This window comes from Gymnoscopelus braueri (assembly GCF_963280865.1).
Source record: "Gymnoscopelus braueri genome assembly, chromosome: 1".
Lineage (NCBI taxonomy): Eukaryota > Metazoa > Chordata > Actinopteri > Myctophiformes > Myctophidae > Gymnoscopelus > Gymnoscopelus braueri.
In genome coordinates this window covers 12,299,826-12,367,198 of record NC_137603.1, presented here as the reverse complement: position 1 = coordinate 12,367,198, position 67,373 = coordinate 12,299,826, and the positions used below count along the sequence as shown (strand labels likewise).

General features: G+C 42.7%; 5 protein-coding genes across 6 annotated transcripts; 2 read left to right on the top strand and 3 right to left on the bottom strand.

Moving 5' to 3' along the window:
• Positions 1-13,681: 13,681 nt before the first annotated feature.
• adprhl1 (ADP-ribosylhydrolase like 1) lies at positions 13,682-21,742 on the bottom strand. Its single transcript, XM_080430280.1, has 7 exons — positions 21,179-21,742; positions 19,028-19,192; positions 18,487-18,612; positions 17,478-17,618; positions 16,588-16,715; positions 15,285-15,417; positions 13,682-14,700 (listed from the first exon to the last, which is right to left on the bottom strand). The coding sequence occupies exons 1-7, from the start codon at positions 21,390-21,392 to the stop codon at positions 14,531-14,533; spliced, it is 1,077 nt and encodes a 358-aa protein (XP_080286406.1). The 5' UTR covers positions 21,393-21,742; the 3' UTR covers positions 13,682-14,530.
• Positions 21,743-23,497: 1,755 nt separating this feature from the next.
• dcun1d2b (DCN1, defective in cullin neddylation 1, domain containing 2b) lies at positions 23,498-31,621 on the bottom strand. Its single transcript, XM_080416205.1, is given in 8 exon segments — positions 23,498-26,095; positions 26,454-26,550; positions 26,753-26,835; positions 28,611-28,741; positions 29,209-29,377; positions 29,819-30,035; positions 31,129-31,143; positions 31,145-31,621. Coding segments are annotated over 8 exon segments (879 nt in total). The 5' UTR covers positions 31,232-31,621; the 3' UTR covers positions 23,498-26,015.
• A 1,897-nt stretch (positions 31,622-33,518) lies between these two features.
• tmco3 (transmembrane and coiled-coil domains 3) lies at positions 33,519-49,069 on the top strand. Of its 2 annotated transcripts, none has more exons than XM_080429398.1 (15): positions 33,519-33,672; positions 34,376-34,488; positions 34,967-35,250; positions 35,470-35,637; positions 37,947-38,126; positions 38,363-38,563; positions 39,096-39,224; positions 39,690-39,782; positions 40,611-40,797; positions 41,839-41,956; positions 42,099-42,294; positions 42,477-42,627; positions 42,745-42,824; positions 44,471-44,620; positions 45,986-49,069. In XM_080429398.1, exons 3-15 carry the CDS (start codon positions 34,981-34,983, stop codon positions 46,097-46,099), a joined length of 2,037 nt encoding a protein of 678 aa, XP_080285524.1. In that variant the 5' UTR covers positions 33,519-33,672; positions 34,376-34,488; positions 34,967-34,980; the 3' UTR covers positions 46,100-49,069. The 2 variants fall into 2 exon arrangements, with proteins under 2 accessions (XP_080285524.1, XP_080285523.1); XM_080429397.1 differs by having other exon boundaries at positions 34,961-35,250.
• Positions 49,070-51,207: 2,138 nt separating this feature from the next.
• LOC308099170 (potassium-transporting ATPase subunit beta-like) lies at positions 51,208-56,804 on the bottom strand (the record flags this gene model as incomplete). The annotated part of the gene is made up of 7 exons (XM_080447791.1): positions 51,208-51,366; positions 52,083-52,175; positions 52,267-52,329; positions 52,873-53,078; positions 54,286-54,399; positions 54,583-54,711; positions 56,693-56,804. 7 exons carry the CDS (start codon positions 56,802-56,804, stop codon positions 51,208-51,210), a joined length of 876 nt encoding a protein of 291 aa, XP_080303917.1.
• A 1,427-nt stretch (positions 56,805-58,231) lies between these two features.
• On the top strand, positions 58,232-65,955 carry grk1a (G protein-coupled receptor kinase 1 a; the record flags this gene model as incomplete). The annotated part of the gene is made up of 7 exons (XM_080452319.1): positions 58,232-58,927; positions 60,426-60,553; positions 61,101-61,258; positions 61,577-61,660; positions 62,951-63,075; positions 65,099-65,300; positions 65,663-65,955. The coding sequence occupies 7 exons, from the start codon at positions 58,232-58,234 to the stop codon at positions 65,953-65,955; spliced, it is 1,686 nt and encodes a 561-aa protein (XP_080308445.1).
• Between the last annotated feature and the right edge of the window lie 1,418 nt (positions 65,956-67,373).

The following is a 67,373-nucleotide window of genomic DNA, read 5'->3' as shown; positions in this document are numbered from 1 at the left end:
GTAAATTATTTTATTTATTCCACTGCGCCCTCTACAGATCTTGTCAATATAAATTACCATTGACCAGATCTGTAGAGGGCGCAGTGGAGTAAATACAATCATTTCCATCTGGTGGACATATTTATTTTCTGACCAAAAAGTGTATTATACAGAGAAGGTGGGGTCCTGAGAGGCTTCCCACCCTGGTGAATAGACTTTCAACAACACAAAGCTGCCCTTGTTTCGGTGAGTAGTGAAATAGTTTTGCTTATTTTTTACTAAAGTTGGAGACCTCGCACGGTAGTGGAATCTTCGGTCTATGAGACTGTGTGCGCGCCTGGCAGAGCGTTGGAGAGAACTCACTAAAGCTCTGGACCAGGGCTAGGAGGAACGCCTGAAACTGAGAGTGAAGGGGTTAAACGAGTGAAGCCACTCCCATATCAGGTTGATTTCTCACCTGACGTCAGCCGTTTCTGAAGTGCTTCATCAGTGCTTCACTTCACTGCTTCACCAGTGAGTTAACGTTTTACCACGGTTCTCCGTTTACTACTCACTATGGGATATCAGCGCCCTCAGGCGATGAGACAGAGCAACACACACGCTCCCGGTGCCAATACTGATTGGCTAAGGGTATGTCACGAGTCCGGAAGACCCGGGAGTATAAAGCTCCCTCGTGACGTAGGCTCTTCCTCTTTTCTCCACTCTGCAAGCGAATGCGCAGAAATTCACACACAACAAAGCAAGGAAATGTTCAACTTAACCCAATGCGGGAATACGGAGTATATCCCCACGGGAAAATCCTTGCAAATAAGTTTTCTCCCGGAACTTATTATTAAGTATTTATTTATTTACCTATCCTCTCAGTTTTCCTTATTTCTTGGTCTGTTCTGGAAAAGCCGGTTAGCTGAAAAAGCCGGTTAGCTGCTAACACCGGTTAGCAGCTACTAGCTCATTCATTCATTCAGTGGCTAGGCTAATACTAGCAGCTACTAGGCTACGCTACTGGCTAGGCTTTAGCCTGTTGTTTTCCCAGACCGAGGACCAAGATGGAACCACCGAGGAGTTGCGGGGTCGCGGAATGCGACCCCCTCATCGCCGCAGACGACCCCCACCGCATCTTCATCCACTGCTTGGGGGTCGATCACGCGTTCTGCGCCAGGACCCACCCGGGTGAGACAGATGCGTGCCCTAACTGCACGAGGTTAACCGTTTCTCAACTTGACGCTCGGCTCGTCAGGGCTAGGACCCTGGTTGGCTGGACTAGACGAGATAACGGTGAGACCTCCACCGCCACCGGACCGGGGACCCCAGTCGGGCAGCACGAGCGGCCCCCCGGCTCATGGGACCCCCACCGGTGCCGATGCCAAGACTAGAGCGTCAAGCGTCCACGACGCTGACGCCACCTCCCGCCGCTGCTGCTGCGATGGGGGCTTGTCCCCACCGCAGCATGCTAGCAGCGGCCCTCCCTCCCCCCCTGCCAGCGAGGAGTCGATGGCTCTTCACGATGACGACATGGCGGAGGACGGGGAAGTTTTCCTGGAGCTCCCGTCGTACCAGGACACCCAGGAGGTGTCCACGACGAGCCCCGGACGGGGAGAACCTCCCGCAGCCACCGAGGAAGAGATCCTCGAACCTGTGGCGGCTGGTTTCAACGAATGGCTAGCCTCACTAAGCAACAGGTTGTTAGCAGCGCTGTTCTAGCTTAGCTTGCTAGGACAACACCAGCTCGTTAGCCTCTTCAGAGCCGGCGTCTGTACCACGAAGAACGAGGCTACAATCGGGTGCTTTGAGACACATAAAGGGTTTTCATAAGAGTATGTTGAACTGTTTATGCTGTTTCCACTGTTCTGTGTTTTATTCTGTTCCATTAAATTTCCCAAAATACACAAGCACACTATCCAGCCCCGGTCAGGAGGTCACGACGCTAGGGGTCCCTGGGGGTCCCCGGGCGTCGATGCTCTCCTCTATAAGCCCATTGTGCCTATCAGGCCTGCTTTCACAGCATGATAGACAATAATGGGATACTTCTCTGCCTGTTTTCGACAACTGTCGGGGTGCATCGATGCATAGGGATCACTAGGTGGTCCCCGTGTTGATAACCACCCCTTTATAAGCCCAAAGCGCTTGGAAAGTCCCTTGGTGACTTTCCAAACGCTGCTGGGATGAATACTGTGCATGATATGAACAAGACAAAGGTAATAAACCCATTGCTAATTCTATACACCAGTGTACATGGGTCACGCCAAAAAATTTCCAATTCTACCATCCATCCGGCAGAGGGCGCCAGAGGCCCACTGTGGGAAGGAAGGTTTGCAAGATGGCGGCGCGGGTCGAAGGTCACCCCAATATTTACAACCTGCCAAGCACCGTGTCACGCCAGCCTCTGGAGGGCGACAGAGTGCTTCCTTCGGTGGAGGTGGCTCCGTCGCTTCCTTTAGCCAGGCCAAGAAGCCTAGACAAGATGGCGACGGACTTTGTAAACACAAGGGAGCAGCGTGGAATGCTTCCGTACTCAGTCACGTGACCCCCACGCTTGCACGGGCCCCGTGGGTTAGGTGTCGACGTCGCCTGTTTCCATGGAAACGGATGTCAACGTCTCTTCACTCTTGGTGAGTTAGCCGTGACTATTACTAGCTATGGTATGCTAGGTTGGCATAGCCTCCAGTCAAGCTGCTGTTGTTTTCATTTAGTGGCTGACTAGCCTCACTAACATCGACACAGTTAAAGAGCAGTGTTGTTTTGGTGCAGTGCTTAGACAGTCCCCTAAAACAACACGTGGTGGCCATAGCTCTCCTTCGTTCTTGGTTAGCCAAACAACTACAGGTAGCAGCTAAAGGCTAAAGGCGACCTGTAGCTAGGCTAGACTAGACCAGGCTAAGCTTACAGGCTAAGCTAGTTAGCCCTTTGTCTACACTACCACGATGGAGGCTCAGGTTCACTGGGTGCCTTGAGACAAACATAAAGGGTTTTCATAAGAGTATGTTAAACTGTTTATGTTGTTTTACACTGTCTTTGTGCTTTATTTTGTTGCATTAAAAATGTACTAAAATACACAAGCACATTATCCAGCCCCGGCCAGGAGGTTACGACGCTAGGGGTCCCAGGGGGTCCCTGGGCGTCGAAGGCCTCCTCTATGAGCCCATAGAGTCAGGCTGATGTTGTTTCACTTAGCGGCTGACTAGCCTCACTAACATCGACACAGTTAAAGAGCAGTGTTGTTTTGGTGCAGCGCTTAGCCAGTCCCCTAAAACAACGCTGCGGTGGGCATAGCTCTCCTTCGTTCTTGGTTAGCCAAACAGCTACAGGTAGCAGCTAAAGGCTAAAAGCGACCTGTAGCTAGGCTAGACTAGACCAGGCTAAGCTTACAAACTAAGCTAGTTAGCCCTTTGTCTACACTACCACGATGGAGGCTCAGGTTCATTGAGTGCTTTGAGACACACATAAAGGGTTTTCATAAGAGTATGTTAAACTTTTTATGTTGTTTTACACTGTCTCTGTGCTTTATTTTGTTCCATTAAAGATGTCTTAAAATACACAGCACGTAATCCAGCCCCGGTCAGGAGGTCACGACGCTAGGGGTCCCAGGGGGTCCCTGGGCGTCGATGGCCTCCTCTATGAGCCCTTTGTGCCTGACAGGCCTGTTTCACAGCATGGCAGACACTAACGGTCTCTAATGGACGCCACAGTACGAGTCCGCTGGACCGCGTGGCGACGTCATCGGTCCCCGTGGAAATGTGCACGTTGCCCACGGGACTGATAACAGCAGCGCCCCCTCCCGACTCGCTCGCTCGGTGAGCAGCTTTTGGGAGGGTTGCAATCCGAATCTGTTTTATCCCAGTACATCAGCGTTGCACTGTGTTTACTGGTTAAGCTCGGTACGGCAGTGACACACTGTGGTTGTACTGGCCAGGCTCCCCTGAACAACAACAACACATTGTGGTTGAACTGGTGTGTTTTCCACATGCCTTGTGTTACTTCCTATGTCAGACGAGTGTGTCTCTCTCATGCGGAAGATAAAAGCAGCCACGACTCTAAGAGAGAAGGTTCTACTCTCTCTCTCTTGAGCATGAGCGTTACCAGAGAAATATCTACGAATCAGAACCGACTGGTTTTCTGTTCAAAGCTTTTTCTGGTGAGAAAAAAGGGGGGGGGGCGTACGGCCCTTTCTGAATCTGAAGGGCCTCAACAAGTATCCATTTCTTGGTTGACGACCGTAGAAGCTGTTGCAAAACGGTACATCAGGGGCACTGATGGGCGGGCATCAACCTCTAGGTTGCTTGCCTCCACGTTCCAGTCTGGCCTCCACACAGAGAATTCCTGCACTTCGGCTACAAAGGGGAGTGTACGAGTACACGGTTTTTCCCTTTGGTATGTCATTGAGCCTGCGAGTGCTCGTGCAGTGTACCAATGCGGCCATAGCTCCACTGCGGCGACAGGGGATCGGTCTGTCGACTTAACTTCGACGACTGGTTAATTGCTGGCTCAGAGGAGGAGGTGGCACGGCACACGGCCGTGGCCCTCTCCCACCTGACGTCGCTATGTTCACAATCAACGTCCAGAAGAGCGTTCTGGTTCCATCTCAGCGGACCACCTTCTGGGGGATCTCGCTGGACTCGAACACGCTCAGAACGCGGCTGTCCAAGAGCAGGTTAGACAGCGTCTTAGCTTGTGTGAGGTCTTTTCGCGTAGGGCGTCAAGTCGCTTACAAACTAGGCATGCAGGCGGTGAGTCTCATGGCTTCAGTCATTCACCTAATCCGCTTGGGCAGGTTCTACTTGAGACCTGTATAGAGGTGGCAGCGGGCTCTTCGGATCCCACTCACCTCAGGCTTTCAGCAAGTGGTGGTGTTTCCAGGGTGTCGTGGAGACACTCGGATCGTGGTCGCAGGTGGCTTTTCTGTCCCAGGGGGTCAGTATAGGCGCTGTGATATCACAGATGGTCATCACCACGGACGCCAGCCTCACGGGGTTTTTCCTCGCTCTCAAACAGTTCGGTGCTCGGTTTCCGGGTTGTTCTGTCTCGATCAGAACATACAACACCGCGACCATGTGCTATGTCAACAAGCAGGAAGGTTTGGCCTCCCTGGTGTTGGACGGATTGGCGTGCGAGATGGCGCTGTGATGCGACTCACGTCTCGCGTCCATTCAGGCGTTCCAGGTGCCGAGCCTCCTGAACGAACTGCTTTATGCCTTCCCACCAATAGAGCTGATCCTCCCCATGTGGGGGAGGGTCAGGCTCCGAGGGTTGTTGATGTTGCTGGTGGCCCCAGCATGGGACACGTAGAGGTCAGGAGATAACTCCTCTCCTACACGACGTGCCTTGGGCCCTCCTTGTCGGCAGGGACTTGCTGCGGCAGGGAGGGGGGACGCCCTCAGGACCTAGACCTATGGGTCTGGCCCGTGAGAGGGTGAATTTGAGCTCGTGTGGCCTTCCCCCTGACGTGATGGCTACCATCCAGGGCGCAAGGGCCGTGTCCACGAGGAATGCTTACGAGGTCAGATGGGGGTTGGAACAGTCACCAGTGGTGGTGGCTTTCCAGGCCTCGATGTGTAGCATTCTTACTTTCTGCAGGGAAGGCTAAATCAGGGTTTATCCTTCTCGACGGTGAAAGTGTATTTGGCTGCCATTTCGGCTTGCCACCTAGGTTTCGACGATGGCAAGACGGTGGGTCAGCATAACTTCGTGCGCCGATTTATGAACGGCGCCAGAAGGGCTAGACCGGTCAACAGGCCACTGTTCCCAGTCTGGGAGTTGACGGTGGTGCTGGAGGCACTGTGCCGTCACCCGTTCGAGCCTTTTGAGTCTATGGACCTGAAGGTCATTAGTCTAAAAACGGTCCTTTTGGTGGCCCTGTCCACGGCTAAACGGGTCAGTGACTTGCATGCGCTCTCGGTGAGCCCGGAGTGCATGAATTTGCATGAATTTTCTGAACAACGACAGGAGGGTTTTGCTTAAACCAAACCTGGCGTTCGTTACAAAGACCGGGGTGGTGGCCCCAGATCCGGTTGAATTGGTGGCTTTTCATCCGCCTCCCTTCGCTTCGGCGGAGGACAGGCGGTTACATTGCCTCTGCCCGGTGAGAGCTTGAAGCTCTATTGCCAGAGGACGGCGGCCAGTCGCTCATCGACACAACTCTTTGTCTCTTTTGGCGTGGGGGTTCAGAGGAAGGCGGTCACCAAAGCGACGCTTTCTAGATGGATCCGTGATGCCATTAAGCTGGCTTATGTGAGTAGTGGTGTCCCTGTCCCGGGGGGTCTGAGGGCCCACTCTACTAGAGGCATGGCTACGTCCTGGGCTCTCTACAAGGGAGCTTCGATCCAGGAGATTTGTGCGGCTGCAAATTGGTCGTCACCGTCGACTTTTGCGGCCTTTTACAGTCTGGACGTGGCGGCGTCATCAATGGCGCACGCTGTCCTGGGTGTGGCTGCTGCCTCCAGGTCAGTGGAGGATAGGGAGTAGGCTTGGGGCCTTTTCTCCATATCTTCCGACTTCCTCTTTAGGTTTCCTTGGGACCAGCAGGGCTGTGTCTTGGGGATAGGGCCCTGCTCCTCATTATTATGAGGCGGACTGTGTCTGCCTGTTAGTAAATAGGGCAGACTCTAGGGTCTGTCAGGGCCTACTCTTGTTATCTATCCCGCACCCCAGCCCGGTGGGCTGGGGGGGCGCCCAGGGGCCGTGAGGTCGTGGACCTATGGCCTGGGGGTCTTAGGTCACGTCCGGGGGGGACGTGACCTAGGAGCTGAGGGGCGTGCGGGGTTGTCAGGGTTGTGTGGCTCATTACCTCAAGGGGGGTTTATGAATCCCATAGTGAGTAGTAAACGGAGAACCGTGGTAAAACTAGAGGTTACGAATGTAACCCCGGTTTTAGTAGGTTCGGAGTTTACTACTCACCAGACACCCCTTTCTGTGCGCATTTGGCATGCAGAGAGGAGAATGTTAAGAGGAAGAGCCTACGTCACGAGGGAGCTTTATACTCCCGGGTCTTCCGGACTCGTGACATACCCTTAGCCAATCAGTATTGGCACCGGGAGCGTGTGTGTTGCTCTGTCTCATCGCCTGAGGGCGCTGATATCCCATAGTGAGTAGTAAACTCCGAACCTACTAAAACCGGGGTTACATTCGTAACCTCTAGTTCATTCACAGGGCACAGGCACAGGCACAGGCACACATACACATACACATACACATACACATACACATACACATACACATACACACCTGCTATGGCTGTAATTCTTAACCCCTCAAATAATTTCAAGGGCCCCCAGTTTGATATGCATTGTTAGGCCAGTGTGGTTTTCAAAGTGGGGTTCTTGAGGGGGTTCCACTTCCAGGAGGTCCTCAGCCACATGAGAAATAGCCTAGTTTAATTTAATTATATTTGCAATTATTATACAATTATTTGAAAAGGAATGCGTAGGAAAGGAATTGGCCCGTGGCCTGATGAAAATCGATTTGGGGTCCATGGACCATGACATGTCATGAAAAAGTTTGAAATCCATTGATAGCCTACCATTTTATTGTATTTATTTATTTTATCTCTGGGACTCAATCTACCCTTTCAAATCCTTAGTGTTATTTTAACTCTTATTTTAACAAATGGAACCAAATCCATTTGTACCATTTGTACGCTCTCAGAGTTACAGATCCATCTGGTTCCCAACTAACCTATCAATCATTTAGCTGGGGACCCCCTGCCCTGACCCACTCAAGGACCCCTGGGGGCCAATTAACTTCATTGAGATTGAGGAAACAGTGCCAATGGTGCCACACAGATTGTGATGTCTGGAAGCTAGCTCCTCACCTGATGTTTTGAATTTTCTTTTTTTGAAATGTATATATTTCTTTAGAAAATGGCAACATTTCAGTACAGCAATCAATGTATGGATATTACTTTGTAATTTGTACTTTTGAATATTTTTAAAAGCACATACCTTTGAATACTTATATATTTTTTAAAGCAAGTACTTGTCTTCAACTCAAGTACATATTTTACTGAGCATCTTTCACTTGTAGTTGAGTAATATTTGACCAGTCCAGAAGCATCTATATTTATTCTATAGTACTGGGGTTGAATACTTTGTCCACCACTGCACCAGTGTATTTATTTTCTTCCAATGTTTTCTATGTGTCTGTCATCCTCCCATTTTATTAATCCTCAGGATACAGTTTGTGGATAGAAGGAAGATACGGAAGATGGATGTTGGCGTTTCATCTTCCTCCTGTCATAAGGCCAAATGACACTCGTTCCTGCAAGGTAATTGATCTTCTGGGTAGCAGGGATTGATGGGTGATCTTTCAATCAGCAGTGGTGGAAGAAGCACTCCGATTTTTTACTTACGTAAATGTAGCAATACCGCAATGTAGAAATACTCTGTTACAAGTAAAAGTTCCGTATTAAAATGTTTACTTGAGTCAAATTACAAAAGTATTGACATCAAAATATACTTAAAGTGCCAAAGTGAAAGCTCTAATTCAAAGGCATAATCGGTTAAGATATGTTTTGTAGGAAGATAATCTAAATCTACAAAGAAACTTGTAGCTGACGTTTTCAAATGATTTCATTGGAGTAAAAAGTACAATATTTGCCTCTGAGATGTGGAGTTGAAGTATAAAGTATCAAGTAATGGAAATACACAAGTAAAATAAATGTATCTCTAAATTGTACTTCGTTGTACAGTTAGTAGTTGAGTAAATGTACTTTGTTACTTTCCACCACTGCCAATCACTGGCATGCCTGACTTTGCAGGCTGCAGCATGAAACCATGCGTCTATCATCAGATGTGGTCACTTAGGAATGGTAATTCCGCAAATAACTGCACAAGCCTTGAAGCCTTTAAGCATAAAATCAATGTGTTGTGGGTAATTATGGAAAACAGGCAAAACATGTCATGTGTTTTTAGTTTATACAATACACATGAATTATAATCACTATTAGTTTATGTAAATATGCCAGATTTGATCCATATGGCTATTTTTTAATCTATTGTCCATGGGCAGGTTGATGTTAAAAACACATACACAAAAATAAAATCAACATACAGAATTAGAAGCACATATATGTAGGTTATATACTGCTGCAAACACAGCACATAAAGCTGGCACTTGTAAAGCACTTGTATCTTTAAGCATGATCTGTGTTTGGGAAAAACTGATGTTAAATTAGGGTGTACCACACATGAAGAAGTCTACCAAGATGTAAATTATTTGTACAATGAATGCTCATCTTGGTTAACGTTTGTAACATGTACTGCTCAGATGATCACAAGAAGAGGATCTAGCATTAACAATATGGGACAAGAGATTCTTTAAAAAAAAGAATCACAATTATTAAACCCTTGTTAGGTGTTCACTTTTTACTTAATATGATGACAATAACAAAAAACTATTCCACGTTCTGCCAATGAAAATGAAAGAGGAAATATGCCTACCTAAAAGAAAACTCTTAAACTGTGTAACTGCCTCTTTGTTGTAATAATAATAACTAAAAACATAAAATACAAATACAATGCATGTGACCTACAAATAACATTGAAAGGTTAATTCACCATTGCACAGTCTAGCCTATATTTATTTCCTTGCGGTGTGAATGTTTGCTCACACTGTTTGTTCAGCATTTAACCAACCTGTTGTGTTAACAGTATTGACACAGCAGGAGAACATATTGTAACCTTCTTGTTGCAAGTAGACCGGATGTCATGTTGAGACATGCAGATTGGTTCAGATGAACACATCAACCTAGGTTGTTAACGCAATGTTGTTGTTTCCTTTGCACAGCCTGGTCCATGATGCAACACCTCAACCTTGACAAGCACATGACATGAAAGGTACAATGTTTGCAGAGGAACCAACACCTATACCAGATGAACTCCTGTAGGTTATATGGGGGTTATTGCTACTGTTATTAAATACACCAACTGTTAAATCAAAGATTTTTTTCTCTTATTCAACTTATTTTATCAAGCTATAAACACTACATTTGTTAAGAAATATATTTTAATACAAGTTAATGCAATACAAAAATCCAATGCAGATAAACTACATCAAATATTTGATTGATGAAATGTGTTGCATTTGCATGTTTCATTTTGTACTTTGTTCAGTCATAATAAGTAATAAGTACACATAGTTACACAGAAATACGGTTAAATGTGGTCCACTCTACTGGATATACTATTATATGCTAGGTTCCACTGTAGAGTGTGAGGGTAGAGTACAAGGCAAATGAGATTAGACTTTAAAAGTTGTACAGTGTGTAGGTAGGGTGACCACCCGTCCCGAAATTCGCGGGACAGTCCCGAAATTGGACCCTCTGTCCCGCGTCCCGCACAAGCAGGGCAATGTCCCGAAAATCAAAGTTATGGAAAAAAAAAAAAAAAAAAGATTTTATTTTATAAAAAAAAAAAAAAAGTTCATTACATTTTTAAGTTAACTTGCAATACCCTCTTATATCTAATCCTAACCCTAAAACCAAAGTAAAGAAACCAAAAACTGGAAAAAAAACGAACCCAATCCGCCCAGAACCGCGAAAAAAACGAACCCAATCCGCCCAGAACCGCATCGCGCGCGTGCATGCGTCCCGCGATGTCCCGCGAAACGGGTTAATCTGTCCCTCAATGGACCTGTCTGGAGGTGGTCACCCTATGTGTAGGTGCCTTATGACTAATCTAGAAAGTAAAGGTGTCTGTGAAACGGATGATTTTGGGTTTATATGTGTGTTTCACTGAGGGATCGCCATAGTTTATAGTCCTGTACTTTGGTCTCTCATTGTGGCCGCCTGTTTGAGGTTGGTCAATCTCTGTAGTAGATTGCATTGAGTTCTTGCTGCCCTCCAGTGATGATTTGCTTGTGGTGACCTCAGAAAGAGTAGAACTATGCAAAGCAGTGATGTCGTCTCTGTGCTTGAGTGTCTCTCTGTCCTCTCCTCTCTCCCCTTCCTCTTCCATCTCCTGCAACTTCTCATCTGTTGGACTATCTTGTGATGCCATATCGAACGCTTGCACTTTGATGTTAGTTACACGTGACCGAAGGTCTTTTAAATACTCTAATGTAGCTGTTCCAGCATTGAGATCAGGCAGATCATTATCAGAAGATGAAGGACACATGGTAACCACGGGGGTCATATATCCAGGGTGTGGTTCTGTAAGAGGGGAGGAGCTGGTTTGATCAGGTCGTGGAATCGGGTACTTTGGCAGTCCTGTTGCAGTGATATGAACGTGGGATGCATCTGGCTGTCTCACCACCCTGTCTAATACAGGGGTTTGAGCTGTGTACATACAAAGCCCCCCACTTGGGAGTTTGAGAGGACCATTCCCATCACTAGCATTATTAGAAGGTCCACATGTACTTCTCTCATTGTTAGAGTATCGTGCGACCACATCAGAAGCTTCCCTTGACTGGGTGCATATCTTTTCTGGATGTAGAGATAGGGGGCTTTCTGTGGTCCTGGGTTTGGGTTGCACTAAACATTGCTCAGGAGAGGATTCAACACATTGTAAGTTCCACACAGAAGGACAAGGCAGAGTAATGGCCTCATGCCACTTCACTGAGCTCTCCATGTGAGGTGTACGTCTTTGTGGCTCTGGGAGTGACCACTCTACAACAGATTGAATTGAATGGAGAAGTTGCTGCAGTCTTGCATATTTCAAAATTTGAGCTTTACTTTGCAGACTATGAACTGCACTCTTAATTATGCTATCTTCTCCCGAACAACAGGTCTGTACAGTGTCATCAGAAACTTGCCTTTTTATAACTTGCACTGAACCTCCAACTTTGTTATGATCTGAAGCCTGGTCCATTACTTGCTTGGCTGTCAATTGATTTAGTTCTCTTTGTGTTAAATCTTCTCTTGCTGAAAATGTAACACCAATTGGCTGCTCTTCTCTTTGTACTTGCCCTTCTGTGATGGAATTATTTCCTTTCAGCTGTTGTTCAGCAGATTTAGATTTGTTTTCATGAACGATTTGATCTGAAACGTTAACTTGCTGTTCTGGTGTTTGTTCTTGTCCATCCGTGGTTGAATCACATCGTAACTGTTGCCCACCAGATTTAAATTTGATCTGCTTCAACTGTTTTTGTCCATGGACGTTTTGATCTGAGACAGTAGGCCTAACTTGTACTTGCTGCTCTGTTCTTTGTAGTTCTCCGTCTGTGGTTGAATCATTTCTTATCAGGGTTTGTTCAGCAGATCTCATTTTCACCTGCTTCGATTGTCTTCGTGTGTGGGCAGTTTGATCTGAAACTGTAACATTGTCGGTTTGCTCTGGTCTTCGATTATCTCCATCTGTGGTTGAATCGTTTCTTATCAGCTTTTGCCCTGCATTTGTCATCTTGACCTGCTTCGGTTGTATTTGTCTGTGCACAGTTTGATCTATAACATTGCCACGTTGCTCTGGTCTTTGTTTATCTCCATCTGAAGTTGAATTGTTTTGTTTCGGCTGTAGCCCAGCAGATGTCGTCTTCACCTGCTTCAGTTGTCTTGGTGAATTGACAGTTTGACATGTCTCCTGCTGTTGCTCTTTTCCATGACAACTCATAATCTGCTTGATATGACTTGAAACTTTCACTCCTCCCAAAGGCCTTTCTTTGGAACATCTCAAGTCTCCTCCTTTATAGACGGTTGCCATGGTTTCAAACTTCTCCATTAATGAAGAGAGCAGAGGCCCTTTCCCAATCTGTCTAGGCTTGATGGACTGTTGCCCCAGTACATCCACTCTCCTTCCTTTGTGCTCAGCCATAGCAAATTTTGCCACTATATTTTTCACACTGCCTCCTCTCTTCAGCCCTTGGCCTCCTTTAGGATTAAAACTCTCCCTATTGTCCAAAGCAGGCTCTTTGTTTTGACTCTGGGGGCAACAGCCTCCCCCTCTTCCTTTTGAAGCCAGAGCCCCCACATCGCGTTGGTTGGTCATTGGTGGTTTGGGTGTGGATCTCATGAATTTGGATTGGAGGAGTTGGAACGAAGTGAGCCGTCGTGGTGCTTTGTCATCTACTGTTTTATCTACTCCATGCTTCCGAAATTTGCTAGAACTGTTCCCCCCTCTCTTGTGTTCTGTAATTTTCTGTGCATCAGTGAACCTGGATTTTGACTTTAGTTGAGTTTGTTTAATTGGAGCCTCAGTCATTTGACCGTCTCTCATGTTCCTCTCAGGTGTTGAAACTGCCTCTGGGGTTTCCAAGATTCCATCCGTGCCAGTGTGGTTGGCAAAGTTCTGAGTTATGTAATGCAGCAGGCTCTCTAGAATACCTCTGAGCTCTGGACGACAGCTCCGGTCTCTGACCAACTTCTTCAGCATGCTGGAATCAGGGCTGATTTTACTTTTCTTGGAACCCAATCTGTGGAGAATAGAGGATATACACAACTAAATCCCCATACTCATCTAACCAGGTATAGGAAGCGGTTACAGATTTTTACAGTAAAGTGTATGGACTCAATTACCTTTTTTTAAAAGTGAAGCGGTATATATTATTTATTAAGTGAACGTTAGTCAGTGTAGTAAAGAAAGTAAGGTAAAAACTTAACTTGAAATTAACTAATTTAGCAGTGACGTAGCTGTTAAATGTGATTAGGGAATAGCAGGCTGGGTCGGGTAAAAGAAGAGACAAGAAATAGGCTAGAAATTTAGGAAAAGAAGATAGGGTGCCAGTTATTAATGTTGCATTACTTATCATTTTAAGGTAAGACAGACAAGGACTTCAGGAGTGGTATAGTGGAGTCCATTTTAATCAGATAATAACAGATTTAATAACCACCATGTTATGGTGAATTTACCATATACAGTAAAACATACATAAGGATGTATAACAGTGCAGATAATAGCAACTAATCACATTTACGTAAATGCCATGTTGAGCTTCATTATTGCATAGTCTACATACATCGAATAATACGTTAAAATAACCTAAAAATCACTATCAATACATACAGCAATCAACCACGTAAAAAGTATGGATTTTATAGATCACCTGAGGTTCAGGTAATACTTATGTATTGCTACAAATCTGAAAAATATAAGCTCTCTGAAGAGGAGGCTTGATTAAAATCATTTAGGTTGTGCACAATAGGCTGTGCAAAACCCAGAGATAATTGTAATTTGATAAGGCTTTGATGTTGCATCAAACAAACAATATGTAACTAGTTTGAATTGACTCAGTGTATGTGCTGAAGGTTAATACAGGTTAGCTTTCGAGTGGTCAGGGTCAGGGAAGAGGGTTATCCTTAGGGGGTAGCTACTTTCAAAACAACCAGGATCAGATTACTTTACCCGCCAATACAATAATTTCATATTAGCTGGTGTCAGAAAAACACAATCACACATCAACACAAAAAAAAAACAGTTGCTTATTTAATAAATTATTCCCCCCTCAATAGAGCACCTTTGGATTGAATGGAGTAAGCAGGGGGACAGGGGGAGAAAACGGAGAGGAAAGAAACCACTTGAGGCTATTGAGATACCACTACGGTGCACTAGGGGGCAGTATGGGACAGAGGTAAGCAGCCATAGGTCCTCTGAGACCCAGTAGGGGTCACACCAGTGTAGAGCAGAGCAGGTTACTTCTCTGTGCACTTCTCTGCAGATGCTGCCTTGTGGAGTGCAGCTCCCAGCTCCTCCAGCCGCTGCCGCCGGTCTAGATCCTGGTGCAGCCCGTTGGGAACCTGGCTAACGCCATATAGGAGGCCGTACAGACAACCTGCTATCAGGCCTGTGGCTTCACCAGCACCTGAAACAACACAATGAGTTGTTGGAAGGGCTCAGTCAGCGCAGCAGGGAGTGTGATGTCTTTAATGCAGTGGTGGGAAAAGCACTAAAGTAAAAGTATAAATTCTGCAGTGTAGAAACACTCTGTTACAAGTAAGAGTCCGGTAATCAAAATTTTGCTTGAGTAAAAGTACAAAAGTACTTAAAAGATATACTTAAAGTACCAAAAGTAAAAGTACTCATTAGGCAGAATGTCCTGTTTGACAAGTTATTATCTAGTATATGTGTACAAATATATATATATTTTTGAAAATAGCCAAAGTTTAAATAGGGCTGAAGTGGTTAATGTATGTTTTGTAATAATAATAAAAATCTACAAAGTAACTAGTAACTCAAGTTTTCACACAATTGTAGTGGAGTAAAAAGTACAATATTTCCTCTGATCCTCTGATATGTAGTGTAGTAGAGGTAAAAGTATTGAAAATTGGAAATACTCCAGTAAAGTAGAAGTACCTTAAAATTGTACTTAAGTACTTGAGTAAATGTACTTCCCAACACTGCTTTTATGTGTTTCGAAGTGTTCTTTAGTTGGATGCTGCTACCTACCTCCATGAAACATGGCCCGCCGGCAGAGTTCTGTCCAGTCGCTGCCCGCTGCCAGGAGGGCATCATAGGCGATCATGGGGGCATCGTGTCCCCTACGGCCTGGGCGCCCCTCAGAGCTCCAGCGTTTATACATCTGTATGTTCAGGAATGTGTTAACCCATTAAGACTTCTTTCTTTGGGGTATTCAAAAATAGCAGATATACAAGCTCATAGTGTGGCACTATAAGCTTGTAGATCTGCAATTTTTTTGTGAAAGAAATCGTGAAAATTTGTGCAAATCTTTGAATATATATATGTACGTGTTTAACTCAAATCCTTGTCCCTGGAACAAAAGTTTAAGAACCACTGATATATATATATTTTTTTTTAAACCGTTAGGATTTAGAAGACATTTGTAGAATCCCCAGAAGCAATAAGAGTTGAGTTACAAATGTTTGCTTTAAAAAATAATATATATATTCAAATATTTGCACAAATGTTCAACAATTTAAAAAAAATCACACCCTGTGTGAAGTGGGCGGTGTCTTGCTAGCTAATCACAATACTGAATGGAGTCAACCAATCATGTACAAAAAATAAATACATTTATTGAAACATTCTTTATGATGGAAGAAACCATAACTTAAAAAAAACATTTATGGTTTTTTTAAAGTTATGGTTTCTTATATAGGGCTATGCACATGTGTCATGTGACACTGGCCAATCACAGTCCTGAATAGACTGTGATTGGCCAATCACGGTGCAGGGTTAGGGGGGTACACTGGTGGCCAATCACAGCGCAGGATTTGGTGTGCAAATATCCAAACCTCACAAAAATATGCAGATCTACAAGCTCGTAGCACGGCACTCGGTGCCGCGCTATCTGCTATTTTTGAATAGCCAAAGGAATCTAAAAATGACACACAGATGCGTTCCCGGTCTTAATGGGTTAATTTGATTTGAGTAAAATCCTGTTAATCCTTTGTCACTCTGAGAGTGTTCAAATGTAATCATAGGTTAACACTCTGAATTTTACTGTGTGTTTGTGCTGGCTTTCAAAATGGGGACCCAAGGGGTGCCACCAGGGGGAGCCAATTGGAAAGGAAAGGATCATGGATAATGCATACAATATCAAAGTTGTAGTTTCAAATTCAGTTCATGTGCATGTCATTATGGTAAAAAAAATGTTTTGCTGATCTACAAGCTCACAATTAGTCACAGCCTGGTTTGTAGATCATGGCAAGGTCCCTCAAATAGCTATGGCTATTCCTATTTGGGAGACCTTGCCATAGAAAAGTTTGTGAAACCCTGGTTTAAGCGTTACCTTGTCTGTCTCCTCAGCATCGTAGCGATCAGGGAACAGGGGTTTGTTCTGTCCCTCCTCCTCTATCCCTCGCTCTTCCAGGTAAAACTGCCACTTGGCCTCAAAGTAGAACCAATTTTCCTGATATTCTACATAATAACACACAGTTACACACATGAACACTGGTTTGCTAATATTGACATATTCATTTATGTGACATATTGACATTATATTTTGGCAGGAAGAAAAATACCTGGGCACTTCAGGAGAGACTACCCAAATAAAATGCTGGAGCACTCTACTGGTCTACACGTATTTATCATTTTGCAGGGGTGACTGGGGTTTCGACTCCTCAGGGTCAACCGTTTGACTAATAAATACGTGCAGACCAGTCGAGTGCTCCAGTATTTTACTTGGGTAGTCTCCCCTGAAGTGCCCAATGCCCAGGTATTTTTCTTCTTGAATATTCAAGCTGTCCCTGTTGAGCACCGAGCTCTTCTACCTTTAACTGGCTGAAGTGCGTTGGACTTCTCCTTGTAATTATATTTAAAAAATAAATTATTTCCAATATATTTTATCCATAGTATATTTAATATTTTGGGGGCATTTTGTCGTATTTTGAAAAATATCACATTTCCTTCTGTATTAGAACATAATTATACCCCAGATTATTGGACCATGATACCAAAATGGTCTACTGTTCAGAACATCATTTTGAAAAGTTTCACACAACCAATTTAATCCAGGACAGTTAACATTTCAACAAGTCTCCAACAGGACATCTGATGTTCTGATGAAGACTTGATCAGTCAAATTGGTTTCAGACTCTGCTCCTTGAAAGTTATTTTTGGTGTGCATGCATCTTTTGGACACCACTGTGCAGTCCACACACATTCTGTATGCACTCTGACCTGCCATGTGTCGTATGGTCTTCCTGCAGTACTCCTCTGCCTTTGGGATGACCTTCATAAGGTCACGGCCCCAGGTCACAGGGGGCTTCCCCTGGATAGCATAGGATGCGAACAGCGCAGTGGTCATGGAGCCCAGGAAGCCTGAAGCCAAGATACCCACCTTTTATCACTATGACAACATTGCCTAGAGAGAATTTAAACCCAGAGTCTACAATACATTGTTACGATTTAAAGATTCAAGATTTGTATTTATCATTTACTCATACAAGTATGTGCAGTGAAATGTTGGTTCAAGAAAAGACATGGTTATTACCACACAACAGCCAGTTTGCTCTAATGTCATACTCAGTGGGTGGGAAAGGAACTTTTGTGCTCTGACATTGTATGAGCAAAATAAAGACAAATGTCTCTTCTTTCATTTTCCTGAGCTGAAAACCCCACCATGTTGGGCTGGGATTTCCCACCTCCCGAGTATGACATCTGGGTACAGTGGCCTTGTGAATATAGTCAATATGTGAAAAATATATGTCAATATGCAGACTTTTGATTATTTTAAGGGGGGGGGGGGTGAAGGTCATCGCTCAGAAGAATATGGAATACAAAAAGGAAGACAAATTGGATATCATCTCTTCTATATGTTTTGCCTTCATCAGGAAGTGACGTGATTGTTAACAACTTTCAACCGGGCATCCCAATTTTGTACATGTTTAACCTGTACTAATGACAACTTCATTTTTTCCATTTCTGCACCTTTATTCTTCTTTATATATATTTTATTACATACAGTATTATCTAGTTGTACTGTTGTACTGTTATCACAGTTTTGTGGAACATGCCACACCAACATTTTGCTGCTTGTACCTGTATGAGTGAGTGACAAATATAAGCCTCTTGAATCTTGAAGAAAATAAAAGATCTATAAGCTCAGGTAGATCCGACTGTGTTTGCCACACGACTCCGTTGTACAACAAAGGATAAAATAGGGATTAAGTGGTTAATATGTGCCAACCTGTGGGGTGGTTGTGGGTCATCCTGCCCGTCTCAACGCTGACCTCCACCAACGTGTCCAGTCTCTCAGGCTGCCAGTACCTCATACCCACACACATGGCTTTGGTGGCTGCACCAAAGCCAGAGCCTGGACACAAAGACACAGATTTGTACACATGCAGTCATGTTATCTATGTCACTGTTTCCCAAACAGTGGGTCGGGACCCATTTGTGGAGTTTCCTCCATAAAAAAAAAAAAAAAGTTTAAACAAAAGAATCACAACTTTTCATCAATTAAAAACAATTCCAACATTTTCCAAAATAATTATTTTTCATTAATTAAAAAAATAAAAAACTTGAGTTTTGGAGTAGTGAAAATAGCAGATCTACTGTACAAGTTCATAAGCTTGTAGATCTGCTATTTTCACTAGTTTGGGTACCGGGCAAACGTCTAATTTCTCTTTTGGGTCTCGAGCTAAAAAGTTTGGGAACCAGTGAATTATGTTTATGCTCATAAAATGTTACATTATCATAAATAAATAAAATCCAGAAAAAAAACACACCTTTTTCATTGAAGGGTGTGTGCCAGGCCAGCAGGAAATTGTGGGGTTTGAGATGGGCGCAGCCCTCCGTGGTGGTAGGATCAGGAGCGCGCCCCTGAAGCGACACCATAGCTTCCACATAGACACGTACAAGCTCCCGATACAGGTCCTCCAAGCTCCAAAAGTCTGGACACACGCGCACACGCACGCACGCACGCACGCACGCACGCACACACACACACACACACACACACACACACACACACACACACACACACACACACACACACACACACACACACACACACACACACACACACACACACACACACACACACACACACACACACACACACACACTCTCAGTAACTGAGTCATTCATGTTTGGCATGCATGGTGAGCTAATTTTAGATTCAGCTTGCTGGGCTGCAGATTAGGCCAAGAATGCCTGCAGGATTGGTGAGTAGATGTTTCCATGCGTTATGGGGGTCCACTGGGAACCACCAGCGGACCTAGAGCTTTGGTTATGTGGGTGACACGTAGTCACAGAGCATCCCTTCTAATTTAGTAGTATAGGCTTTGGCAAGAGACAGGGCTTTCGCGGCCTGGATTGAGGTACAGACAGTCGAGTGAAGGGAGCAGAGACAGACATGATCAATGTGTAAAGAGGGCAACATATCGCTGCTGTCGGGCAGAAACCAGCTATGTTCAAAATATAAACTTTTCAGGAAATAAATAAAAAACTGCCTCATCAAAGTTGGTATTGTATGGTGACTTTAACATTGTCAGATACTTGAATGTGTCCTTAAATTATCATCACTTTACCCAAATACAGCTCAAGTGGAGTTAGGTTTTTGACCATTAATGTGGAGATTTCTTTCCCGTCTGACTTCGTCATTCTAATCAATGATGGAAAAAACAGCTACTGTATCTCCAAGTTAGGTGGCTTGACCGACCGTGTTTTTACTCGCTTTTTAATAATTTTCTTTGGTTCAATATTTGTAAAATCTACACACAGGTGTAAAGGGTGTTCAATAGCACTGATTTATTTGATAAAATAAAAAAGTTGTTCAAATGAAAATGATTAAAATACCTGTTTGTTTGTTTGTTTTATGTTTAAGGTGAGACATCAATCTATCATTTTGTATTCAGGTGTATAGAAAATAGTTGCAAGGAATGTCTTTTATTTGATTCATTTGTGCTTTATTTTCTATGGTTACAGTGAGAGAGGGGGGTGACAGAGCAAAGAGCCTCAGGTTGGATTCAAAAAGGAATATAGCCTTATTTATGTGGTGCTGAATGTGCTCTTACCAGGTGAGCCACCACCAGGGCAGGGCACCCCTTGTTTTACCCGTTTGAGTTTGAATGTGTGTTTCTATGTGCAATTGTACATGTTTCTCTACTGTGTATTGGAAGGTGCACGCAAGTGGCCTAATCTCAAAAGATGTCACCAGCCTTTCACTGGACTGCTGTCACTGGCTTTGAACTGTATCCAAACATGATCCTGGTGGATCATGGAAGGGTCATGGAAGGAGGATCATGGAGGATCATTGAAGTCTCTGACCAGCTATTGTTCAGCAGGGGAAGAGATGAGGATCAGGCTTTCCCAGAACATTCTATTTTGGACTATTCTCTCTCAGCACCTCCCATCCAGTCTGTGACAAAGCTTGAAACAAGTGATGAAATTATGAAACAATACAAGGATGACCTTCACATTTGAGGCTGACATTTAAGGATCTGTTTCTGGTGCTGGATTATTTATGGCTGCATGTTTGGATTAAGGCATGTCAGTAGGATTTATCCTAAAGAAATATTGTGCCAGAAAGTGATTATCAACTTTCATGGTCTGTATGGAAAGTTTTTCAGGTCCTCTGTATATTTCAGAAAGATTAAAAGGTGGATTTGAACAAGTGGGGTCTTATGTTAGTACAGAAGAGATGAGTGAATAGTAGATATATAGAAACTAGTCAAATAAGCTAAAAGAAATGTCTACAATGTGTGATCTATAAAACAAACAAAACTAATTCTGAGGTGGCGTATCAGCTGACAAACTATGGCTTAACTTTTTTTTGTAAATGTAAAATAACAATTCTTCTTCCATTTGAACCTAGTTCTCCAATTTGGAGCAAATAATAAATCTTCCATACAATTTTCCATCCAATGCTCACCTACCTGTTAAAAGTGCCGCTGCTGTGGTCATATGCATCAACACTGAATCACTCAAGGGCCAGTTATCTGCGTCCAACTTCAAGTTCCCCAGGCCCCCCAGAGAGGCTAGTTCTTCTTGGATCTGACGCCCTGATGTGCAGCTTTCCCAACGACCCTTTCTGTACCCCAAGGCATCACCCACAGCACCCAGAACCATGGCTGCTTGGAACTTCTCCATGATGCTTGATGCCTTTAAAACTTCTGTGGTCCCTCTTACACACAAACTGCACTGGTTAGAAGTCCATTAGAGATCGTCTGCCAACTGGACAGCTCGGTTCAAATGCTTTCTTCCACAAGTTCAACTAAGCTTCTGATGGCCCCTATTTCCACAAAGGAATCTCTCTCACCTGACAGATTCCGAAGGATTTCACCCAGCCACACACGTGCTCAAAGAGTTCTGCACTGACGGTACCACAGAATACGTTGTCTTTGACTGTACATCGTACCTCTACTGCCGCCTACCCCCCAAGTCTCTCTCCCAGTTCCTTATCATGTCTCTCACCAGTCTATCACTCTCTCACAGACAAACACTCCATCGGTCCGGAGGGTAGGCATGCACACGCACGCACAGACACACACACACACACACACACACACACACACACACGCCTTTATCAGCCATAGCTTCTTTGTGTTGGGCGGCAGTGGGCTCAACTGTGATCAGGTGGCTCCTTAAAAGGCAATCCCCATGGCTCCATGGCCTACAAGCTAGTTGGTGTGATGTAGGCAGTAAGGGAGGGGGTGGGGGCTTGATAGATTGGTCTGGGGGTCAGAGATGTTAATGGACTGTTATGCTGGATTCCATGTCTGTCAGCTGGTCCTGGGTCTCGTTTACACCCCTCACAGGGAGAGGATAAGAATGGAGCATCATCTCTGCGTAAACCCACACCCTGGCTATTGACCCTTACTCCATGCTCTTGCCCCATCGCCTGGTATTGGCCTTTCTTGTACACTGCACTTGAGAGCCATACACTTACATTTCCTGCCAGAATTATTTCAGATTTTTTGCAGTAGACTGCCAGAGATTTTTCAATGAAAAAACAAAAGTACTCAGGAGCCGAGATACAGAATTTTTAAGTTTTAAGTTAACAAGGAAGTGGATGGTAGTCTAAATCTTTTTTTTCTTTTTTTAGAACGCAGATCTGCGTCTTTGGCAGCCAGGCGAGGGATTAAATAGAACGCAGATCTGCGTTTTTGGCAGCCATTGTGTTAAGATCTCACCAATACTTTCCAGGATTCAGGATCTTGCGATACAGCCTTGCCCATACTCTAATTTTAACCCAGAGACCCCCGTCTAAACATTCAAGAGCTCTCATCCACGTCCCCTATTCTTCCGTTGTCTCAGCTTCTTCCCTTTCCTCCTCCTTCCCTCTGGTTATAGCAGTGCTACCTGTTACTGGATAAAGTCGATGTAGCTTCTTCCCTTTCCTCCTCCTTCCCTCTGGTTATAGCAGTGCTACCTGTTACTGGATAAAGTCGATGTAGCTCCAATCCTGGAGAGAGCACAATGAGCAGGAGAGCTGCGGATGACGACAGAGGAATGCAACCTGATAGGGGTCAAGTGTTGTGATGCCGACACACACACGTACGCACACAAACACAAAATAATAGACATGAAGTATTGCTGACACACAGCACATCCTATCATATATAAAAATTGGCTTAAAGGAGTAGTTCACCCAAAAAATGACTTACTTTCTATGAATTACTCAACCCATGAAGCCTTGAATTCACAGAGATTTTTGTTTTTGTCGTATTCCTAAACCAATAATTTGATGACGGGGTGGCTGGACTCAATTGAGTCTGCGCTGGTCATCAAAGTATTGGCTCAGGAATGCGACAAAAAACAAAAAAACACATTCCAATATATGGGCATAAAGAGACGAGGATTGACAGATACAGAGATCTCCATACATGGCCATAAAAAGGACACAGGTTGACAGACAGATACAGAGATCTTGATATACTGTATGGGCACAAAAGGAACACAGACGGGTACAACGGGTACTCTGACAAAGCCACTGACACAATGACATAATTGGTCGGATCGGCGGTGCGACGTAGTTCCCGAACTCCAGATGTCAGGGCCGGTGAGTAGCGACCCAAACCATTAAGTAAACTCGCATTCATACTGTATCTCTTACTAAACCAACGTTCCTGTCAAGGGATACATTTCTTGTTGGGGTAAATGACTTACTTAGTAAGTGGTAATAAAACATGCTTTATTGACAACCTTTTCCCCCCACAACATTGATCTGTATGCCTCCATGACAAAAGACAATATGCTGTCAATATATATTTTTTATTACCAGCAGAAATAATACTGTTTTGAGCAGAATGAGCTGATCATGACTAGAAACACAGTTGACAACACATTTGACAACTAAAATAAAACGTACCACATGTACCATTTTAGGACAATGAAGGATGTCTCTTTTGCAATGTTCAAAGCCACAAATGATCTCCAGTCATTAGTCAAATACATGTGAACAGGGAAAAGGTTTTATATTGCCATCTGGACTGGATTGATCCAATTGTACCCAATCTTTGACTGTAACGGGAACCAAGATTTGAAAGAGGATTAACAAGCAAATCTTTTCATCGGTAAGGTTGCAACATATCCAAAACATCTAAGTGGAATCCAAGCGCATCTCGTTGCCTATTGTATTAGTAGAATCATCACACATTTACCCATCTTCTGGCCATCGTAACCACTTAAGGCTGATTTTCAAAAATATTTATTTTGAAACTTTTAGCCAGGTTGAAAGTGGTTAACAGTCATGATGGAACTGGTCTAAATACACCATATCTGGTGTAAGCAGGCATAATCATTATTTGAATTACCATCCCACCTCCCTTTACCAAACCTTTAGTATCTATGGTACTACTTCTCTGATTAAGATTTAGGCAGATACAATTTGAGAACTTTAACATACTTATCTTGACCTGATGAAAATCAAGGCTAACGCTCTCTCTGTCTATCCCCATCTGCTCCCTATAGACAGGCTTGTCACTAAAACAGGCGTATACAGTACTTTCAATGGCCCCTGGCCTAAACCACAACACGGTTGCTCCGATTTAACTAGTAGCAGGCGAACCTCAGTGTGGCTGGGTGGTGTTCAGCACAGAGAACATAGCAAACACTGACAAAAGTAAACAAGCTAGCCTTCTGGCTCCCACTGATGCTGAGGAAGAGAGAACTACTGGTACCTGAGTTCTATTTCATGTTACACGTGTTTAGCCAAGAGTGAATGCATTTAGCATACCGAGGTGTCCAAGCGTTTGAATTGAAGTTTTCAATGTTTGGAGTAGTGAAATGGTCAAATCACATACCACTGTCACCCGCCTATCTAAAACACTATGTGGATTTAGTTGCTAACGGGTGAATAGCAACAGAGTTACCCGAACAGTGTAAAAACAAGTTAAAATACATAGAACAGCAAACTGGGATGTAGGCGTTTGTTTACAAAAGTGTACAATGTAAGTGATAACTACTGTCACGTAAACTGAAGAGCTATGTAGATATGTGCAGTGCTACCTGGTAAAAGATCTACAACATAAAAAGTGTCAATCAGTGCAGTTGGTAGAGTTGGCAAGTACAAGACAAGTCATCACCTGGATATGAGTAGAAAAACAGTCAATGTGCCGGTCAGTTTCTCCTTGTGTACAACAGTTTACACACTGCAAAAAAAAAAAAAAAAAAAACCTGAACAAAAAATGGACAAACGCAGAGGTGTTATAAATGCTTCTCAAATACTTCTCATCATGGATATAAATGTTTTCTTAATTTTTCATATATTCATTCTTCTAAAGCTCTATGTCTATAATCCTATGGGTACAGTATCTTACAACTGTAACAATAGTGTATCTGCTGGTGTTGAGCTCAAAAAGCATGCTGCTCTTTCCAATTCTCAATCTGAATATGAAAAGTGGATCTGAACTTTTACACCATTAATCAGTGTGGATTATCAATTCTGACCTTTTTTCACTTTACAATAAAACCAAATGAGATTTTTTTTCCTTTTCTTAAATGTTAGATTATAGAGGCAGAAGTTTGCGCACAAAGACGCAGTCACACACACACAAACACACACACACACACACACACACGCATACACACACACATAATATATGTGATGGCAAACAAGCACCCTTTTCTGCTCTGAAATGTGATTGTGTTTAGCCGTTACCTCCCCCCTTTTAATCTCAGTGAAAATAATGTAGATAACTGTTTTTTTCCTCCTAATCTTCCATGGCACTGCTTAATGCAGGTGGAAAACAAAAACATGCAGAATTTAACAACACCTTATTCAATTCATTATTGGCAAAATAAGAGGCCACACATCCTACTGTCACACACACCTCATCATCTGCGTCTGCAGAAAAACACACTTTCTGGTGTCGTCCCTCTCCACCAGACCAGGGTGTGGCCCTGGGGAGGGGAGGGGACACTTAAGCGAGCCAAGTCCAGAGCAGTGGTTCTAAGCCATCCACTTGTGGTTTGCTCATCAGCGAGGAATACTGCAGACGCCCCTGGCAGTCAAATTGTAGCAAACGAAAAACCCAAAGAAAACACTTGCTGTTGTTTCCCCCCTCTCATTTGTCTTTCTGAACGGGTCGTCCCAGGTCACTCCCCCAACCATGGTCTCTCATTCAACTGGCAGAACAGTCTCACAGACAGCCTGCAGAAAGGCTTTATTGACGAGTAGTCTCTTTTTGGCTCATGTGTATAAAAAATCCTCAAGTCAAAAAAATGGGAGAAACACAAAAACTGCACCCCTTGCTTGGAGCCAGGGCAGCACTATATGGTTTTGCGCTTCCCCCCCGTCACAATTGGCCGAGCAAACTCTACAAAGTCGTCTATGAGGACAGGCCATGCTCCTAGGGAGAGACAAAATAAGGTCAGTTACCGTGACAAGTGATTTTAATGCAATAGCCAAGTTCATTAAGTCAACTTCCCTGTGATGTAATAGTTAAGGATAAAGCAGATGCCCTCTGCTGGCTTGGTAGCAGACCACAAGAATATTTTCTCCTTTATTCACGGTCGTTGATATGGCAATAATACAGTGTAAAAAAAAAAAAATCTAACAATTATAATAAAAATCAAAACAGCACAAACATCGTAGAAGTCATACACAAGTACTAGTAGATATCTGGGCCTGCGATCATGATAAGGATTCATCATGGAATTCATAAATTATACACTCTAACTTTTTCCATCGGAGCTTAATGAGCTCACCTTCCTCGTCGTAGTTTGACATGTCATCTGCTATCATATTGCCGAAGTCCAGAAGCAGGTTCCAGGTGTCCTTAGGAATTGATCGCTTGTGATGTTCCTAAATAATATACAGCACAGTTCAACAACAGAGTTCAACAGAATTACCTGAAGAACTGACACTCAAATTCATATCCAGATTCACATTAATTGTTTTGAAGGTCTGTACTCTGTACACAGTTAAACACTCAAAACAGTTAATACTTAAAACAGGGTTTAACATCACAACACAAGGTTTTGTTCTGGGACCCACACTCACTCACCAGTAGAAAGCGATTCCAGAGGTCTAAGAACTTGAAGCGACCAGTAAGAACCAGATTCCAGTAAGCAACCGCCATCTCCAGGTCTATACAGTACAGAGAGTAGCAAACCACAACGCAGGGTATCAGTAATGTACATAATTGTATAATGTACTTAATTACCACTGTGAGTGGAAGGTTGTGACAAATTTGACACCAAAACAAGTTAAATGTCATCGGCAATCCATCTCAGTCATAACAATTCCAAAGCAAGATTACCAACTTTCAGGTACTGGCTGGCACAGGTTATGTCTGCACTGTATATGTGAACATATGTTAACCATCTGGTTAACATATGTTGACCATGGTCAGTTGTACCAGTTGGGTGGCTTTATTCAATATTAAGGCTGTTTTGCTTGTATAAAAAGTACCCTAAATAATTTACATAGCATGCCATTGCCCAAGCTGTTCATCATCATTTTAAGTTTTACTGAAGATATTATATAATATGTGAGTCACATATAATATGTATTGTTTTATTTCCTTCTTCTTTTCACAGTGGTGCTGTGTAGTATTACCTGCTCCTTTCCTTTCTCACTGCTTTTCTGTCTTTTTCTTGTCTGTCTTCTCAAAATATCTGCATATCTGCAACACTTGACTTCTGCTCTGCATTTGAATCAATTGATAATTTCCCTCCAATTTCTATAGATATTGAATCAGCTTTGCAACGTTTCTCTTGTTTATCCCAAGTCTCCTTCCTGCCTTCTCTCTCATCTCTTCCTGTTATCACAATCTACAGTATCAATTATACAATAGAGCATTAGTGATGATCTTGTTTTCCCGTAAGTTAGCTATAACAAAAAATAAAAAAATAAACGTAGCAAGCTGGTTTTAACTGTTCCAACTACTTGATTAACAGGTAGAAATGGATCTGGAATAACACCAGCTTCACATTCGGGTCAGCTTTACATGCTCTTTTGTTCTAATAGAAAAACATTTCATAGATTGTTCACTTTTCTCAACTAATTTATCTGTCAGAGTTCCCAAAAAGATCCCAAAAGATACCGTGATAAGAGGAAATGTGGCAAGCATATATTGTACTTGTAAATGCAGCGGCAGAGGTGCAGGTTATTTACCATCCACTATACCCTGCCTGTTTAACCATCGCCTGGTCGTGCCAACGCGTGGCAGTGGTTTGACCCCTCTGGTACAGTATGTCCACAATTAGTCACATTCAATTGCTTGTGGAATGATGAACGAACATTTTCTCTTTTTTTAAAAGCAAAACATAAGAGCACTGAAATTTTTATTTCAGATTTCCTAATACTTTTTAAGACCTTAATAGTGGCAAAATTGATTAATACTTTTTAAGATGTTTTAATAACTGGCGAACACCCCGTTATATATTTGTGAAAATGGATACCGTGGGCACGCCATTAAAACAACTAACCAATCTATGTACTCACAAAATAATTCAACATATAAGTATAATCACATTATCCCTGGCATTGGATAAGTGCAAATTGTTTGGGACAAATTGGTAGGGACAAAAATAAGATCTACAAGCTCACGATGAGACACATTATGAGCCTGTAGATTGGCAATTTTTTGCCATTTATCGTATGACATAGTATACTGTGGTTAAGAAAACACCATGGTGAAACGTGTTACCATTTCTAAGTTCTCCCCAGCAGCACAAAATCAACCTTTTAAAGCTATTTGCAGTAAGAAAAATCCAGTGTCTTGTTTTTATATACAGTTTGCACCCTTTTGTGATGGGAAGACCACTTTGTTTTTGCAGCAGCAAGCAGCATTATTTCTTATTTTTTTTTGTATTATTAGATAAAGTGGTCTATCTTGTACGTTCTACTTGTAGGCTTACCTAAGCCCTTCTGGCCTGGATTCTTGGCAAAGTTGAAGGTGAATTGATAGAAGTCCTTAAACTTCGCTGTGTCTTTCAGTTCCTGCTCTAGTCTGGGGAGGATTGCCTTCAGTTTCTCTGGACTGTCACAGCTGGGGAACAGACAGACACACAACATCACCAAAGCGTGGAACACAAAATCAAACTTACCAAAATTCCACTGCTGCAAATTTCCACAATGGTGAATTGTATTTGCTATGGACTATTCTGCTGAATATATAGCTGTTGATGTTAGAACAACGAGTTCTGGATCCTTCACGGCTTGTCTTTCTGATACAAACAGCTTTACATGGCTGATACATTTTTTTCATTGAACTGGTCACTCAATTTAAGGATACAATAGGCAACTCTCATTCCATGCTTTAGTTATCACTATCTGAAAAGTTAACAGCACCTTTAACCACTTTCAAACTGGCTTCCCTTTTTTGGTTGTGTCAGATCGTGACACACTATTCACACTATTCGTTGTAAAATAAAGTATTATAGGGCTTAAGTGGTTAAATGCAACATTGAGTTTGTTGCATCTGTGTGCAAGGCTACCACATCACTTGCTGCTCACCCTAGCTCAGCCATGCCATCCAGGAACTCTTTCCTGCTGAACTCGCATTGCGTGGCGGCTCGAAACTTCCACGCCACCACCAGAACGCTCATGCTGGCTGGATCCAGCTGGAGGTCATCGCAGAACTGCTGGATCCCATCAATGCCTATCTTGCCCTCATCCTGGGGGTCTGTGAAGACAACAGAGGTGAGTTAACCACATGAACCCAAGAGTCCCTATTCTGGGGGTACAAGTTGACAACGTGTCGCATAGCAATGCATTGTGAGCTCGCATTGCGACTTGTTGTTAGCTTGTATATCTGCCATTTATGGGAAAAAGGTTTGGTGTAGAAAGAAAAAAAGGAGTGGACCAAGTATAGAGCTCTGAGCACCCCGTCGTTTAAGTGGTTCAGCGTAAATGTATACTCCATTGCATGAGGGTGACACTTGCCAAAAAGAACAAATCTACTATACAAGACAACACGGATTGTAGATATTTTCATTTTTGGCGAGTATAAATTCGATTTTAGCATTGAAAGAAAAGTACAACACACAACGAAAGTTGCCTGATATTTGCCTTTCAGAGCTGGTGAGCTCTGAAACACGAGCTTCGGTTTGCCACTGGAGCTTGCCTTTGTATCTGTTGTAGAGCTGCTCCAGCTTCTTGCGATCCACAGAGGTTTTCATGGATTCTTTATAATAGAGGTCTGGGTTTTGGAAGTAGTTGTCTGTGGCAACTTCTAGTTTCCAGTCATTCTGTGTCAGGCAGTACACGGCTGTCCTCTCCCCTGCCTGTGTGAAGGACATGAACTGCCGAACCTTGTCCTTCTGCGATGACTTCAGCTTATGCTGCAACACAAACGAATGGGAGCACACAGAATTCATTGCAATGCATGCCATTCAGATGGTTTGATCCATATATTTCTATATATTTATTTTATATTTTAAAACATCTTTACAGCAAACTTGTTGCTATGATAAACCTCAAGACAGCTGCATATGTACAGTATACTATGTAATTGCAAGCTAGCTAGATTTGAATACTTTATTTTGTTCAATCCAACTTTATTATAGACACACTCCACTACAGCAGAAACACATCAACAAAACACACTACAATACAATTTACACACAATAGATAAATACCATAGCACAGTGGTTAAAATACATAGACACTTAATCCAATGTTTCCAAAGACACAAGGTGTAATTGTGTCACTGTGTAGCAAGATCAGTCAAAGCTATTATTGTTTACATTCCTTCAATCAACAAAAACGTGTAGTAGCAGCAATAATCACAACTGTCAAAACTTCACAAAATGATGGCAATGCTGCACTCAAGCCACAAGCTATAATCGTAATAAATAAAAAAAAGCTCGCTATATTAAGAACAATTCCATGACAGCGTTTGGCACGCGTTTGTTTACCAGAAACGGAATAACACGGATCTATTAGGTGGTATAAATTCAAAGCTGGATGTTTCTATGTGGAGGATTGCAGTCCAGAGACCTGACCCACCCGAGGTGCTGGATGTGGATCAAACACATTCACAGAGACGAGCTAGTCTGTCGCGACCCAGTTACCAGAGCAGGGTGTGTGTGTGTGTGTGTGTGTGTGTGTGTGAGAGAGAGAGAGAGGAGTTGGTTGGCAGGGTATGCAGTCTTAACCCAGCACGGCACGGCATCCAGGGCAGACTAGACACCAAAAAGGGAAAGGTACGTGCCCCCCCGGGCTCAAAATACCAACAACTGACCTTCCATTTCCCCTCATATTCACGACACAGTGAACCAACGAGACATCATTTTGACAGAGGACACACACACCCCGCTCCCCTTCATACTGGTGTCCCCGTCACAACACACACATCGTTCATAATGGCCATTTATTTGCACTGGTTTAAACTGGGTTCTAAATGTGGTCTGGGTTTTGTTATCTTTTACCTACCATTTTATCACCCGCTGCTCTGTTTTGGCCAAGTTGATATCCAATTACTCGCGGTGCGCATGCGCGAGACACACTGCAGCGCTACTGGAAGTGCGCTGTGCATCGTGGGAATTGTAGTCCTATTGGATCTCTGATGAGCCAGGCCTTGTTTTTTAGTTGTACTTTGGGGTAGTGTGTGTGTGTGAGTCTTGGCTTAATTGGTTATCAAAGTGCTTCTGGACACTTAATTCACATTAATGCCGAGTTTACATTATGCAGAATAGCGTATCAATCTGTCACCAGATAAAGGCTTATGATTCATGAATGATGTGTTAATAACAGTGGTGTAAAGTAAGTACATTTACTCAAGTACTGTACTTAAGTACAATTGAGGTAATTTTTCTTTACTGGAGTATTTCCAATTTTAAGTACTTTTACTTCTGCTCCACTACATCTCAGAGGCAAATATTGTACTTTTTACTCCACTATTATTTGAAAACTTTAGATAGTTACTTTGTAGATTTGTATTACTACAAACATACATAACCCACTTCACAGCATTTCGGCCATTTGAAAATGGCCAAATGCGACACATTGTGAGCTTGTAGATCTGCTATTTTCAAAAGATTTGTATACATTTGAAAACTGGTGAAATGGAACATTCTGAATAATGAGTACTTTCTACCATTACTTTAAGTACATTTTGATACCAATACTTTTGCACTTTTACTCAAGTACATTTTGAATTACGGACTTTTACTTGTAACAGAGTATTTCTACATTGCAGTATTGAAAAAAATTGAGTACTTTTTCCACCACTGAAGGCTTGTGAAGTGTTAATAATCGGAGGTTGCACTGTTGCTGTTGCTCGAAGCATGAAGTTTGTGCACCGGACCGGACACACTATTCTGTTATTCTATTCTATAATGTTTCAACAGAGATCTCTGTGTGGTCGAGACATTAATCTCGCGATAACGACAATGTTTACGGCACTTAAAATAGAGCTGAGGGGGGGGGTGCCACAAAAGAACTACAACTCCCATATCAAAACAGCGATCTTATGTTTCGGAAGTAGAGTTTAAGCTGGTCATAGTTTACGATTGTTTTTGTGATAACTCGGACTAAATGTTGTATTGTTTGTATAAACGACCGTTCAGTGACTTGTTACGACGAGGCGTCGAGTCAATAGTAAAGAGGCTAACGACAGACTGTTAGCTTGGTTGTGTCATTGGAGTCTGTGTCAAACTCAGCTGGCTGGAGCTAGTCTAGTCTGACAGGTAACCAGAAGACTCGCCCCTAAACACGCTCGCCCCCATTTTTATCGCCCCCAGCGGTTCTTGTTCTTCTATTTGTTTTCTGAGGTTAAGGTTAGAAATAGGGATAGGCCTAGTTTTACTGAGGATACGTTTAGAAATAAGTTTAGGTTTAGCATAGTTTTACTGAGGTTACGTTGGGGAATAAGGTTAGGTTTACTTTAGGCATAGTTTACTGAGGTTACGTTTAGGAATAAGGTTATATTTAGACATAGTTTACTGAGGCTACGTTTAGGAATAAGGTTATATTTAAGCATAGTTTACTGAGGTTACGTTTAGGAATAAGGTTAGGTTTAGGCATAGTTTAACTGGGGTTACGTTTAGGAATAAGGTTATATTTAGGCATAGTTTACTGAGGTTACGTTTAGGAATAAGGTTATATTTAGACATAGTTTACTGAGGCTACGTTTAGGAATAAGGTTATATTTAAGCATATTTACTGAGGTTACGTTTAGGAATAAGGTTAGGTTTAGGCATAGTTTAACTGAGGTTACGTTTAGTAATAAGGTTAGGTGGTTTAGGCATAGTTTACTGAGGTTACGTTTAGGAATACCAGGTGGCCACCGTTCCGAGGTCGCCGGATTTGCCCTGGGGCGACTGTGTTTTGGGGCGAGCGTTTTGGTATTCGTCTGACAGCTCTCGGGTGACGAGTTTTCTTCTCTTTTTTTGTACTAGCAAAGACACAACTAAAGATCAACTAACAAGTTGAATTTTAAAACGCGCCTGATTTAGCTTCTTCACGAGAACACATTACTCTGGAATGGTCAGTTGTTTTTACTTACTTGATACAGACGTGGCTCTATACCTACACAGACCTGGAGCTAGCCGAACATTAGCCGTCGAACTAAACATGAAGTTGGTTGCATGAAGTTGTGATCGGCTGGCTTCAACTATGTGGCAGGGGACTCTTTTTTCCCCGGTGTTTCGACCAGGTGGGCGTGGTTTTGAGGTTAGGTTAGTTTAGGCATAGATCCTGTGAGGTTAAGGTTAGGGTTAGGCATAGTTTTTGTGAGGTTAAGTTTAGGGTTAAGGGTTAGGTTTAGGCATAGTTTTAGTGAGGTTAAGGTTGGGAGGATTAGGGTTAGGGATAGGCATATAACCACGCCCACCTGGGCGAAACACCAAAGAAAGAGGGAGTCCCTATGTGGCAGGGAGGAGGGGGAGGTATGGTGCTGCTGTGGCACAAGAGCATGATTGTTTCCTTCCTCATTCGTACTGGAGCTCAGAGCCAAGCATTGCAGACATCTTACAGGTAGCTACTATAGTCTTGTATTAGCCGTTTGCATCAGCATCTGTATTGTAGACATGGTTCATTTCTGGGATAGACAGTTATTACTATGTTATTACACTACAGTCTGTGTTGTTCACACATAAACTGCTCATCTTATTCTGTGTGTGATGTTGCCTGCATGTGTACATGTTGGTTGAGGTCAGTTCCTGTGGAATCTACTGTCGGCGAGATATGCCGAATAAATGCATTATCTGCATTCTATACATATGGGACTCATATTATTCAGTTAAGAACCTAACTTTAATTCAACTTTCATTCATGTGATATATATGTTTATTTATTCTCTTCAAGTAGTGATAGGCAATGCGTTGCCCATGTTGGCCTAGACATGTGCAATGAAGTGGGAATGTGAAGTACTATTACTGAACAACTATTTAGGCCTAATTATATATAGGCTAACCTATATAATGACGGCCTATGTCCCAGAAGGGGTATTAGGCGTAAGTAAGTAAGTAGCCTATATAATGCTTTGTCCATGTTGGCCTACATGTACAAACAAGTTGGACTGGACTGAGAATGTGAAGAACTAATACTACACAACTTAGGACTAATGACATGCTTCTGTCTCTCTCTCTCTCTCTCTCTCTCTCTCTCTCTCTCTCTCTCTCTCTCTCTCTCTCTCTCTCTCTCTCTCTCTCTCTCTCTCTCTCTCTCTGTGTTTCAGAACAGTGAGTTCATTGATTGTGGTGCCAGTGAGTGGCTGCTGAGTAGCTGCAGTCCAGTCATTCGAAAAGGGATAGTGGAGTGTTTCGGAAAATAAGACTCATGCTCACAGAGGTACAGGTTTGATTTGTTTAATTCCAAATGGGATTAAATCATTATTCAACTGTAGTTAATGTGGAATGTGGAATACAATGCTTGGCATGACATGAAATTCAAGGCGGAGATACAGCCTTTAAAATCAAGTGGATTGGACAGAGTACGGGAGGCGTTGAGAAGCCACTCAAACCAGTTAGTTAGGTGTTATTAAATTGTTGATAGTTAAGCTAGGTATGTTTGAGTGGCCCATTAGATCACAGAATAAATATGTGTGTCAGCTTGAACTGGTATTTATATAGTGATTGTATTGTAGGCTGCTGTATTGTAAGCTGTAACGGACCACGCCCCAAAGAACAACCCGTCTCCTGAGATTGCGATCTAACATGTCACACGAAGCCATGTTTGAGCTGTAAAGTCTCTTGTCAACTCTCTCCAACTCCGTCTCTCCAATTTCACTTCTTCTCTCTTCTTCTGTATTGACTCTCTTAAGCGACAGACGTAGAGGATTGGATGCAGGTTGTGCGTGGACTGCTGTGCCTTGGCCTGGTGGGAGCTCTGGTGGGAGCTCTCGCCACGCTGCAGAGGGACGAGGTAGCCCAGCATGCCATTAAGCTTCACCGGGGTCGAGGGGCCACTCAAAGCCGCAGCTGGGTGGCCAACAACTGCAAGCGGCTGGTGGGCCTCCTGCGGCAGAAGAATGTGGTGGTCCAGAAGCTGGCTGTAGCAGCAGACGCTGTAGGACAAGATCGGTCCCTTTCAGAACCCGAGAAGCTCTTCCAAGTAGGAACCAGACTCTGAATAACTAAAAAGATGAACAAAGTCTCTCTCCTCATCCTATATGCAGCAATTTGTTTGCCATAACTTAAGAATGTTTTCTACCGTGTATTAAGATAAGATGTCGCTCCTGTTTGCGAGAGAGGTTATAAGGAAGCGGGTGGAGGTAACAGATGCTTCTCTATTCTTTCACTAATCTTGCTTTTTGTCCCTGCCTATTTCCAGGTGCACACTCTGGAGGTGTTCCAGAAAGAGCTGAACGAGAGCGAGCGCTCAGTCTTCCAAGCAGTCATTGGCCTGCAGAGGGCACTCCAGGGCGACTACAGAGATGTGGTCAATATCAAGGAGAGCAGCCGACAGAGACTGGAGGCCCTCAGGGAGGCAGCCATCAAAGTGAGCTCAGTGGGAGGTTGGGTGATGATAAGTCGTTTATATGTGGAGATTTGTTCAGTTTAACCGTAGGTGAATATGAGGACACTACACATTCTATCATAAGGTAGATAAAGGGATACGGCAGCTGACCAATCAAAGCGATATAACAGCTGGCCAAATCAGCACAGCTAAAGTGGAATGATGGGCTGCACTGGCACCTCTCTGGATGACAAGAAGCTGAAGGACAAGTGCTTACGTATGTTGTTTGTGGACTACAGCTTTACCATAGTCCCATGTTGCGGTCGAACGCATAATGGGAGGTGAGCTTCCCTCCCTCCAGGAACTGTACAAGAAGAGTTGTGTAGTCAAAGCGCACCGCATACTCAAGGACATGCACCACCCCAGCCACATGGGCAAGGAGGCCTACCGTAGTATCAGCGGCAAGACCACCAGGTTTCTGAACAGCTTCCAACCGGCTACCATTGAACAAGACCTGGCCACCGCCTGTCACCAGGCTGGCCATGGACTTCACTTTTCCTTGTGGATCTACCATGTGGATTTTACCAAAGTTATTGACCTTTATGGACTATGTGAACCTGACAATTGCGTTGATACTCTTTTGGACCTTAATGTCTAATCAAGTGTCACCACTTCGCACCTTATGTCTAACCTGCTGGTGTAAATATGTAGATATCTTTGATTTTTGCCACTACTTGACTTGATGTTTTTTTACTGTTTGGTTCTTCTTCTTGCTCTCCGTGCCCCCCCCCCCCTCTTCTTTTCTTTTGATCTTTCTGAAAATAACAAACAATGGAGCTTGCACAAAAACAAATTTCACCTACTTCTTTACACCTGTAAACTTGTGATGTGACAAATTGATTCTGATAAAAAACCCTCTGAGGCTGAGCTTAAGCCTCAGAGGTTTATGTTAAATAATTCACCAGGTCAAACGTGGTTGAAACTCAGCTGCAAAACTGCTGCTTCAGATTCAGATAATGTACTGTAGAAGTCTCCAGGCGCAAAGGAACTAAAACACTGCTGAAAACAGCAACTGTTGATGGTTCACAGAAGGCCTATACGTAATGGCAAGGCTGGCAGCCATGTTTTCACAACTCCCTCCCAACACTGCAGGGAAATCCCAGGGGTAGTACCTTCTCATTTGCCAGGGCAGTTTTCCATGCCGGTATGTTGAGTTCTTCTTAAGCCACACAGCAAATTTTCACAGAACAACCCAACTCGGCAGAACCCAGGTCAAGTAATGAGCCAAGGAAATACAGGTGTATGACAGTATTTATTCGTTGTGAGGCGGACTAATTGATTTTTATTCTAATAACACTGTTGAGTGAATCTATTTATAGTGGCTCAAAGGAATTAGACTACGTGACAACCAGGAATAGTTTGGTGACCACCGGAGAGACGGGTGACAGCCGGAATGTAGACGGCATCTCGGGAGAAGTATGGGTTAGCGCCATAGCGTGAGGAAGAAGCCCAACAAACCTACGGTGAGGCCTTTAGGAGGGCCATTCAAGCAAGCCGCAAGTGGAGCCTGCAGAACCACCGCGGCCCAAGGAACCATCACGCCAGAAGGAAATGTTTGGATCGGGGTGGTGCATCGGATCTGGTGCAGCGCTCAGGTCCTGGACCTGGTGAGACGAAGGAGGAGCCTGGCCAGGAGACAACCCACAGAGCCTAGTCCCTCCACGTGCCAGAGCCTCCCCCAGTCCCGTGCAGAGTAGTTCTGGAGAAGCGGACTGAGTGGCCCTGTCCTTCCCTATAGGACTGACCGTGGATAGCTACCGGGACGTAAGTCGGGGCATGATCAACCCCGGCTGGGTCACCTGGGCGAGGGTGTATGTTGTTGAGAGACCCGAAACACCCTATGACCCCAGGCTACAACACTGATGATACGTCCCAGGTGCATCCATGTTATATTATTGTTGCTTTATTTATGCAGTAAGAGCTGCAAATGCTGAAAGCTTAAATGCCTGTGACCGAGGTTGGATATGCGAGGGCAACAATCAATGCCTGGATGATAATCTGTATTCATTACTGACTGGATGAAGCCCATAGTGCAGCATGAATAATGATTTATACTTCATCTTACGATGGTGTTGCTCTCCAAAAATAGTCATTGGTTTGTGAGCATAATTCTACACAACTCGATATCAGTTACCATCACTTACTGCTTTTCTGTCCTTGATCATTAATAACCTGTTAAGAAGTGACTTGTGTTGTCTGAATGTTTGTTGTCGTGAACATTGTTATTTTGTATTTCTCTCAGTATGCCTCGATGGCCTCATCTTGTCCATGTGTTTGTTTGTATCTTTCAGGAGGAGCAGGAGTATGTGGAGCTAATGGCAGCTGAGAAGCACCAGCAGGAAGCTATAAAGATCGCTCAAGCTCAGAACAAAACCCTGTCTATGTTGGACAAGATCCTGGAGGACGTCCGCAGGGCAGCGGACCGCCTGGAGGAGGAGATCGAGGAGCACGCCTTTGACTATAACAAACAGGTCAGTAGAGGACAATATGGACTTCATATGAGCTTTATAAATAAACAAGAAAGTGATAATAACCACAATTTTGGAATGATGGAAAAAAACAAAATGAGCATGTGTTTTGTGAAAACGGTTAACCTCAATTATGAAAAGAAACTAAGAAAGAAAAGAGTTAAATAACAAAATACCCACAACAAATAATAACAAATAATACAGACAGTGCAAACCCTGACAGCTAGTCTGCTGTGTAGATGAAGGGAGTGAATGTGGAGGCCGTGCTGCGGGTGGAGGATGACGAGGAGGATGGAGGGAAGAGGAAGAATCTCTCCAGAAGGAGAGAAGTAGAAGATGACCTGGGTCTGAGCATGCTCATTGACTCCCAGAACAACCAGTATGTGCTGACCAAACCACGAGATTCCACCATGCCAAGAGCAGATCCCCACTTCATTAAGGTCAGTTTTTCCTCCTACCTTACCGTACCTTAAGGTAATCCTACTATAAATGCACGAAATCTCTGTCTGTGCATGACTGCGTGTGTGCGTCTGATGTTCACGTATCTCGAGAACTGTTCGGCCATTTGGCGCTCGTCGCCAGCGACCCGAGGGAGCGCCGTGCCCGCCGTCGGGTCGGTCAGATAGGCAATGTTGGTGTTGCTGTTGGTTGTATCAGCGGATCCCCAAAAACATTTAAAAAAAAACACCCACTCTGACACGGGTACAATGGGTAATGCATAACCAGGTGGCGCATGCATTTCCAACTTCCTGAGTAGGCCTAGTAATGTAAATTAACATTGATGTTTAGCATTTTGCTACTCATCTATGCACACATCATCGTATGTTGCCCTTGTTCAGTCTAAAATATTTGCTGTGTGCGTGTGTGCATGTGTGCGTGTGTGCGTGTGTGTGTGTGTGTGTGTGTGTGTGTGTGTGTGTGTGTCTGTGTGTGTGTGTGTGTGTGTGTGTGTGTGTGCGTGTGCGTGTCCAGGACCTGGTGTCAATCGTGATGCTGTCTCTGCCCTGTGGCTGGCTCTGTTCTCTGATGGGACTCCCCCCCATGTTTGGATACATCATCTGTGGGGTCCTATTAGGACCCTCTGGACTCAACAGCATCAAGGTGTGTGTGTGTGTGTGTGTGTGTGTGTGTGTGTGTGTGTGTGTGTGTGTGTGTGTGTGTGTGTGTGTGTGTGTGTGTGTGTGTGTGTGTGTGTGTGTGTGTGTGTGTGTGTGTGTGTGTGTGTGTGTGTGTGTGTGTGTGTGTGCGCGAATATGGAATTTGCATGTTCGCATGCACAGGTGCTTGTACGACTAGATGACCAGCTTGCACGACTAAATATTCGAGGAGTAACATCAGGCATGGACCCATGAACTTATGCGAGCAGAGGGAGTGATGCCCTTGCATGGTGAAGTTGAAGTTGTTTCAACATTAAACATTGAGCGCTCTGCATTGCAATGTTCCTGGAATTTGTGAGATACTTTTTTCCATTTGGTAACCAACCACAAAAAGCGATAAGAATGGTACCCTGCAGCTTCTTGTCTACAAGCAACTACTGTAACACTTGACTTTCTCTTTGCCTTACAGTCTATGGTTCAGGTGGAGACTCTAGGGGAGTTGGGTGTATTCTTTACTCTCTTCATGGTCGGATTGGAGTTCTCCCCCGAACGAGTGCACAAGGTTAACAAAACAGATGTTGTCCTATCCCCCTGCATTTTTGCTCCCCTTGTTTTGTGTGGGAAAATGGATGTCTGTCTTTCCAAGTTGAAGTCACCTGGAGGTGGATACGTAATGTATGGTATTTGTAACTTTGACCTCTTATGGTGCTTTCCCATTCCATAGAACCGGCTCGACTCGACAGACCTTGTCAATATAGCTAGTTGTCACAGCGATGCCCACCCCTCTGCGTAGGAGGGTGCTAAAGTTAATTAATGCTGGCGCTACTACTGTCTGGAAATAATCTCCCTTTAGCCTGTACTGTTCTACAAAAAGTTTACAACATATTAGGTGACCAGACCAGACCATTAATTTGCAACAATTCTCAACATTAATTCCTTTCACATTTACAACATCTAGTTTAAAGGTGTGTTAACAGTATTCAGGAGATTCCTTGCAGTATAGTAGTAGTACAGGAGTCTGTCCTGCTAGTAACGATTCTCTCAGACGAATCAGTTGTCCGCAGTGTTTTAACATCACCTTTATGTATCGACAGAGCTCGTTTGGAACCTTGACCGTGTCCTCTCATAAAGTGTTTCCTTTGCTTAATGTTTTCTGTAAAGCACATTGAATTGCAGTTAAGTAGAGTTGAACCAGTTTTATGAAATAGAAAGGCACCATTTACCGGCGCTGAAGAGGTTCTACTTTGTATTATTCTTTTATTCTTTAAACTGAGCTGAATTCACTCCTACCCATCAGTTGTATACGTACAGTACGTTGCTTCACCAGCTCAAATATGCTCAACATAACACTGCTAGTACATAATATCTTTATCTACTGATATATATACAGGTGTGGAAGACATCGGTGCAGGGAACATGCTACTTGAGCCTGCTGATGGTGGGGGCTGGCTTGTTATGGGGACAGGTCCTGCATATTCGGCCCACCCAGACTGTCTTCATCTCCACGTGTCTCTCACTGTCCAGCACTCCCCTGGTGTCACGCTTCTTAGCTGGAGGAGCCAGAGGGGAGAGGGAAGGTACTGTAAGAGCCATTTGTTTGTTTACACAGATTTGAGTACAGCTAAATGCTTTATGGTTTAAAGCTACAATCCAGGACTTGTTTTTAGTGAATAATTGTAGCAGTAGTGGCTCAAAGCCTCTGCCTGATGAGCAAAATCATAATATCTCCTCTAGCCAAGGGGGAATCCGCCTTTAGACTAGTGGATAAGATGTTGGTTTTCCATGCGGTAGACTCGGGTTCAAATCCCGGGTGTTACATAATGTTTTACTAATCTGTATGGTAGGGTATGTTAATACAATAAAAATACTGTAGCACATTTGCAGTGGTCTCCATACTCTTCTACTGAGAAAAGTCAACCCTGGTGTCGGGTAGTACAACTACTGGTTCATAATGTCAAAGTTATTTGACACAGAAGGCTCACAGGATTGGACACTAGATGCACCGGTTGATTGATTGATGTACTTTTATTTAGTAAGACATGAGAATAACTGTACATGGGAGTACAAATTCACAATACAAGGTCTACTAAACTGGAAGACTCATTAAGCACTGAGCTTGTTTAAGATGAGAACCCCATGCACACAAATCATGATGACATATAAGAGACAGACAGATATACACAATACTATACCGGTATCTTTATTGTAGTTCGGACATCGTTGCAATTAACTCTCTCGATCAGGAGGGGGCGACAACTAGACATAGATATGGATTGTAGCTTCCAATTTCACAGATCACCTCAGTTAACTCTATAAGTAAGGAGAGTGCCCGAGAGCAAGGCCACGCTCTACAGTAACTCAACGTCAATGATACAATTATATATACTTATTTGCCATTAAATTGGTTGAAAATATGCATTTATGTTATATGCATTTATGGGAAAGCCTCTTTGTCCTGCTCACAACTGATCGTGTGTGTGTGTGTGTGTGTGTGTGTGTGTGTGTGTGTGTGTGTGTGTGTGTGTGTGTGTGTGTGTGTGTGTGTGTGTGTGTGTGTGTGTGTGTGTGTGTGTGTGTGTGTGTGTGTGTGCGTGTTTGCGTGCGTGAACATGTGACAGGTGAGCTGGACTACAGCAGTGTTCTCCTGGGGATGCTGGTGATGCAGGACGTTCAGCTTGGTCTCTTTATTGCTGTCATGCCCACTCTGATCCAAGCACAGGGTGGAGATGCAGACAGGTTGGTTGGTACATTATGAGCAGGACAAAGAGACCTGCCTTTTTAACCACTTTCAACCTGGCATTCCTATTTTGGGCATCATGTCATTATTATAGAATTATTCTAAAAAATATATATTATATGCTTTCTTTTTCTGAACCAGTCTTCTGTATGGAGGGTTGCGGGTGCTCGTCCTCCTGGCACAAGTGCTGGTTTCTCTGGCTGCGGTGTTGCTGTTGTGTGCCTTTCTCAAGAAGTTCCTCATCGGCCCCTTCTACAAGAGACTGCATGCCGAGAGCAAGGGCAACAAGGAGATCCTGGTGCTGGGGATGGCTGCATTTGTCTTCTTCATGCTGACGGTATACATGCTCTAATCTCTGGCCCTCCTTCGCGACTTCAAGCTCCGATTTAAAAGCAAAAAATGCAGTGTGTTGATTCGACTTTAGTCTTTAAAAAGCGCTATTCACTACACTATGATTCTATGTTATTGTCCGTACCTTCCTTCTCTTCTACAAATGTCAGATGAACATCTGTTCCCTAGGTGACAGATTCTCTGGACATCTCCATGGAGCTGGGCTGCTTCCTGGCTGGAGCGCTGCTCTCCTCCCAGGGTCACATGGTCACGTCGGAGGTCTTGGGATGCATCGAACCAATAAGAGATTTCCTGGCCATTATCTTCTTTGCCTCCATCGGTTAGATCCAGCATTTTAGCAGAGGCATCTCCATTCTCATGTAGTGGCCGCAGTCAGTGCCTTGTTTCATAGTGAGACCACGCTAAGATGTGATATGTGTTCTGTGCAATGCTTCAGGTCTCCATGTGTTCCCTACGTTTGTTCTGTACGAACTCACCATCCTGCTGGTACTGACGTTCACCTTGGTCATCATGAAGGTATAACAGATTTCCTTGTTCTCTCTCTCTCTCTCTCTCTCTCTTTCACACACACACACACACACACACACACACACACACACACACACACACACACACACACACACACACACACACACACACACACACACACACACACACACACACACACACACACACACACACACACACATTCTCTCTCTTGTAATTGTAATTCCTCCCCTCAGTCACTCCTCTCTCTCCCACCTCATTCTTGTCTGGTCCTGACACACATCCGGTCCCTTGTAATGTCATAACAGGACCCTGCAATCTGTAAGCTCTATGAGCTTATATTTTCAGACTGTGACTGGATTGAGACTGCACTCATAGACATGCAGGTCGATGCTCCACTGGTGTGCTGGATTACGGACTATATGACAGGCCAACCACAGTATGCCAACCCGTTCCTGTTCACCCTCTACTTACTACACCTCAGACTTCAGAAAGGACCCACAGGCTTGCTACTTACAGACGTTTTCGGATGAGTCTGCCAAAGTTGGCTGCGTCCTGGAGGGACGTGCCATCGACAAGTTTGTTGAGTGTAGTGGGCTGAACCAGTTGCAGCGCGACATCACTTGGCTCTTTTCGAAGAATTAAGCGAACCGTGCCGTGCGGTAGTAGTACTAACGTGAGTTCTGGGAAGGAGCAAGCGGTGCTGCTGCTCTGGACTGGTCAAGCTGAGGTGATACTGGAACCAGTTGCTAGAACAACACTGCCATTTAAGCCCTATTGTTTTGTGTGTCTGTTCTATGATGTAGTCAACAGTGGGTCCACGTCACAGACTAACATAGTGGTTGGCATCTCACTCTTTTGATATACCAGGTGATCAGATTGGGAAATGTAGGTGATCAATTGAGTTGATCAGAAACAACCATTATTAACCATTACTGTTTGATGTGCATAATACTCCCCAGTCTCCCCAGATAGTTAGAATCTATCTTTTACCTTTATCATTCATGTTAAATTATTGACTAATTCTTTGTTCGGTTTTATTATTAACCACTTAAGCCCTGTGCTGTACTTCGTCATCATGATGCGACATGTAGTGAACTTGTAGATCAGTAAAAAAAAATTGTAGCCTAGAAAAACATGACCAAAACAAGGATGCTAGGTTGAAAGAAATTGGTTAAATTATTGACTTCCTTTCCGCTTGTAATTAGCAGCCTATAATGAGACGTAAAATCAATGGTGTTTTTCACTGTCTGGCACTGACCAAAACTGTTGCCCACCCCTCGACTAAAGTGTAGCGTGCAAGAGCAACAGGATCAACAAGCTCAACATGAGCACCGGCTCCGTTATGGGAGTGGAGCTTGATCCTTTGATGGAAGTGTCAGAAAGGAGGATGCTAACTAAACTGCTGAGGATCATAAACAGTCCCTCTCACCCCCTGCATCAGTTGTGGAGGGACATAGGAGCACCAACTGCACTACCCTGTACAGACTGTGCATATAGTGTTTATAGTGTTCCCTCAGAACAGTTTTTCATTCTTTTTATCCTGGACTACTGAGCACCTAATCGCAACAGTTTTTCCCAAACCATTTTTTATGAGTTGTGACCAAATATCCAGGTTTTTCTTTTTTTTCCTTACAAAAATCTATGTTCTCTTATCTTGTGATCTGCTCCTATAGTTCCTGATGGCTGTGCTGGTGCTTTCGGCCATCTTGCCAACAGGCTCTCGACACATCCGCTGGATCGTGTCGGCCGGCCTGGCCCAGGTCAGCGAGTTCTCTTTTGTCCTGGGTAGCCGTGCCCGCCGCACCGGCATCATCTCCAGAGAGGTCAGTGTACTGGAGCTCAAAGGCCTGCTACCCCTCGTGACTGGTTAACCCATTAAAAGGGTCCCTGGCCAATAAGCCAAATATGCCTTAATACATTATAATTGCCCTCTATAACTAAAATAAAAAAAACTTAAAACACCTTGAATATTGTATTTATTTTAGAAACAGTTAATCTTTTACTGTGCAAAAAAAAATTTAAATATTGATTTGATGCTCTATTTAACCTTAAGGAAGTATTAAAGGTAGGGTAAGTGATTTGCAATTATTCAAATAATTGCAAAATGGGTCTATGTTCTGATAGTGCTCGTTACTATAGAGTGTCCTGTCCATATAAGGAGTCTCCATGTCTCTCCAGCTCTTTATTAAACAGAAAATTCATTTTCGTTTCAGTTTCAGTTTCATTTCCAATTTTATCCAACCAGGACAGAGAACTCAATCAGGATATAGATTAAACAAGTGAAATTGGAAGTGATGACACTAAGAAATGAGCAGACAAAATTGGAACTGGAACACTATACAAATTAAGCTTAAAAATTGGTACTTTCTCCTGATTGGCTGAGATTTTGACACCTACCGAAAAATGTATTTTCTGTTTATTAAAGAGCTGGAGAGACGGGGAGACTCCTGTTACTGAAAAAACACTCTATAGCAATGATTACTATCAGAATATAGTATTTTAACCTTTTAACAAAATACTTTTTGTTTTAACCCAAAAATATCACTTACCCTACCTTTAAGTTGTTTTTTATTTTCACATGCATTCCATAAATTAAGGGCTAGACCACACATGGACAAATTACATCAGCTTGCAATGGGCTTTGCCCCTATGGCGTGAAAGATTAACTATTTCTAAAATAAATACAATATTTAAGGTGTTTTTAATTTGACATTTTAGCTATAGAGGACAATTCTAATGTATTAAGGCATATTTGGCTTATTAGTCAGGGATCATTTTAAGACCTGCTGAGGCCGATTCTACAAATGCCTTCTAAATCAGTAGTTCTCTTCACTTTCAAGATTTTTCGAAACATTTTCAAAAAGCTGTGAGCTTGTACATCTGCTATTTTTGAATAGCCAATGCAAAAAATCTAAAATAGATGCTTCGCCGGTTTTAATGGGTTAATCTGGACCACGGCATCGGTGGGCTTCACCAATGCCAAATATGAGGCATCGTTATCTGTATTGAGTCGATCATTACCGGCATCAATATCAGCACACCCCTATTTTCCAGCATCTTATCTGTCTTCCTCTTTGTTTCTTTATGCTCTCTCTCTCTCTATCTTCCTATCTATGTCTTCCTATCTAACCCCCCCCCCCCCCCACCCCCCTCTCTCTCTCTCTGTATTCTTCTCTTCCCTCATTCAGGTGTATCTTCTGGTTCTCAGTGTCACCACGCTGAGTCAGCTGTTGGCACCTGTACTATGGAGAGCTGCCACGCACAAATGGGTTCCCCGAGTCGAACGCAAAACACTTAGCTGACTGGATTTAGAACCAAAGAGCAGGGATATGTACCCCTGCAAAAGTCCAGGTTGGCATTGCGTGAAGCAGCTATTGTTTACTTCATTTGCACTTGAACTTAATGTGCTGATGTCAGCTTACAAAAAGGAATGTAATATGATCTGTTCTGTTATTATGTGTAATTGTTTCACATGAACTAAATAGGTACTCTTCTTCTTGGCTGGCTGTCCATCAGCGGTCTTAAAATATGCGTTACAAAGAATCCTACTACTTGCTCAAAAACTGTGACGATAAATAGAAGAATACTATATTTAAAACATGGATGACCCATTACATACCTATGGGACCTCTAGAGATATTTAACACTTTATGGAATCCCTTCGTTAAAGGGACACAGTATGGCGGCACAGCCATTTTCCTGACACTTATTGCATCTTAGGACGGATTCACACTATGGTCCCTGGTGCGCACCCTGGACCACTTGGCTGATGTTGTGATAGTGTGAACGTTGCGTATCGTTCCCCGAAACGGATCACCGTACCGTACCCGAGACCGCCTCCGGAGGTAGTCTCGGATCCGGATCATGCGTATTCGGGTACGGAACGATGCAATGTGAATCCATCCGTACCAACAGGAGGAAGTGGACTGCTAATCATATATCATTTATATATTTTTATAATGACACATTATTTTAGCTGGGTTATACCTTCTCATAGTTCTACTTGAATGTTGACAAGAAATAATAATCCCGCTAGTGTTTGAGTAGCGCGAGCCGTGAAAGATAATAAACAAAAAGCACATGTGTAGCGAACGCGTATATACTGTAAGGATAAATATACTAAGGATTAGTCCGTGACGTCACTGCTAAAATACCAAGGATGCGTCCGTGACGCCAATATCATATTAACAGAGACGACGTTACATTTCGAGGTTTCAAAGACCAGTGCACACACTGCTTTGGTTGTGTATTGCTGATCTGTTGTTATTATAACTCAAGACAACGTCAGGAACACAGTCAAACTTTATTATTCACTCTAGACTCTGACAAGTGACTTTTCTTCTGTGAATGACGTTCTCTCTCCCAAAGCCCCATAGTCCACAGCGCCCCCATGAGGCACATATTTACCATTACTGCTAAATGAAATGGTCTCGAGTGCGGAAGAATCTTGGCCAATGTGAATACTGGCCAGCTGCGAGAGGCCAATCGTACTCGGGAACGGTTTGAATCAATCGCACCCAGTCTGAATCCGCCCTAAGTAGATGCTGCACAAGTGATCTTGCTTGCCGGCGTGCGGTCTAAAAGATTGCGGGTGATGTTGGCATTAGAGTACATCATCAACTCAATAGCTCTGACCGTGTCAGAGTGTCATTTTTACAGCCTCAGAGTGCAAAATGAACACTGAGGATTGTGTGTTGTTCCTCTCATTCTTCTGACATACACTGACAATCTCCTTAGAAGCACCTTTCCTGGAACTGTCGGTGTGCATACTGTAACTATCAAAAAGAGACATAGAGACGCTCAAAATGCCTTTGTACTACCAGTGCTATGTGATGCATTTTTCTTTCAAATATTGGAAATAAGGACATCTGTCTATATTTTACGCCGACTGGTCATTGCCAGTTTTTCCCTTAACCCCTTAAAGCCCTTTTGAGACATGGTTAAGGCAAAACATAGAAGCATGCATTAAAAGTAAACAAAACTGATGCTTTCTTGTTGACAACCACCAACCTCACTGGGTAGGCAGTGATTATTGTTTAATTTCTCATTATTAATATGGTTAACCAGCACCAGCACTTTTACATTTAATCTGCATTATGTTTTGTACCATCAATATTGACCAATAGATCATTCGCTATAAGCTCCGCCCCCAATAGCAATTGTCCAATGCTAGCTTAGCAACCGTTGCCATTCACCATAGACTCCGATTCATACCATATACTGTAAGTGAATGTGAAGTAGCACACATACTGTATAGACGGTAATTAACAACAGTACAAATAATCGGAATACCATAATAACACTATGGTTAAACTGTTAATGGGAAACCTAGTGATAAACATTTGTCTGTATTTTGTTTGTTGAAATAGTATGTCATCATGCACATATTTTTTCCGAGTGCATACTGCAGGCCTTGTTGACGGGTTGTGGAAGAGATTTTGAAGCTCTAGTTACATAAATGCTTGAATCTTTTTTGTGTGTGTGTGGGGCGTCATGTTGTTTTTTTGTCAACTCTTGACATTTGTTAAATGTGTTCACGAACTTCATGTTGTTGAGATTTATCATAACTCTACTGTTTGAGTCCGGACGTTTGAGTACAGTGTGTATCTGCTGTGTTGTGTAATGTGAAGGATTCTCTCATGGATATACCGCAGGGAATCTATTTTGGATGACATATTTGAAAGCATTATATTATGCTTTGCTTCTATATTCTCTTTTTTCGTCCAGTTTATGGAGCTTGATTCCTTGCAGAATCTGGGGAAAGTGTTAAGTTACATATCAGAAAGGAAGAAGTGAGAGAAATACTAGTATTATAGTATTAAAATAGAAAGTTGGTCAAAGTCATTCCATATTTATAGTTGTATTCACTCAACTTTCATATATTTAAAGAAAATACTACATGATACTTCAGAATGTCTTTGAGGCTTGCCCGACCAAATTTTGAAGTACAAGAAAGACTGCTCTCCTCTGGCTTTAGATTTGTCTTTAAAGTCTATTCATAATGTGCCTGTGCCATATAACTGCCTGTAAGATAGCTGTTATTACTGTATGTTATATGAATGTTTTGATATTTTATATAAAATGTGAATGTTTGTCTGGGAGTTTGTTAACAAAGTTTCTGTATTTTGGGAAATGCTTTGAGGTGACATTTTTATTTTTTGGTTTATCATGAGTGACAACCATAATGATGACTTTAATTCAGTCAGACGAGCTTCATTTTGTACATCAGTTATTTTGGTTTATTTATTAAAGTTTGTGTGAGTAAGAATGTATTTACTTTGTGAGTGTAACTACAGTCTTTGTCTTGGATCCAGGAGGAGACAATCTTACAAAAGAAAGAAAATATAGTTACAGTACAATGGAACTTTTCAGACCTCAGTCTGTCTCTACTGCTTCTGCTACAGCTGGAGGGAAGTGTTGACTAGTTAGTTTAATCCATTAGCAATTCTACACTCATAGTCTGTACTCATACAGGAAGGCAGACAGAAGCCGAGCGATGGATGATTGGATAAGCAGATGATGCAGGTCGACGTGCTCAAATCTAATCTGTTCCATGAAACAATAATCACCTTCGAGGTAACCACTTTTGGAGATCAGGATCTCCAAGAAATCAATCCCTTCTCTCAGATAATCTAGTAACTACCAATAATTCAGATGATAAGATGTACGTACATACGCATGTACATGTTTGTTTGTGTGTGTCAGTCAGGCACGTCCCAGTGTGTAAGCTGTTGACCCACAAACTCTGCAGTCAGCAGGATTATAAGAAACCTCATCCTATTAACAGAGGTAAGTAACCAGTCAAGATACTGGTCTTTAGTCGTTTTTAGAGCAGATGTTTTCATAACATATTTCGGAAAATTAAGCAATTTGGAGACTTTGTCTCTGTAAATACATCTTTGTTGCTATGAAGTTAAAACAAAATCATCCAAGTTGATGCACATGATTTCATTCTCAGTTCCTGACCTATAGGCTCTGTGCATGACTGTAGTTCCCTTTTCCAGAAAGTGGCATTCCCGTGTGCTGTTCCGGGTCAGTTTCTCATACTGTAGCTTAATTTGCAGCAACAGAACCCGGAACAGGAAATGGGAATACCACCCTCTGGAAAAGGTAACTACAGTCATGCACAGAGCATCATTATCATCTAAGCCTCACATCTCTGGCAGAGGGAGAGTAGCGCCCAGGATTACATAGGCAATTGGCACTGGGGGTGAAAAAATGGGGTTACAAAATTGTGGGATAAAAATTATACTAAAAAAAAAAGCCTCACATCTCTGAGAGTACAACATCACTGAAGCCAGATTTCTACTTTTATGATGGTGTCGCTTACGAAAAATAGCTAGTCGCATGGGATGGGGAGAGTGGCTGAGATAAGTGTTTTCCATAGATCTCAACAGATAAAAGAATCATCAAAACTTACCTTTTCTCTGATATAGGCCTACTGTACTCTATTGCTCTGTGTGTGTGCCATGTCACAATAATTATATCTTATCTGGGCTTAAATGTTTAATTCAGTTTTCCGTAAAACAATACAGATAGTACAATGAATCATTCAGCAAAGCTTGGCAAATATTGTAAATATTAGTACAATCAACAGCAATAGGTATGTTAACTGTAGATGTTAATGTGTGTTAATGATTTATCAGTGGCTGATGCTATAAAGAAAGTTTGGAATCATCAGGAACATGTGCTTTTTAGCATCAACAGAGACTAAGCTATTGTTTTTTCACTGATTCTTACACATGTTAGAAGTTGAGGTTAGAACTTTGTAATTTCTAGCAGTGAAGCACTCAGATATTTTACTTAAGTAAACATAGCAATACTACAATGTAGGAATACTTTGTTGCAAGTAAAAGTCCTGTATTCAATAAAAGTACAAAGGTATTGGCATCAAAATTATACAGAACGTAAAATTACTATACAGAATGCCCGATTCACAATATACAATATATTAATGTATTGTAATTAGTAAAGCATTAATCTTTTGTGTAATGTTGCAGCTGGTGAAGGTGGGACTGATTTTAATCACTTTATGTGATGCTGGGTAGGTTAACCTATGGTATTACATCATCATTTATCAGTTAATGTATGAATGTATTAATCTAAATCTGCAATGTAACTAACTAAAGCTATCAAATAATAGTGTAGTAAAAAGTACAATATTTTCCTCTGAGATGTAATGGAGAAGAAGTAGGCTATAAAGTATGGAAATAAGTAAAAGTACTTGAGTAAATGTTCCACCACTTATTGCCAGTTATGATGTGGCACTGAATGACATTGAATACATATGGGTTGAGGTTTTCAAAGAGCAATAATACTCTATTGGTACTTGATACTAGCAAGTATAGGTTGATGCTTGGGTATCCAAGTACCCCTTTTCTTTAGCCCCTTCCTGCTGTTGTGTTATTTCTCATTTCCCAGCTTTGATGTAGAAGATGACCTTTCCTTCGTAGGGGTCATGGATGTTTTGATAGTCGATCTTCTCAGAAACCGCTCTGCATTGGACCTTTACAGACTTCTTCCCTATCAGGTGGAACCGAACTGCTACCAGTGGGTTGACATATGTGGGCTAAACAGAAACGGGTGAGAAAGCAACTAGTTACACATATCTTTTGTTCCTCTGTTTTTAATGTTATTGCCCATTGGTGCTCAAATTCCTGTGAAGGACACCTACATTAGTGTGTTTGGCCGCGGACCGCCAGCGGAATTTGTTTTGTGCCGGAGACGCCCATACAAGAGTTGGGTTGTTAAAGTGTTTAGAAATATTCAAAATTGTTCATATCTTTTTAAAATATTGATCTACAAGCTCACACAACGCGTCAAATCGGCTAGATCTGCTATTTTAGCCAATGTATATGGGTAAATTGGTCAAAACTGATTTTGATGTTATATTAACAAATTTAGCTGGTGACCCCCTCAAGGACCCCTGGGGGTCCCTGGACTCCACTTTGAGAACCACTGTTATAGCTTATCGTTGCTGTTGGGCAGAAACCAGCTAACTCAATTTTTGAGCTTTTTCATTTTTTCATAAATCAGTGCTATTGAACAATGAACACCCTTTACGTCTGTGTGTTGGTTAAAAAAATATTGAACCAATGAAAAGTATTCAAAAGCGCTTCTGACAAAACCAACTAACTCCATTGGATCCTCAAACTTTTGGAGTTAGCTGGTTTCTGCCCGACAGCAGAGCTATACGAGGGCAAGTTATGATTTCTGATTTCCTTGTCTCATATTTGTAGAGCTAATATTTATGCAGATTTATTCTTATTTATCACACTTGCTTACCTGTGCCAGTCTGCCGTAATAAGGGAAGTAACGGAGATCGAGAATTCCCCCCTCAGGGAAATACTCGATATGTGCAACGTTTTCCTGTCCCTCCTGTGCATAAAAAAACATGCACAACATGTTAGGACTACATATTGCATTATGGTGTGGAACATCTCATATGGTTATTATTAGGCCTACTCACCAGCACAGTGCAGTTGACATAAGGAGGGTGCTCAGTGTTGTTGGTAGGCAAGTAATTAATGATCTGGAAAGATTCAACATGAAGTTTATCAACCTCAGTCTTTGTCATTTATATATGTGCAGTGCAAATACTTAGCACTTAAACCCTATACTTAAGTTGACCGGCTTCCCAAGGGCTCTATACAGCAGTGATTCTCACACTTTTTCATGTTGAGGACCCCCGAATTAATATGTATTTGACCGTGGACCCCTGTCTGAAAAATGTCAACACAAATCCATACAGGATTTGTGTTGTTAAAATGTTTCAAAGATCTTCCACATTTTCCCCTTTTTTCCCAAGATGTTTGGAAAATAAGCTCACAATGCGTTGTGCCTTGTGAGCTTGTTGATTGGCTATTTTCAAATAGTCGAACATAGGGTTACAGTGGTTAAACTGATTTTGATGCTTTATTAAATAATTTTCCTGGGGACCCGATGGAACCTCCTCAAGGACCCCTGGGGGTCCCCGGGCCACTTTGAGAACCACTACTATGCAGCACTAGGCTCTATGCTAGGCCCAAGTGGTTAAACTGCACTACTATTTGGTTCAATATAATGCTGAACAGACCCGGTTCATCTTGATGATAATACAAGGCATGCTGCAGTTGTAGCCAAAGGTGGGGTCTTCCAGACCTGAGCAGGGTCCCAGCATGCTTTGGGTGAAAGGGCAAACCCACTTGGTGTGATTAGGTGCTGAGAAGGTCTTCTGCATGAAGAACTTGCCTTTAGTGCAGTTATGTGTGTTACAGTGCGCTTGGTTGGTGTCATTGTATGCTGAGTGAGAAAGAAAGAAAGAAAGAGCATTTAGACAATTGTTGTGCTTGTTGCAGATTCTGCTGTTTTAACCCAAAATGGTCATATACTGTATCGAATTTGGTGGTTTGGTGGTTCCAAAAACGTTTCTGCTCAAAACCCAAAAGAGAAATGTGGTGTGTCTCTTGGATCCAGACTTACAAAGATACATTAGGAATTACACATCGTGAGCTGAGTAGATCTGCTATTTTCTTATGTGCGTGGTGTGCGTGTCCCAAGCGAGGAAGAGTTCAAATGGGACACACACCACGCACGTGAGAAAAAAGGCTCAGCCGCGACTGTACCGGTTTTGCAGCCTGAAGAAGTTCGGAGTAAGACCCTGCATCCTCAGGCTGTACTACAACAGAGCCGTGGAAAGCGTTATAACAGTCTGTGGTTCAGCCTGGTACAGAAACTGTACTGCCCGAGAAAAAAAATATATAATAATAGGAGGCGAGCTTCCCTCGCTCCAGGAACTGTACAAGAAGAGGTGTATATAGTCCAAGACCAGGGCATTATCAAGGACAGGCACCACCCCAGCCACAAACTGTTCATACCCCTACAACGACCGCGGCCAGGCAAGGAGGCCTACAGCAGTATCAAGGGTAACACCACCAGGTTCATGAACAGCTTCCACCCGGCTACTGTTAGATTGCTGAACAAGGCCTGATCACAGCCTGTCGTCAGGCTGGACTTTGACTTTTTGCTCATCTTCACATCTTATGTGGACTTTGCGGTCGACACGCGCTGACACTCCTTAATCCCATGTACAATGAGCTGATTTTTATTATTCTCGCACCTTAACTAACGTCCATAGCATATGATGTACAGTATATACTGTACTGCTGCTATGCTCATCTCAGGTATTTACCGCACCTTATGTCTTACCTCAGGTACTTACCGCACCGGATAGATATACTATGTGTAAATGTGTCGATACATTGTTGTTTTTATTCTCCTCTCCTTTTTTATGGATATAACTAAAACGATGGAGCTTGCACAAAAACTAATTTCACCCACTGTACACCTGTGATGTGACAATAAAGTTGATTCTGATTTCCTTTGTATTTTTTCTTTTTTGTGTGAACATTTCTGAAAATCTTTTGAAATGTTTTTGAAAAAAACAACAACTACAACCCATGGAAATGGGTCTGCGACCCCAAATGGGCCGTGAGGAGTCTGTACTAACGGATCAGGAAATCGTGAAGACAGTTGGTCATCTTCATCCAGCTCTTCTGATCTGACGTGTTATAGTTGATCTCCACTTGCTCCTCGCCATAGGTGTCTGGCCACACCATCACCCCTGGACAGACAGAAAATAACTATTAGGCTCATTTTAAAAGAAAACCTTATTCAGTTATTTCCTTTGAAAGTAACGTATTTTCTGCAAGCTGCAGCAGTCGTACGGTCATGTAACATACGGTATCATGATATCTAATTTAAAGTAATTGCCTTTACCACTGTACTACTACTGTTGCGTTGTTACCTGGCGACAACAGTCTGTCCTGGTAGTCCGGTGTATAAGGGGACAACGTGTACATGAGTACCCAGATGGCTAGAGTAAATAGTCCTGTCATCACCACATAGAACGCCACATAATACAGACTGATGTACACTATAAGAGAGAGAGAGAGAGATGACACATTGGCAAAATGTCCACAATATATTCTTTTATGCAATTTTGAGCCAGTGATATGGTTTTAAATTCATACTACCCAGGAGGTAGTTTGGGATTTTGAATGTGAGCATATAAGGGTTCAATTTAAGTTCACTTCAATCACTTAAGCGCAACAAATAGCAAAAAATTGCCAATCTACAAGCACACAGTGTATCGCCATGTGTCGTGCTGTGAGCTTGTAGATGTGCTATTTTAGCTATTTTTGAAAATAAAAAAAAATATGGCAATTTTGGAGATCATTTTTTTATTTGCCAAAATAGGGACGTCGGGGTTGATGGGGTTAACATGCTGTACATTTATAATTCAGTTGTTAAATCTATCAGTCTACTTTTCCCAAAAGGAAATGCATGTATTCAGTCTGACCAGAGACAGGGATAAAACATATCCCCACCACTGGTGATTAAAAGAATCAACGATCAGATGGGGAATATCAGCACAGCAAATCGAACCCTGGGTATAAAGGCCTGCACTGCCAGAAGTCAAGGTGCCCTCTGTAGATGAGAGCTAGGATAATCTGATTGTAAAATCAAACAGAGGGGAAGGAGTCTCACAACCCCCCTAAAGTCTTATCTTAACCACTGTGCTTATCTCTATGTCCACACACTGAAAACACAGTCATGTACAGTGACATTAAAAGGACAGGAAAAGTCATACAAAATGCTGCACACGTGAGTATCGGTGTTTGTATTGTGTGTTTATAAAGTATGTAAGCACACAGGTGTGTGTGTGTGTGTGTGTGTGTGTGTGTGTGTGTGTGTGTGTGTGTGTGTGTGTGTGTGTGTGTGTGTGTGTGTGTGTGTGTGTGTGTGTGTGTGTGTGTGTGTGTGTGTGTGTGTGTGTGTGTGTGTGTGTGTGTGTGTGTGTGTGTGTGTGTGTGTGTGTGTGTGTGTGTGTGTGAGAGAGTGTGTGTGTGTGTGGCGCGTGCGTGCGTGCGTGTGTGTGCGGGGCAGAATCTAAATGCACATATTTGCATCTACTTGAGGCGTCATTTGGATAATTAGTTCATTTAGATTCAAGGCAACTTAAAATCAGCATCTATGGCTCATGAGCCATACTACTCCTGTAGTAGTTATGGCAACTTTTTATACTTTTCCTGAAGACCCCTGGGGCCTTGAAAGTAAGGGAGGAAGGGAATGCCATTAAAAACGTTTTTAATGAGGAGGACTTTGCCTGGAACATCACATCCAAAGTAATCGTGTTACATCCTTCAATGGTACATCCTTCAAATAAGGCAGAATAGTCAGAACTTATTTCAGTAATTTCATGTTCTGATGAGTCACAATAATAATAATAATTTCTGTGCCATCAATAGATGATTATTAATAAATTGTGTTAAATTGAATTTAATATTTGACTGATCCTGTAAGGGAAACTATTTATGTCACCAGCGTGTATCAGTATTGTACCATATACCATTATGTAACAATAAAAACAATTGACTAATATAAAAAACCCTATATACTTCATTGACCGGTGTCCCGCAGGGCTCTTGATACAGGGCTCCTTTCCCCCCTCTAGTCTACACCAAATCTCTTAGCTGATAACCAATCTACAAGCTCGCTGTGAGGTCTGCCCTGAGATCTGCAATTTTTGCCGAATGTTCTCCCCAGAATAGGGATTCTGGGGTTTATGTGGTTAAGGAATATGTTATAGTATCATTGGTAAACAATTTAAGATTATACAAATGACTGTGTCTGATGTGAAATGGCATGTCCTGGCAGGAGAAAACAATAAGACACTTGAATTTATCAATAAATTAATATTTTGCATATCATGTCATTAAATATTAGACTCTAATTGCTAGTCATTCATATTCTATTGGTCCCATTGTGCAAAGAGATCTTAAACACATAGGTTGCAAATATTTTAGCTTTATTTTGCCACGTGAGATTTTACTTCTTTTTATACTTCTTCCTACCCCATTTCGCTGGTGTTCTCCCCATAAATTTCCCTTCATCAGAGTTCCAGACAAAGCGTCCAAAGTCTTCACAGCGTTGCCCACAAGTTCTCTTCTCCTTCAAGGTTGCCATCTTGAGGTTCTGTATTGAGCAGGATCCACAGCACAAGTCTCTTCTCTCTTATTAGCACTATTTACTCAACTTAGTTATTTCTCCCCTCTCCTGTCCCTCCCCACTCCCTTTTTAAGTGTTTGTGTTATTATTTGGTTGCCAGTCAATGCTTTTATACTAAATGATGCTAAAACTCCTTCCCTGACACTCAAGCTGTGGTGCGTGTGTTATCTTTGATTCAGGCTTTTATAAGGCAGTGATAAGTCTTGGTATGGCTTTGGTACGGAAACAAAGGTTGGCCAACCTCGAAACAAGTAAAAAGTATCCTTCCGCACTGGTGTCCTTTGGGCAAACTAGAGGATCACCTTGAGCTGTCATTATGGCTTCATGACACAATGCCAGATACCACAGTCACAGTCTATGACACAGTCTACGCACACTTAGGGCTAATTTATACTTAGTCACTTAAAAATAACAGATTTTCAGTTGAAAATAAATACATAAGTACAAATTAGGCTTTGCAGTATATGAATTCAGTATGAACAGCACCCTCTGTTACCCAGAGTCCCAGAGTTATACATGTTATAGAATCCACTAGATACGACTAGATAAGATTAGACATTACTCTGAGTATTTTGGAGACCAAAGGATGTTTACTGAAAACATGAGAGCCAAACCCTCTCTGTAGTTGATTCAGTGTTCTGGTGATAGGACCACATTGATGTTTTCAATCCAGGAAGATTTTATACTTTTGACAATGGATGCTTTGTGTGGCTCTACGTTTGCGCTCTCACAGTCACTGCATACCACTCGTTGTACCCCCACTGTGTGAACACCACCACGTCTCCATTATTCCTTTCCCTGGGTCCCTTTGCCTCTGTCTTGCTCTGTTGCTTTGCACGGTGCTCATGGGAAAGCTCACAGGTATTATGGAGTTAGTGGATAAAGTCTTTAGAGAAACCTGATGAGTAAGGTAGATCAAGGGGTATGTGCGCGCACGTGAGTGTGTGTGTGTGTGTGCGTGCGTGTGTGTGTGTGTGTGTGTGTGTGTGTGTGTGTGAGAGAGAGAGAGAGAGAGAGAGAGGGAGGGAGGGAGGGAGAGCAAGGAGGGTACATCTTTGTCTATATCAGGTCCTGTCATAGTCTGCGACGGGGTAAAGGCTGGGTACTTACTATCCCATTCGTTCTGTAGGTGGAATTGTTATGGACAGACGGACAAACGGACAGATGGGCGCAGACAATATTATACACTCCTGAATCACAGGAAGAAATCTGAAAAAAATAGGACAATATCTCTGTCACTTCCTTTCAGGATTTCAGTCGACCTTCTGCTTGTCTGCTACCTTCTTCCTTTCTCCTGAACAAACATCTTCTGACCTCATTCATCCAGGAGCACCTCTCTTTGGTAATTTCTATACCTGACGCCCCCCTGACACCTTCCTGTCATCATGGATATGGGTGCAACGTTAGTGGCCAACTCTGCCTACATCTCGGCCCGCGGGAGCTTCGACGGCACCGCCAACCCGGCAGCCAACCGTGACAAGAAATGCCACGCGCGCCTCAAACTGCCACACATTACAGTGTGTGAGAGCTTGGTGGAGACCTTAGACCTCAGTTTCCAGTTTGTGTGTGTGGAGCAGCCCATTGGCAATCGCCTCTTCCAAGAGTTTCTGGAAGCAAACAACGAATACAAGGGTCCCTGCCGCCTTTGGAAGGATATCGATGTATATAACAATGCAGAAGACGAGGACCGCGTGCAGAAGGCTAGCAACATCTTGTCCCGCTACATGGAGCCTGATGCCAAATACTTCTGCCCCTTCATGCCGGAGAATTGCATTACAAAACTCAAAGAGAAGCACCAGGAGGCCGGCGATGCCCTAATGAATGAGACCCTGGACTGTGTGATGGACTTCCTCAAGGAAGTGCCCTACATTTTCTTCCTGGAGAGCATGCACCTGAAGAGGTTTCTGCAGTGGAAATGGCTGGAAATGCAGCCCATGGATGAGCACTGGTTCTCGGACTTCCGTGTGTTGGGAAAAGGTGGTTTTGGGGAGGTGTCAGCGTGTATGATGAAGGGCACAGGGAAACTATATGCCAGCAAGAAGCTCAACAAGAAAAGGCTGAAGAAAAGAAAAGGCTTTCCGGTAAGCACAGCACTGGTCCTCACTTTCAAGTAAATGGTGTTGATGGCGTTGAATTCACTTCTGGAAGTAAAAAAAGAGAAGGTTTATTTAAAATCACTTTAGCCATATATGCTTTGTTGTACGCCAAATAAGCTCACAACACATTGCACATTTTTCACTTAAAAAAAGTGAAACATTTAAACGATTTTGAATATTTGCCCAAAATAGGGCCGCCAAGGTTTATTTGGTTAAAAAAAGAGATCTGTATGTAGAAATATTTTGCCAGAAAGTCCTGTACAAAAGCAATAGCTACGATCAGATCACATGGCGTGATTGGAACGTAGACTGCCATAGACACATGCTATAAGTAAGCCTACTGTAAAAGCACCATTCATAGTTATTACACAATAATAACTATGAATTAGACACCGGTCAATGAAGTATATAGGGTTTTTTATATTTATAGTCAATTGTTTGTATTGTTACACAATAAAGATAAAAGACATTGACAGCAAATAATACATTTTATGTATATTTAAAATTAAGATATCACTCAGAATTTCTGGAAAACATGGTGGTTTTATTCTCCCACATGTGAGGTTTATGTGAGAGCTAATAGGTTACTATGGTGCCACATGCATTATATTCCTGCTTTTCCATCGTTTTACGGTGCTTTTATATTATGGACATGTAGTAGTGTTTCTGCACACAATCTATATGGATGCTCCTTTTGTCATCATATCTACATTTTTTGTGTGGAACAATAGCCATCTTTGGCTTATGTGATAAGCCAAGCCTGGTATTAATAGGATTATTGAGCTCCTTATGAATGTCTGTGTTTATAAATGGAACAGCTGTGTGTGTGTGTGTGTGTGTGTGTGTGTGTGTGTGTGTGTGTGTGTGTGTGTGTGTGTGTGTGTGTGTGTGTGTGTGTGTGTGTGTGTGTGTGTGTGTGTGTGTGTGTGTGTGTGTGTGTGTGTGTGTGTGTGTGTGTGTGTGTGTGTGTGTGTGTGTGTGTGTGTGTTTGAATAAGAATAAGAGGCATGTACTGCAACAAGCATTAGCTGTTATATTCGTTTAATCTATGACAAATTGTGAAACACATTCGGTGACCATGAATGCAGAATCCTTACTATAATGATTTAAGGCGGGGTGCAAATAATAGTGTTCAAGCAACAACACCGCCCATTGTGAATGTCTGTGATTGGCTAGTTCCGGTCCATAGCCTGGCGGGACGCTTATCCCATAGCCTTCCTTGAGGGATGATTGCTCTGTGATTAAAAATTTAAAACATTACCTACTGTAGTTGACAGATTTGAAAAAGGACAGACAAACAGCGCCGGACAGACGGAACCACACACGCGCACACACACACACACACACACACACACACACACACACACACACACACACACACACACACACACACACACACACACGCGCACACACACACACGCACACACACACAGGAACAAATACTGACGTATGTATGACAACAATCTAATTTACTGTGTTTTAGGGCGCAATGGTGGAGAAAAGGATCCTGGCTCGTGTCCATAGCAGGTTCATTGTCTCACTGGCGTACGCTTTTCAGACGAAGACGGAACTCTGTCTCATCATGACCATTATGAATGGAGGAGACCTGAGGTCAGATGACACACACGCACACACCCACTGTTCTCTCATTCATTGTACTCACTCACTTGGGGCTGCTGTAGCTGAGTGGGTAGAGAGGCCGTCTGGTAATCAGAAGGTCACCGGGTTGCCTCTCGGCCCGCCCATACAGTATCTGTGTAACGCCCGGGATTCAAACCCGGGATGACGATTAGACTGTAGGGTACTGCGTTGCTGCTCACTAGAGAGCCTGGCTCTTTAGCTGACTAGTAACGGTGCCTTGTAAGTCCAAGATCCAGGGTTTGCCTTCCCGGCCGAATCAACGCTATACATCTGCATCTGAACAGCCATCAGCTGGATTAAGCCGAAACTGAAATTCCCCTGGGGGATAACAAAGGTCCCCTCATTCAGTTACACAGTGACATTTGTTTCTATATCAATCCAATATTTTTTATTTCCCCATGGGGATTAACAAAGGTCCTCTCACTCACTTACACAGTGGCATTTGTTTCTACATCCATCCAATATTTTTATTTTGAAGATGATCAGTTTAACCCGTGTTCATCTCCAATCTGACTAGGTATCACATCTATAATGTGGACGAGAACAGCCCTGGGTTTGATGAGACGCGGGCCTGTTACTATACTGCCCAGATCATCCAGGGAATGGAACACCTCCACCAGAAGAGAATCATCTACAGAGACCTTAAACCAGAGAATGTTCTGCTGGATAATGAGGGTCAGCCCACATGCGCTGCATTCACATTCACACTCACTCACTCAATCTCTCACTCTCTCGCTCTTTCACTTTCGCATACGCTCACTCTGTCATACATATACACATATACATTCACACAGACATGCAATTAATTGTACAATAAAAGTGTGCACTCAAATGCATCTCCCCTTCACACACTTTTATCAACTCTCTCTTCTAACACAAGGGCATCTTTGAGTTATCATTGGACTACTGGAGGCTAATGAGTCAAAGACGTATAGGCCCGACGTGTGCGTTAGTGACGTGTAATTGACATTGTGCTCGTGTTTGTTCTCGCAGGTCACGTTCGTATCTCTGACCTTGGTCTGGCTGTAGAGCTGGCTGACGGCCAACACAAGATCAAGGGCTATGCTGGTACTCCAGGTACGGTGCTCTAATGAACTAAACCAACCTACAAATCACCGGCTCGGAGGGTTACTGGTAACTCAACCAGTTAGTGCACTAAGTGGTACTCAAAGTGGGGTTCGGGGACCCCCAGGGGTCCTTGAGGGGGTTCCAGGGGGTCCCCAACTTTTCCTCTCTCTCTCTCTGCCCTCTCAAATCACCAGCTCTCACCTGAGCACTGAAAGCACTGAAACAGAATCCACAAATGAGAAAAGTTTTTGGGTGATGTGTGTATAGTAACTTTCCTGTTCATGGGTTACATTTTCAATTTTAGGGGAAAGAAAATAATCATCATCATATAATGATATATATATCCATAAGCATCTCTTCTGTGTTTTCTATTTACACTTTATATAGTGTATTAGCAATGTATGTGTGAGTGAGTTGATTACATGAACAATTGTATGTGCAAATGACTCACTGACTGACTCTACATGTTGCAGATAAAAAGAAAACTTTTTTTTTAAGGAAAGTTTATTCAAAGAGAGACATGTACACATGACATTGCATTCAAGTTACGAAAATAAAACAACTCTTTGGTTTTATATTTTCTCCCACAACTCCCTTCCACCCTCTCCAACCACCCACCAACCTTCCCCACAAGGCTGGACATACAAACACTACAATACACAACACAAAAAACTACAATACATATACACGTATAACATTTAATAAATTGGGTATAATCTTAGAGACACAAAAAAACGCAAAATTATGTTCAGGAAGATTATTAATAGATTGAAATTAGAGGAAATTAGAAAAGAGAGAGAGAGAGAGAGACAGAGAGAGAGAGAGAGAGAAAAAGCAGCACCCTACAGTCACAATTATAGAAATCAGGAGCTTTATCTGCTCATTCCATGACCTTCACACTATTCCTTTTGTTACATTAAACATCTAGCACCAAATTGATCTGCACCACCAAAGCGCTCTAGCACTATGCGTCCTCAGTCAGCTGATAAAGAAAACAATTTCAAATAGACCAAACTCAAGTAAAAAAACATTCAACAGCTCTGCAAAGCCAGTCTATTGGCAACAGTTACAGAGTAGCTTCAAAGGGTCTCCTTTAATGACACCATACATAATGTAGATGACAACAGTCTTTAGTTGTCGGGATTCTAGCTTTGATTGAGCTGTGTTTGGATTTATGTATAAATGCATGTAAAAAATCTTTAGACCATGTTTATCTAAGGTCAGAATTGTATTGTTAGAGCAAAGTCCTTTTTGTATTACCAAGACACAGGAGGGTAATGACCTTGGTTTCACACCCAGGTTTCATGGCACCAGAGTTGTTGAAAGGGGAGGAATATGACTGGTCTGTGGACTACTTTACGCTGGGGGTCACTCTGTATGAGTTCATGGCTGCCAAAGGGCCTTTCAGGAGTCGAGGAGAGAAGGTATGTTAAAGAAACTTCCTTTACTCTTTCCCGTTCTCTCTTCTTTACTTGTTTTGTTAAGTGTCTCCTTTGATCGTGCTTTTACTCTGGTTACGTTATATCTGTGTCATACGCTATGTCTGTAAGTTGTAATATCATTCTTAATTCTCAGAATTGTATTACCTATTGTGTTTTATTGTTTAAACACGTTTCAATCTCTTCTTGAGATGTCTCCAGTATTTGAACGCCACACATAGGCATCCACAATTCCATAGCTCAACCATGCCTACCTGTGGCATGATGCTGATATTGCTACCATCATGCAGGTCTAAACAGATAGCAGCTCATGCCACTTTACTGCACCTTACAATACTTCTTTGAGAGTATTATTTTTAAATAAAAAATGTCAGGACATAGACCAGGTCCAGGACCAAGTCCAGCGATCAGTCCAAAGAGATGCAATGCACACCTGTAGTAGTGAGGTGCTGGCCAACGAAAGAAAGCAATAAAAATATATAGGCGTCGCTTTAGATCCAAATTATTTGATGGTGGACAACAAAACATTTTGGCAGCAAAGCTGCCTTCTTCAGGGTTGGTGTCAGAAATGTTTGACACATTTAAATATACACATGTCCAAAGGATCACAAATCACAGGTAAGGTGAAGCAACCAATTACAGGCAGGATTAAAACAGGTTCCTCCCCACATACATTTGTGTATTGTCACTGCTGTGATGTTGTCCTACTGACTCAAGTTTAGTTTTAGGACAATTATCAAAGTGTAAGTGGGAAAATAACAAATATACAGTCTAAAATGTTCCCATACTTTCATGTAAAATAAAGAACAGATCAGAAATCAGGTTAATACAATATACACAGTTGTGTGTGTCCTACCACTGAACCTGTTTTTAACTTCCCTATATACTTGGTCACTGGGATTGGTGATCCTATTCTCAAACATTTCTAATCTCGACCCTGAAGAAGGCAGCTTTGCTGGTGAAGGTTGGTTTGTGTTACATAGACTATGGTAAGGCATCTAACTGTCTGGGCCACAAGATTGCCATGGGTGAAAAACGTATATTATTGCTAGCATATGCCGTATTTACACACAAATGTAACAATATCCATCATAAAGCAGTTGGTGTTGTGATATACTATAACATGAATATCAGTGGAGATGAATGAATGAATGACCTGAATCTAAACAGAGTCTGATAAAGGTGCACTGCTGATAAATAATGCAGGGCTTGTCAGCAGAGCTGTGCCGGTGAAACTAAACCTGTAAGGTCCTGGACCTGCTGTCTCTCCATGGCTACTTCCAAAACAACACCAAAACATCATGGAAGACTGGAAAGAAAAATCTCTATTTTCTTTTCAAAAGGACTGAGGGAGTAGTTTAAATGAATAAAGGATTTAGATTGTGTTAGATCTCTAAACCACTTTAACTTTGGTTTCCATGTAGGCCCTACCTATTTTGGTCATGTCATTAACCACTTAAACCCCAGCATCTGTATTCTGGGGAAAAGTTTCGTATAAAATAGCTGATCACAAAATAGCTGATCACATAATACACGAAATAGCTGATCACAAATCACAAATCACAAAATAGCTGATCACAAAATAGCTGATCTCAATGCATCCTCATAATGCGTTGTGAGCTTGTCGATCGGCTATTTTCAGAGAAGATATTTAATGTAGAGCAAAAAGGCACTACTTTAGAGCCCTGAGGGACTCTGGTCAACCAAGTATAGGGTTTAAGTGGTGAAAATAAGGCTCAAGTGGTTCAATACTGGGGTTTTGGTGTGATTGATTGATTGATGTACTTTATTTAGTAAGACATGAGAAACAGTAGGAAGTACAATTCACAATACAAGGTCTACTAAACTGGATAAGGGCAGTTTTGAAAGTGAGTAGGGTTTTACACACCTTTAAGAAGAAAATGTGTCCACTCCAGTTCCATATGTTTATTTGATAATCCTTTGTTTGTGCTCTTGGTGTATTTCATTGGAATAGTTAAGTTGTAGTTCTACTACATGTTCTACCCAGTTGGAACCCAAGGAGCTGAAGGATCGCATCCTGAATGAGCCAGTGACCTACCCGGAGAAGTTCAGTGAGAAGGCCAAATCAATCTGTGAGGCCCTGCTGTGCAAGGATGTGACCAACAGATTGGGCTTCAAGAATGGTTCCTGTGATGAAATCAGGGCTCATGTTTTCTTCAGTCAAATCAACTGGAGGAAGCTGGATGCAGGTGTGTGTGTGTGTGTGTGTGTGTGTGTGTGTGTGTGTGTGTGTGTGTGTGTGTGTGTGTGTGTGTGTGTGTGTGTGTGTGTGTGTGTGTGTGCGTGTGCGTGTGTGTGCGTGTGCGTATGCACGTGCGCGTGCGCGTGTGTGTGGATGGCTGGATAATTTGGTATGTGTGAGAAACCGTTCACATGCAAAATTAGTGTCTTTGAGAAATAGTGGAATTAAGAATGACTGAGCGTATCATGTTGTAGACATTAGACAATCATAATGTCTATCTATGACATGATGCTACAGGCCATTTCAGTTATTCATTGTTTTGCCTGTCTATAACTCTTCACATTAGCACCTTACTGTGTTTCCTCTTAGGTTTGCTGTCCCCCCCATTCGTGCCGGACTCCAAGACTGTTTACGCTAAGAGCTTGGATGATGTGGGAGCCTTCTCCACAGTCAGAGGGGTGCAGCTAGATGACCCTGACAAGGCCTTCTTTGATGAATTTGCCATAGGGAACATCCCCATTCCCTGGCAGGAGGAGATGATAGAGACAGGGATCTATGGTGAGCTCAACCTGTGGGGCCCCAGTGGAGGTTTGCCAAACGACCTGCGCAGAGAATCCATCCTGGAAGAGCCTCCCAAGTCTTCCACCTGCAGTTTGTCATAAAAAGCTCTTACCGCGGGGGTGTCCAAAGGCGTAGAACACTTACCCACCACCGCAGAGGACCAGGTCCCGCTCCAGCTTGGTCTGGCACTCCAACGAACACAATTGGCAGTGTTCGCGGGTGGGAAACCAGCAGGGAATTGTGTCTTTATCGCTGCACTAGCAACTCTTACTGATTGATTCAGTGGGGAGGGGAACTGGGGAAGATAGCGTGAACCTCTGTTCACATTTTACTGTATGCTCTCATGGTGAAACTCCTCACTATCGCGTTGAAAGAAGTGGCTGGCGACTTCATGTGTTTTGGAGGAGGTTGTCTACACCTCCCCAGGGCAGCGGAGGAGGTTGGCAGTGACTGCAGTACACTTGGGAAATAATTTGTAACATCTACATTGGGGAGATGCTTTGACAACATTTACCTTCCACAGAATCATTTTGATTTAGCTATTTAAATCGGATGGGAATTGAATGTTATTAAAACGATCGAGGCAGAGAATATTTATTGTCACATTACAGGTTTACAGGTGTAAAGAAGTGGTTGAATTGTTGTAGTATTCCTTGAGAGAGAGAGAGAGAGAGAGAGAGGATAGAGGATTGCGAGAGCAGAAGAGAAAGAAACACAGGCTAGAAACAGGTTAAATAAACAAATAAAGATATATATATACACATATCAGATAGCGTATGTATGCAGTTCAGTTCATGAATCCTCCTTTCTTGCTGCATTGTGTAGCCACGACTGTACAGTTCTATTTTGTCTATATCATCAATATATATTTCCATAGAGTTTAGGATAGGAATGTGAATCAATAGTGAGTTTGTGTGTGCGCTTGCTTGTAGTGTGTGTGTGTGTGTGTGTGTGTGTGTGTGTGTGTGTGTGTGTGTGTGTGTGTGTGTGTGTGTGTGTGTGTGTGTGTGTGTGTGTGTGTGTGTGTGTGTGTGTGTGTGTGTGTGTGTGTGTGTGTGTACGCACGCGTGTGTGAAAGAAGACATGGATAGGGTGAATGAAGCAGTTGTTTGTTTCACTAGAAACGTATAGGGCAGAGCTCATAAAGTGGTTTTATTTGGCTGTCATGTGTGGTTACTGCCCCTCTCGCTCTTGTGCTATCACTAAAGCTCATGTCATAACTCTCTGAGATAAGTTTTATATATGAGAAATACATAATGTAACATAACCCTTATAGTGCATTTTGTTTTTCTATATGGTCTTTAAGGTTTTTGCAGATCAATCATGTTATAACATAATGATACATGTAGTAAGTAAATAATATAGGAGTAAACATAACAGGTTATATAATAAGGTTATGGTGAGGTACTGATCACTGGAAATAAACTTAAGAGGGAAAAAAGTGTTCATACGCAATAGTTTTAATGGTTAAACATGTTGCAATAATAACATGAGTTATGTGTGATGCAGGGGAAATGTA

Excerpts from the sequence above, each read along its gene's own strand:
- adprhl1 (XM_080430280.1), bottom strand. The coding sequence starts at position 21,392 with ATGGAGAAGTTCCAAGCAGCCATGGTTCTGGGTGCTGTGGGTGATGCC. Across the intron at positions 17,619-18,486 it reads GACCCACAACCACCCCACAG|GCTTCCTGGGCTCCATGACC; the intron begins GTTGGCACATAT and ends TCTTGGCTTCAG. Across the intron at positions 15,418-16,587 it reads ATGCTGAGGAGACAGACAAG|ATGTATAAACGCTGGAGCTC; the intron begins GTAACGCTTAAA and ends CTGAACATACAG.
- tmco3 (XM_080429398.1), top strand. The coding sequence starts at position 34,981 with ATGCAGGTTGTGCGTGGACTGCTGTGCCTTGGCCTGGTGGGAGCTCTG. Across the intron at positions 39,783-40,610 it reads CCCCCGAACGAGTGCACAAG|GTGTGGAAGACATCGGTGCA; the intron begins GTTAACAAAACA and ends ATATATATACAG. Across the intron at positions 40,798-41,838 it reads AGCCAGAGGGGAGAGGGAAG|GTGAGCTGGACTACAGCAGT; the intron begins GTACTGTAAGAG and ends AACATGTGACAG.